Source organism: Neopelma chrysocephalum, unplaced genomic scaffold (genome assembly GCF_003984885.1).
Source record: "Neopelma chrysocephalum unplaced genomic scaffold, ASM398488v2 Primary Assembly neopelma1_108, whole genome shotgun sequence".
In the NCBI taxonomy this organism is placed as follows: domain Eukaryota; kingdom Metazoa; phylum Chordata; class Aves; order Passeriformes; family Pipridae; genus Neopelma; species Neopelma chrysocephalum.
This window is the reverse complement of record NW_020897773.1, coordinates 25,751-97,651: the sequence shown is the minus strand read 5'-3', so window position 1 is coordinate 97,651 and position 71,901 is coordinate 25,751. Positions and strand designations below refer to the sequence as shown.

Below are 71,901 nucleotides of genomic sequence, written 5' to 3'. Positions count from 1 at the left end.
CAGCTGTTGCCATATAAATTTACGTATTCAAAACAGCGTGTCTTTAAGTCAGCCTATGTGAAGGCCTAACAGGAGTTAAGTATTTATTTCAAAACTTTAAAGACTGTTGAAATTGATATGTCAGGAGATATATTCAAGTCAATTAGGTTTATAATAATAATAGACATGTAATAGAAATTGGTGTAATTGTCCAAGATATGGAAGAATAGGTATAGTTCTAGATGTTGGGAAAGCTCAGCCAAACCTTATAATCACAGCACTGGTGTCTGCATGTTACGTGGTAACCAGTATCTTAATTCATTGCACAGAGGGTTCTTTGGGTAGTTGGTTGTCACAGTGATGCTGAAAGTCAAGGGGCTTGAAAATTACCTCCATTTTATAAATGGATCCCACTGGTAAACACTGTTATATTAATGCATTGTCTAACATTTGCTTTATAGGGCTTAGTGTCCTGAATCTTACTCAATGAGTATTCCTTATCTGGTGTCCTATTGAGCTGTTCAGTGGTGGAGATGTGGAGCCACTACTGCAGCTGAGCTCTGTTGCTGCTCTGGCCGTTGCAGCTTTTGACTGCAAGCTGACAGTTCTCTCTGAGATGCTTAATTTTGCCATTATTGTTATTCAGTGATGGGGACCATCTTCTCCCTTCTCAATGTGTTTTGCAGCTTTTACTGGTGTGATGTTTTTCCTTCTCTTTGTGACTTCAGGTCTCTTCTGCAACTGCTCAACCACAATAGTTGGAAGTGGTCTCCCATCATCATCCAGTGTTTACCATCTTAGATGTAATTTTTTATCACCAACCAGCTGGAGCCACTTAAGTCCCTTCCTACTTTCTGAACAACTTTCCACTCAACAATAAAGTTGTCTGTGCTAATTATGCTATAAGTGTGCTGAACTGGTTTTCCTTCAAGAGTCTCTGGGAATTGTCCCACAAGCTGCTGACACAGGCAGAGGAAAATGTAAACGGTAGCGAGGATGTTGCTGAAAGAAGAGAAAGTGTAAGGGAGTTCTGAAAGTGTTCGGGCTATAGCTGCAGGGATGGACACTGCTGGAAGTGGCCTGCAGGAGGCTTGAAGACACACAAACAGGTTTTAAACCCACTGTGGATGCTGCTGGAATCCCCAAATAGAGACAGGCAGGAAAGGTGGCTTTCTGGACAGTCTTAAGGCTGCTTGCTTGTCACTGTAGGGTGAGGATGTTAAAAAAAAATGTGTTGAAGTTCAGTTTTCTGCTGCTTGACATTTTTTCCCCAGTACTGTATTGTGAAACCCATTCTGACCCTACATAGCTTGGTAAGTCCTGTGATGCAGCAGAACCAGCCCCAACAGCTGACATGTAGCCCTGAAGAAAAGAGAGGTGCAGAGATGCTCGTTGTGCCTCCTGATTGTGGTTCCAGGGGTGTTTGTCACTGCTGTGAAGCCTTGTGGTTGGAGAAGTTGAGAAACAGTTTTACATGGCTCTTAGGCTGAGACCTTTATCTCTGCCAGTGACTAGCCAATTTTGCCTCAAATGCAAGCATCAAAAATGTGCCCAGTAATCTTTGCTCCCCTGATGAGAAAAGCTCTCCTCAGCTCATGGTCCCACAGGTTGACACACTACAGGTAAGAAGCGGAGGGGGGGTCCAAGGAGTCCAGTCCTGATGGAGCTGGTCCATCAAAGGACTTCATAGGGTAAGTGAAAAATCCTTTTCCTTGCTCAAAGTGCATCCTGAGGAGTACTGGCTGATGCTGCTGGCTGCCTGTGGTGCTAGAAAGACACTGGCATTCATGAAAGACTTGGCACCTACTCTGGATTTGTCAGCACATCTTCAAGGATAACTGTATATTCTATGTTAGTGCAACATACTCATAGCCTGACCCAAAGGGCAAAGCTTTGTATTTTGCATATAATGTGGCCTTAAACGTGATCTTCTTTAGTTCAGATGTTTGCTGGAGTGTTTGGTTTCTCAGAGGTGAGAACCTTGTTATGTCCTACTCTTATTCTACATGTTACTACTTGTGTGGGAGTGAATCTCTCAGTTATGGAACCAGTTTACATGTTCCACCTCCCAAAAGTGACTTGGACTTAGTGATGTAGAAACCTGTAAGGAAGCTGAGGAGTTCAGTCCCATCAGACACTGGAAGTTCAGGGACCTCAGAGTACGGTGCCTAATAAATCTGTGTCCCCGGAGGGAGAGTGTAGTTAGCTATGGATGCACAGGTTCAGGCTTGATGGTCAGGAGGCCTTTGTCCAGGAGGGAAAGGAAATCCAATGCTTGTGGCCTTTTATCTTTTTTTTCCACCTAAAGTCTGTTACTAAAGAGATAGTAAGTGATACTCCAAGCTCCAGCTTCTCTTAGTATCTCCGTAACATGGCAGGTCAGTGTGTGCTCGAGACGTTTTTGGAGGCAGCATTGCTGAATGAGGCCTTTAAATTTGCTTTGTTGCCCTGTTTCTATTTGATGGGGGGAAAAAAAATCCTTCAAAGATTTAAATATTCTTCTCAGATACTCTGGAGTCAAGCAATTTTTTTCTGAAGCTGTGGTGACAAACTCAGTATGAGTCTTCACAAGGTCACATTGCCACACAGATCTCAAAGTACAGGAAAGGGGAACACACAGGCTGCATACCAGGGACAGCTTTCAAGTACTCTTTAAATAAATTATTAAACAAAAATAGAAAAGAGAAAGAAAGAAAAGCACTCTTTGAAGGCTTTTACAAAATACTTGCAAGCTGGAAATATGACGGTTCTGCAATTTATTGGTTGTAAACTGAAAACATGAGTTTTCAGTTCTCTATCAGTTAGTTTGTGTTGCTTTCCAGATGGTTTTCCATCTCTTGGATCTTGTAATGCTTGGTGATCTGCTACTTGGTATAAGTTATCATAGAGCCAGTGAGATGCTCTGTGCTCTCAGATGGGAATGAACAATTCTGAGCTCAGTGACCAGCCAGGCTTGGTTACCACTTGCAGTCAGTGGCACAGGGTGCCTGGGAAGAAAAACCCTCGTGTGAGCTCTTGGAAGCACCTCTGAAAGTCACCTGAAGGTGGAGATCTCCAGAGATGAGCTTAGGGATGGAAATGGAGTAGTGCACCTTTAGGGAACGTAGGTAGAGAAATCACAAGTCCGCAGCAGTGGTAGGCAAATGAGAGGACTCCAGAAGAGAGGTATTCTGACAGCCAAAAATGCAAATTCCTTCCTTCAAAATGAAGGAATAGAGTTGCAGAGTGCTTTGAAGATGGTGGCACATTTAGCACGGTCAGAACAACCAGTGTGAATTCCACTAGGTTTTGTGTGTTCCCAAGCACTGTGTGTGAGGAAAGCTAGAGGTTAATAAGGGGAGGGGAACAAGCACTTCATAAAATACTGCAGTTTCTTGCTGCATTGCTTTTCACTTACATGCTTTTACTTTTTCACTGATGGCATAGAAACATAAGGCGAAATACGTAACAAAAATAATGTCTTTTACATACTTGACTAACATAAAGGAAGAGGAGTTCAGGTCTGAAGCACTGCTCCCCAAGGGTAGAGCCTGGCAGGGTCACAGCTTGAGGTCTGAGCGCTGTGCAGGATCCAGCACAGCCTGTCCATGAAGCCTTGAGCACAATCAGGGCTGCGCCAGCAGTGAAGTTGAGGCGTTTTCATTGCATAATAATTACGTTTTGCATATCTGCTGAAGGATAACTTCATTGCCTTGAAGTCATTAGTCTTATGGGGAAAAAAACAACACAATTCCTTTAAGTGTCAGTCGGTCAGCCTGCAACCTTTAGAGCAAATAAGTCATTCTGTATTTACCCTCTACATGACTCTAAAGGCGAAAGGTTTTGTTCTTTAACTGGACCCAAATTGTGAATGTTTCTCTGTATGCTCTCAGCTGTCATCAACAAAAGTTGCACATCTTCAAGCCCTGAGTGTTCTCAGCTTCTCTGAAGTCAATACTAGTTTGGTCTTTTTAGTCTGAAATATTTCCAGCCATCAGATGTAATTGTCTTGTATTTATACTACCTAGTAAATACTGCCCAGCATTTCTATGCATTTATGAAAAATATCTAAGCAATTAAATAAAACTTGAATTACAGGAAATTACTTTTTTTTTTAACAGGAGGCTGAGAATCCTGCTTCTAATACTGTCAGGGGTGCTACAGAATGGCTCAAACTATTTTTAATTGCTTACTTCCAGTCTATATGCTCCTTTTCTGTCCAGTGTTTCGTGTTATCAGTGTCCTCTAACGTCCATACTATCATATCACTGCACTGTCATATGATATGTCATATACAGTATGCTGTGAGTAAAGAAAAGAAAGTATCTGGCAGTATTTCTAAACTAAAATTGATTTGCTGAAGAACTGAGATACAGATACTGAATAAATAAATAGCAATTACTGACAAGTAAGGTCTCCTTTTTGAGCAAGGAGCTGGATAGTATTGCTAGCTGGTGCAGTTTGGAGCCAGCATTGCAGGGAGGTGCAGCCATTGCAAGCGTTGAGGGACTTTTGAATTCTGCTACTGAGTTTCAGCGGCACTAAATTTGCTAGAGGTAAGAAAAACACCTTTTTATGGAGAGATTCCACACTAAAATTTCAGAAATGGCTTGATGGCTGCTTTAAAGGGAATGAAAATGAAAACGCTCCAATTACAAAGTTATCTCAGAGGGGCTTTTTTTTATGTCATTGCCAAAGCTACTGCTCCCAGAGGAAAACTTCCCTGAAGTGCTGCACAGATGTATCACAGACAGATTGAGATTCTGTATTGCAAACAGTGACTTAAAAATAGTCTTTTTATATTTTATGAACTGCATATAAATTTTATGTTTCAGGTAATTTCAGGTTTTCCTCTTTAAAATATGTTCGTTTGGAAAACGCAGGGGGAAGCTTGTATTAAAAGTTTCTTGGTGATAATGGATTAACTCCTCATATCCATGCTTTGCTGGTTAGAAAAAGGTGCTATTTTGATACAGTCAATAGCAGTTTGCTTTTTGAAATAAATACTGATAGTTTGGCATGAATGTAAACTGTGTAATGTTTTTCTAGCAGTGCAGCACTGATTTTTTTTCTGATGCTGGAGAAAGGTGATTGAAGTGCTTGAGAGAGGGCAGAAACCAGAACAGTCTGTGCTCTGTAACGGCTTGTTTTTAACAAAAGGATTTACATGCTCGATGTGTAGAACAATGAGGATAATCAAAACAGATTTGTTTCACAGTCCCCATAGTTTCAGCCTAGGGGATATCCTAAGGTGCAGTTGAAGCAGTTAATGGAACTGTTTCCTTCCAAATCTGGAGAGCAACTTCCATCAGGTGTTTTCAGTCTTAAACAGCTTCAGAAGAGGCAGGGGATGACTGTTCAACTGTTCATAGTCTTTTTAGGCTTAAATTAATTTTTAAATGTAGATACATGGATATGGATTTTTGTTCTTCCTCCTGGCTTCCCTAAATCTTCTCCTGACCAGCCTCTCACTTGCCTGTTGACCAAAGTTCTCCTGCCACACGTGTGGCAGAGCTGTATTGTGCACCACTTGTTTCTCTTGGAGTTTATTTATCTCTCTATTATTAGTAGTAGTACTTTCAATTATTAAACTGTTCTTATCTCAACACATGAGTTTGTGTTTTTCACATTTTTTCTCTGATTCTCCTCCCCATCCCACTGGGGGAGGAATGAGCAAGCAGCTGTGTGGTACTTAGTGGACAGCTGGGGTTGACCCATGACACTTTGCTAAAGTGACTTGGATTATATTAATTAGTAACTAGGTTTAGATTCTAGAAAACCTACTCCTCACTGAGAGCTCACTGGGGCTTTTTTAGCAATCACGTATCAGTGGTGTATTCGTTGCCTACAGCCAGAGTCCCCCCATATCAGGATCTTCTTTGGTTATTATAAAAAAAATTATTGATGCTGTAATTAATGGAAAAATAGTCTATCTGCAGTTAAGGAGGAGAGAGGAGAAGGCAGGTGATGTGGACTATGCTGCTTGGCATAATGTGCTTTCCCATTAAACAAGCAGAAAAAATACCTGGCAGGCCTCAGGACACAGTATTACAAATGCCCAAGTATTCAGTCCAGTATCAAGAATACAATTTAAAAGTAAAAGCCTAGGAAATACCCCCCAAGAATGCTCAGTCTGGAGTGTTACTCAGATGACTGTGTATTAGCAATCAAATGATAGTTAGCTGAGAAATTCCCCTGCAAAGGCAGCAGCAGGAGCAAACTCCAGATACAATGCCCAATATTGTGCTATGACATGGGAAACGTGTAAGAAAGCTGGAGCCAATGGAGGGGAAAAATAAGGTCTGCGGGAACAGAGGTATTAATTGTAATTTGTGTGTGTGTGTGTGTATTTACACTCTACTAGCTTCAGTAAAAATACAATGGGTGGATTAGGGTATGTTCCTGTGTTTGATTCCTATTCCTAAACACAGGACATTCTGTTTAAAATGGAAAACTGAACATAGATCTTTCCAAGGATATAATGGGATTGGTGAAATGGCAGTCTGAGTGGGATGCAGAGGCAAAAGTATCACTCACAAAGCTGGATCAAGACAGGGATAAGGAAGAAGTTATCAGTGGCAGAGACAATCTCATGGAACAGTAACTGGGAAGCAATGGTGGAAATGTTTGGGAGTTGAGGAAAGGGTTGTACCTGTTTGGGGATAAGTCAGAGGAAATAAAGGGTGGTTCTGTCCTCGCAGCTGATGTGCAGCTGCTGGGACAGCACGTACAGGTCTTCTCTGCCAAGTGGCAGACGTTGTTCAACAGCAACATTCTCCATCTTCAGAAGAAGCCTTGGAGTAAAGGCTGGGTATTTTAGTGTCTATTTAATTCTTCTGTTTAAAACAGTGAACTTCTTGCCAGCAGTTCCTTTTGATTGCTTGCATATATGTTCAAAATTCTAATTTCTTTTTCCTGTCTGTAAGCAAAGGTAGAGTATTACACTTCAGTTCCAATGCCTTTAGGCTTTTCGGTGGATTTTTTTAGTTCTTGTTATCCTGCAGGATCAGATGTTGATGGTAAGACATCATCAAATGTCAATAGCCAATGGGGAAAAGGAGAAGAGGTCTGCATCTGCTCCTTCAGTTCTGTCAAATGTGCAGTTGGTGCAAATTAGTGATGTTTTTGCTCAAGTTCATTCATTCTTATAAGTGATTTTATGGAATGATTCTTCTCTTTCTTTGTTTTTACTCCAGTGACTGAATTGCTCTTGATTTCAGACCCTGGTGTTAGGTTTTGAAAGGCAAAAGTAAGCATCCTTCAAATAATCAGTAAAAAATACGCATTTTACCTTCAAACAAAATTTACCTTCAAACAAAAATCTGACAGTGACACCATCATATTTCTAAGGCCTGACGCAAAAACACCTGTTCCTAACATTTCAAGAAAAAAAGAAAGAGAAGGAAACATTGGTTCTGTAGTTTGAGTTATTTTCAGGCATGAGGCAACAGTGTTCATTTGCCATAAACATACAGTTAACCTAAGTTCACAGAAAATTGCTTTGTGGCCCAGCTACTAATCCTGTCAATGTGTTCAGAATAGAGCTGTACAAGTGGTTCCAGCCCATGGCCCAGGCTGGCAGGGCAAAAAGGCTTTGGGGAATTAGTAAAGTGAGAATTGTCACTGATACGAGCCTGACATGTTCTTTGTTTAGCTGAATGTTGGTGCACACACAGTGGTGTGTGTTGGGGGGCTACTGCATCCTCAGCACCTTGCTGTAGAAGAGATCCTCATCTACCTGAAAGTCTGTTCGCAGAGAGAGAGAAGTAACTCAGGATTGATGTCCAGACATCCTCTTTTCCCAAGTGTGACTGGAAAAAATCATCTTGGGAATAGGAGAAGGTCAGGAGTGATAATTGCCAAGGGTAATGCTGGTAGCCCTAAAGGCAACCTACAGCTTCAGGAGGGATTGGCACCATCTCAGTTTTCACACCTACGTTAGGCCTCCAATTCTAAATTATTCAGCCTAGATAACAATCACCAGAGAGGAACCAACATCTCCAGGGGATGAAGACTTCATCTCTTCCATGGCTTGACAATATGGGGCCATAGTTGCTCAAGGAGAGCCTTTTGGCTTTTTTTCTTGCAAGGAATTTGTTCCAGTTCCCTGTGCAGCTGATGGTTTGGATGCTATGGTAAGGAAGTTTCTTGTCATAACTTGAGGTCAGTGAGATTATGAAGGAAACAAGGAGTGGACTCCTGTGGATGCACCTCCTTCCAAAAGGGCATCGTGAGTAGAGAAATTCCCTTCTGAGAAACCCAAGAGCCTGGAGGAGAATTTCTTCTCTTTCCTCCTGGGAGGAGAGTGCTTCTCTCCTGTGTCCCTCTCCATCTCTTTCAGAAGCTGGTGGGCTCCTTTAGTTCAGAGGATATCCAGGAACTGTGTGGATGCCAGGGTGCTTTTTTTAAGGGTCCACCTTATTCCTATTCCCCCTTCTAAGTAAAGCTTTTATTGATGTCTTTCCTTGCCTTCCTGTGCCCAACAGAGCTCTCTTCAGAAGCAGTGATACCTTAATTATTGCTCTGCAATTTGCAGGCCCACCCCTTTGTCATCCGACCTTTATTAGAGCACATGACCTACTGTACATGATCTCCCTCCCACCTCCTTTACTGTGTCTTTGTAGCCATAAGTTGCATTTAAAAACAAAGCCACGTTCCTGGTGCAGCCGTGGGAGGTCAGGGCGTGGTCACGCCTGCCTGCTGCTGGGACGATCTGCTGCCTGGATAAGTCATAGGCCACCACTGTCAAGCCATGGTGTGGCATTTTGAGCCTTATCAGGCTTCTCAGGCTGCTGAACTGGCAGCAGGCAGGAGAGTTCCTGCAGCTGGGCTTCTCCTATCGCTGAGTATCTGTCTCCAGCTAACCTAGGCCAAGAACAGCAGAAAGGTTCTTCCACTGCTTCCCCGCAACCTCTTCAAGGACAAACATGTATTGTCCAGCCAGTTTACTGGCAATAGCGCTGCTCTTTCCTACTCTGAGCAGTGTAAAGATGTTCAGAGACCGAGAGTCTGACCAGGAAAATTCTCCAGCGGAGGCGGAGCTTGATCTTCCCCAGACACGGCTGCTGGTGCCTGCTGATTGTGGGATTTCTATGCCTCTGCCTGGCCAGGTTTCTTGTATCAAGAAGCAACAGTCTATGGTGAAACTTCAAAAATAAATCAACAAAAAAACCAAACCAAAAGCCAAGCCCTTTTCAGGTTATGTTAATTCCTTATGGAAAGAGACTGGGATGCTTCAGGCTGCCTGAGCACCAGCAGGTCTCTGAGGATGCAGGCAGCACAAACTTCAGGCAGAATGCTCCAAGTGTGGCTGTTTCTCCAGGTTTCTGTCATACCCTTCACTGTCCTCCTCAGCATCTGTCAGGGTGGGTTAAATGCAGTGATCAGAACTTGCCACGTCTACCCTTTTTGTGGCATCAAGCAGTACCTTCTAGCTTTGCCATGCTGTGGTTTTCTTGCTGCACTAAACCCAGGAAAACTCAGTCCTCTGAAAGGGGTGGTGGTGGTGAGGATTTGGGGATTTTTTTCCAATCACCAGCTTCTAATTTAAGTAGTTCTGGGAAGCTGCTGAGTAAGTACGAAGATGTACCAAGGAACAAAAGGTCTTAATCTCAACTTTTTTATCTTTTATAACAACTTTACTGCAGTGGCATCTGCTGGCAAAGTTAACAACTGCAGGGCTTGCAGTGATGCTGAATGGGATTGTTGGGTGTTAGTGCAGGTACTAAAGAATGTTTTGTTGAACTATTTAAAATGCTATATCAAGGGCATTTAAAGCTCTGAGTCATCAGGCTTGACCTTACAGCTGACCTTGGTTTGAGCCAGAGGTCTGACCAGGCATTCCCTGGGTTTGTTCCAGCTGGAATTTCCCCGCGATCCACTTTACAAGTTTAATTCTTCGCTTCAAACATCATGGAATAAACTCCCCGATTTGCTTTTACTTGTTTATTTATTTTTAAGGATTTGGTTGCCTGAATCAATGTCAGTCCCAAAACATTTCAGCCCAGCTGAGGTGGCCTTTCTTTGGAGTCTGGCACAGATGGCAAATGGCTGAACCATGCGGATGTGTTTCCCTGGTCAGGTCGGGTAATTTCAGTATTTTTCACCAGGACACTGTTAAAGCAAGTGATATGTCCGGGTGAAGGAGCAATGCAAGCAGGAGAAGGGACCTGAAGAGTCCCAAGCATGACATCAGCTGCATTTTTGTTTCCCTGGCACTCACCCATATGTGTGCAGCCTCTCGGAGGTCAATTTAAGACATTGATGCAGATGTGTAGAAGAGGGAACAGATGTCATGCAAATCATGCTTGAATTAAGATTGCTGTGAAAGCCCCTCAAATACCGTGCAAGTTTGGGGAACCGTACTTCATCTCTCGGGACAGATCTTATTTTAAATGCTGAAAGAAGTTATTTCTGAGACAAACATTCAGTGATTTAACCTAAATAAGCAAAACTCTCCCTTATTCTCTCCCAAGGCTCCCCAGCAGAAAAGATTTGGGGTCATCTGAATCTCACATCATATGGAAGAACACAGCATCCGCTTTTAAAACACAGAAGGGATTCACTGTTCTTCAGGTAACATAAAAAGATACATTTAATGCATTCAGTTATTCAGTTGACACATCTCTTTACATGCAAAGTCAGTGGTAAATCAGAAGCAATTGTAATAGAAGCTTTAAAGTCCTTGTAGTTAATTTTATCCTATAATTCAAAGCATCACTGTCTGGTACTGATGATGTCTTCTGAAGACCCAAATTGTATGTTTGGTTTCAAGCTGTGTATTTTATCTGAAATGGCATTAAATATATGGTGTGTAAGTAATTGAAAAAAAAAAAATCAATCGTCTGAAATATACCTTTTTCCACTGGGAAAATTTTAACCTGACTTAGTAGGCCTTCACAGATACTCTTTGGCTTCAGTGTTTCAGATCAGTACAGAAAATATCTACATATATTTTATAATTATACAGTGAAAGACTAAATTAGCTAGATGGCCCTACTGTTGCACTGCATAATAATTTAGCAACTAAACATGTTGTTGGTGAATAAATCAAAGGCATCATAAAAACACCATTTACCTTTTTTCTTCGAGTTGCAAGAGCCATTTGCACACATAACATGTTCTCTACAGCAGGAAACGAGAGAAATTACACAGCAAAGCACTGATGGGCCTTTGTGAAGCCTATTGTGCACTGCCTTAGTGCTATATAAATGAAATTGTTTCCTGTGTTATGTTTCAGAGCTGCAACGGCATAAACACAGCACAACTCAGACTATTTTAGAGCACAACTCGATCCTAAGTAGTGTCTGAGGTTTTTATTGAGGCAACTCAATAGGACCGATGCTCTGATACAGTATACTGCACTTTTGAAATAGTACAAGAGGAACTGTTTTGAAACAGCATAACAAAAGGCTTAAAGGAGCTTAATGTTGACGTAAATAATCCAATATATTATTTTTAAAAACCTCTTACCATACCATCTGGGGGGTTGATTCCTGACAGCTTCCTGAAATTTCATTTTGTTTTAAAAAAAACCCAAAACCTCTCTGTGTGGCAAGCACTTCAGCACCACCGCAGGGAGATGAACGAGCTGCGGCAGCGACAGGAAACGATCTGAGGCACAGAAACCATGCGGGTGACGTGTGCTGCCAAAGGCATAGCACCAGAAAAAAAAAAAAACAAATGAAAAACCGAACAAACCCCCTGGCAGTTTCCTCCCCACCTTTCAGATGCCACCAGCTTGTCCTGAGGGTGAGCAAGGCCTCAATGAAGTTGGAAAAGCTGCTGCAAACCTTTGCTCCATGTCCGAGTGTGGACAGCTGCTCAGCTCACTAACCCCAGCGAACCCATTTCCTCCTGAGGAGGGCTTGGCTTAACTTTGTGTCTGGCTCCTCCTGGAAGCTTAAACCGGTGCTCTGTGTGAACTCTCACTGAACCTGACTCAGTTTCCATATTCACCATCTCTTTTGCTGTAGTGAAGTCCTTCTTGTTAATCCGTGTCCTATGGAAGAGGATCTGAATTCCTGCAGCCCAGCAGCCGAGGTGGAGCAATGGGTGGGGAGTTCTGGCAATACAGCCAGTGCCCATACCCAGGTTAGCTGCACATTGGTTACACGTTCCATGTCCCACTATCCATCCACAGCTCAGATGGGGCACCATCTGAGTTTAATCCAATTTACTAAACTGAAACCAGAGATTTCTTTAATTTAACTTAATTTTTTTTTTTTAAATTGCGTAATGCTTAGGAGGTGGAAAAAAGCCCAGTTGCTGGGAAGGTCCTGCCCTGGTTGTCGGAATTCTAGGAATTTAAATACGTGACATTGAATTTCATGATGTTTATTTTGGGGGAGGGGAGGACAGCAATCTGTAAATGGTGACGTATCTACAGAAGACCATGGTGTACCTGCACACAAAAGATTCACAGGGACTATCCTGTGTTCCTTTTTTCTAAGGCAGGTACTTCTAGAGCTGATGTCGGTTTGCTGCATGTTTGTCTAGAATTATCTCACTGTAAATGGGATACAAGCTGACAGGCTTTAGGATTTAGCATAAAATGCTGTATCTCACTCCAAAATCAAAACATGCACTACTTGTTACCAACTGCAACTGATGAGGCCACAGGTGTAATATTAAATGGATGCTTCTAGTTTTTTATATGTGACTTTCAGTATGTTAAAACTTTTCATTTTGTGAGGAATGTCAACGCTTTAAAAATCTCCTATAAAATATACATTTCAATAATCAAAATTTAAATCATCTTTCTGCCCCTTGGGTCTAAGGTTTAATCAGAACGATTCTTACATTTTTGCCTAGCAACACAGAAATGGTCTAGAGAAAAATTTACTTCTGAACATTTTTGGAGCTTTATATAAATTCACATTTTAACATATTTCTACTGAAGCTGAGGTCTGAAGTGATCTATCTCAATTCCATATGTGAAGCAGCGTGGTGTGCATGTGTGTGGGGGTGTCTGTTGGTAGTCTGAATTGGACCTAACCCTGAATGTATAGATTATAGCTGAGGTTGAACTTGAATTAAAAGAAATGCCAGTTTGATTCCCTGCTATCCGAGCTGATCTTTCTACTCCTTGAAGCATATTTCAATAACCCGCTTGTTATCTCCCTCTGAGTTCCCGTATGCTATTATTGTTCTTATCTAAATGTTCACTCGATTATGGGACTGCCCTCTGAACCTGCCATCACTGTTGCTGCTTCATAATGCCCGCAATTATTTCTCTGTGGGCTGCCAGACCCACTAATGATGCTGTTGTTGCTGTGAGAGGCGAGGGCTGAGTGTTCACTTCTGCGGAACGTGATTGAAGCTGGAGCTTGGCTGGTAAGAGCAATGTAGGTCAAAGCAGTCTCAGGATCACTTTGTGGGGGCATTAATGGTGGCAGGGGTTTTTGCACTGAGTTCACAACAACTTACTCCATTAGGGCCCTTGGAGTCTCTTGGGCTTTCAAAAGGAGGGTATTCTTGTGAGTTTGTGCTGTACCTTTTGATTTGTGTGTCACCCACAGCTTCTGCTGAGATCCCCTCCCTCAGGGTTCCCAAGGTTGGTGCTTTTATGGACCCTCTCCAGATCAAAATTCATCTGCTTGTTTAAAATGCTCTGCTCAGAACTGGATGCTGTTTTACTGATGAAAGAATGCATCCAATTAGTTCCTCCAATTTACCAGCCAAAGCAACCTTCCCAGATTTCTGCGCTATCTGGAAGCTGACGGTGAATCCAGTAAGCACAAGATCAATCCTTTCTGTGCTGCTCAACATCTTCATATGTGAATTAGCCTATGTGCAAATAGTGAAGCTCATGATGCTGAAATCACAGATAAAAATTGAGACCTTTTATTACCACAGCTTGAAATTAGTCTTGTAAAATTGTAGAAAAATATTTTGCATTTCAATTTATTAAAATCATGTTGCAGAAGTGTAATATGGTAAATAACACACCAGTGCAGTGGCATAGCAAATGCAGGCTTTGTTCTTGGAAACCTCTAAGCAGCATCAAGTACAGGTCACTAAATGGGGAAGGAAAAGACCATGAAAGAAGTGTCAGACCAAGATTTTACACTATAAGTTATTTCCCACAAACAAGGGTGGGAAGGGAGAAAAAGTAGGGATGAGACGTGCCTCAGTCTTAGGATTTCTTTTGCACTGTCTGTTTAAGACCAACATCTGGTGGATGAGACTCAGTTTTACTTGGATAAATGGGGCCTAAGCCCAAGAGCAACATCTAAAGTAGGCAAGGACAAGATCACACGTGTGTAGGGGAAGACTACAACCCCTGCCTCCCAAAAGCACACATACATACACAAACACAGCCACACACACATATACTCTCACGGGCTTCTGGCTTTGGGATTGACCCCAAGGATGCATCGGGAGACCAATGCAGGGAGTGTACCCTGGGCTATGCCTTGGCGGAGCCAGGTCAAACGGCTTTGTATCATCACGCTGCCAATGAGCCCTCAGTGATTCGCCAGTGACTCTAAGGAAAACACAGAGAAGAATGAAGAAATGCAAGCCTTTTGCTCAGTCCTACTTCTGCAAAGCAGTGGCTTGCACTTCTATTGAAAACAGGAACAAAAAAGTTGAATGCTGTGAGACACCTTGAGTCAGGCAAGTACTTTCCCCCCTCCCAGGAAAAGACAGGGCTGGGCGCCTCACAGGCTGTTTTTCTCACAGATAATTAGCATGGTAATTGTGATGTGTTTAATACACTAGGTGTATTATTACCTAGTGTGAGATGTTAGAGCAACACTGATTGCTTTGCTCTCCCCTGGTCTAATTGCAGCACCTCAAGCCAGAAACCACACGTTCACAGTTCATGCTCTAATGTGCAAGACAGGGACTAGTAAATGGTCTGTTGTGCTCTGAGTGTGTTGTCCTCTCTGGTTTTGTATGTGAGGTTGCTGTGGAGGCGAGCTGCCTAGGATCTTTGCAGAGAAAAGCATAATTTACCTTGAACTCTCTCAGTACTGTGTGGTACTGTGACAGGGAGGGCTGCTAATGATGCAAAACCCTGCCCACAGCCTTGATCTTTACAAGTTGGCTGCATGCACACACATGTGAAATGCTGCTTCAGCTGTTTTTTTAATGAGGGGAGGGAACCCAAGAATGAAGAGGGCTCACTTGCACACCCCTCTGCCAACATGCTGCTTCGTGAGACCTGAAGGCTATTGCAGAGCATTGGAGTTGGACACAAAACCACTTGAAACACATCCCTTATCCCCAGACAGGTATTTTAAAAGAACAAACTGTGTGGCTGTTTTAATACTGAGAAGTACCCTGAGATTAGCTCAGTTGGTTAGACCACGGTGCTGATAACACCAAGTTTGATCTCCATGTGGGCTGTTCACTTGCGGGTCCATTCCAATTCAGAATATTCTGTGGTTCTGTGAAGTATCCTTTAGTTAACAATATGTTAGTTACACTGGCACAGGGCAGCCTTTCTCAACTCATACCAGCACCATAATCAGCCTGTTAGATGTACACAACAAATAAATCCTAATTTTCAGGTAGAATGTGGAAAAATAGGTTTTCCAAGTATCATTCCCCTGTCCCCACTTGACATGACTTTCAAATGGCCTCCTCAAAGACGAGATAAAAGAAACACATATATTGAGAGGACAGTAGACTCAGGTTCAAAAATCATGTCATGCAGTCATCTAATTCTGGTTCTACAGTCACCGAATTGTGTGGTCTTATCCAGTGGTAGACATCTCTCTGCAAGCTTTAGAAATGAGAGCTCTTTGAACGGAGAGTTGGAACAGCCACTGAAGCTGCTACAGATGGGATTTGCTGCTACAATTTCAACAGATAAAATTTAAAGGAAACTTTGTTTCCTGAAAAAAAATAATTTATCAAGCTAGTCAAACAAAGCCTTTTTTTTTTTTTTTTAAGTCAGAACAATTCCTGGGGTTGTCAAGATATCAGGACAAGTAAACTGTGGTGTAAGAGTTGTTCTTCTTTCTTCTGCCTCCCTGAAAGCTTTTCAAAGGGGCCTTAGAAAGCACAGGAGAGGAAGAGCTGGCTGTGGCAGCAGGAAGATGCCTGCCCAGCTGGGTCCCAGCCTCCTCCCCTAATCCCAGTGAGTCTCCAGTTCAGAGCCATCAGTTTGGGTTTGCAAATCACTCCCTTTGGTCTAGTGAAAGCCCTGTAATGACCTGATCCTGCAGAGTCCTCAGGTTTGCTTGGGCTGGAAACTATGGATGGGACTCAGCTGCCATTGCTCAGCTGACCTCCTTTCGGGAAGGAGCACAGTGATGTGCTCACGCTGACGGGACGGCCACACATGCAAGTGCTCTGCACTATCCATCGCCTGCCAGAGGATTTATGTGGAGAAGGATGTAAGGGGACAGCTGACAGGTGCAACTTTGAATGAGGGAAAGGGAAGAAACCAGGATAATAACTTCTGTATGCCTTTTTCTTTCACACTGTGAGCTTTGTGTGGGGTGTTCATCCCTAAAATAAGCTGCCAGCCTGCAGTAGCTGATGTCCACATGCAGCCAGTCCCCCAAGGCAGGACTCCAGTGTAGGCACATAAAGCAGACAGGTGAGGGGGCTGTTGGTGTCAGCTCAGTAACAGTCACACACAAACTACAGCAGCTGAAATATGTACTCCAAAGAAACGTGAAATTGTAATAATACCAGGGAGGCATGGGATAGCCCACAGCCTTAATATCCTACCAGACATGGTTAATGCCATCGTGTTTCCTGCCAGCATAATAGGAAGGACTCCAGCTTCCATCAATTTAGGTGGAGGTCTTATTCTCATTACCGAAACCAGATTCTTCTTTAATGATCTGTGTACTTGTTAATTTTACCCCTAATATTTTAAAATTATTTTGTTCTGTATCATATATAGCAGAAAGCAAATACACCCTAGATTAGACTGCATAGACTAGACTGCAAGGTAAACAGCTGTGAATAAACTAACTGTGTATTGTGCAAAAGATGTCTAATTCACTGTAGTGTCTTTTCTCTGCCTTGTCCCATTTTCCTCTATCTGTATGATCCTGCAGGAAACCAATCCCTGAGACCATAAGATGAAGCTCGGAGGCAGCTCACCTCGACCTTGGTGTCAGTGGTATCTTTGAGAACAACTCTAAAAGGTATTTCTACTGAGAGGTAACAGCCTGCATCAATAAAAATGATCTAATTTGTGAGGCTTCCAGGCCCCAAATGGATGGTCCCACATCCAAGCCCCTTGATACTTTGGGTATGCTTGTGGTGTCACTGCAGTAATGCTGCTCTGGGAAGGGCACAGTGTTGCTTCTTCCCTTCTGGTGTCTCCTGCTGTGCTGTGCAGTCCAGCACTCACACCCTGAGCATGAAATTTAGGGAGCAGGAATGGCTGAGGGCTTGTTTTTCTCCTCACATGAAGCTATGCAGATCCACAGCACAACATCAAAGCTCAGCTCTGCTCCTCTGCTGCTGTAGATGTTAGGCAAGTTTGGCTACTTTGGAATGGGATAAATAGATGTGGGAAGAAACATGCAAAGAAGTAATAAGGAAAACTGCTTTAAAGTTAGAAGCTTAAAGTGCTATTTTTTTTTCCGTTTTCTTTCTTCTTTCCCTTTCTTTTTGTTTATTTATTCTTTTTCCTTTCTTTTTTATTCCTTCTTTGCCTTTATTATTTTCATTCTTTTTTCTTTCTTTTTTTCCTTTATTTTCCTTCTATCCTTTTTTTTTCTTTGTTTTTGTGTTTTGTTTTACATTTGCACTGTGACGTGTTTTTGAACTGGGTAATTTGCAGCAGCTTAGAAGAAATTGGTGTGACAGGCAGCACTGCAGAAAGACTGTATCTCAGACTCACCCTCCCTGGAGCAGCTGCTCAGGATGCCTGTGATACAATGCTTTTCCTGTCTGAGGAGCAAAACAATAAGGCCCAGACACATTGCTTCTGGAAACGCTTGCTTATAGGCAAACTTTTTACACGTTGAATGTGCTGAAACTATAAACTAGATTTTAACTGGGCTGTGTAGATCTCAAGTGAAAAGTACTTTCAGGAATTGCAGAGAAAGCTCTTAGCTGGCTTTACCAAATACATTTTTTATTATAAAATTTCAGAAGTGTTTATATGGCATATATATGAGGGGTTTATATTAGAAAATTATAAATTCTATGATTCTATGTGATTGTACATTTATGAATTCTACATTAGTCATATATTGTGAATTATTTGCAATATATAGCCTATGTAATGATATAAATTTGCACTTACAAATTTCTTATGTATTTCTAAACAGTTTCTTGTATGTAATCTCTGATTTGCTTAGCATCATTTATTAACTATTGAGTTACAGATGACTTCTCTCCAGTGTATGACTCAGCTCCTCCCAGGTCCCTTGGGAGTCTGTTTGCATGCCCATGAAAAGCTGTATGGCAAAGCCAAAACAGCGCAGCGTGGCACATGTGCCAGCTCTACTGTCCTAGTAAAAATAAGGCAAAAGAAAGAAGGCATAAGTAGGCATAAGTCACTAAAGACTAGCATTTTGCAAAGGGAAGACACTGGACAATCTCTGGTGCTGACTTACAGGCAACTGGGCAGTGAGGAGGGAAGCAAAGCAAAAACTGGGGTCCCTTTTGCTGTTAAGTGCTGATGTTAACTCCTTATCCATGCTCCTGCAAGGAAAGGAAGGTTCAGACATGTACAGTTAATGAGCAAAGCAACTGAATAAATACAAAGGGGCCAAACAAGTTTGTATTTTGCATTTTTATCAGTCTTCTGAGAGGCTGTATACAGTAACCACGGATAGACTGGGGTGCGGGGAGGGACTCGGTGCTTTGAAAAGAGGAAATTCCCCTCTCCCAGCGAAGGAAACGTGCTGCGTCTCAGAAGGCTCAAGAAGCGGTTGGCAGCTGTGTGCAGGAAGAGAAAAACCTCTCATTTTGAACTTGAAAGCAAAACCAGGTTTCAAGGGAACAGTAGAGAAGTGTCACCAGCAAAGTCTACGGTTAGGGTGACCTATACAGTTCCTTTACGGAAATGTAAATATGTAGGTAAGAAAGCATGTAGAGAAAGGCCTTTCCTTGAGGTTTTCCTTTGAAGTGATAGGAGAAGCCTCCACAGATTTTGTGCATTTATGAATAGACCTTTTTAAAATGAGGGCTGCAGGGGAAAGGTGGAACTGCAAGCGAGGCTGTTTCAATAGCTGTTTCAAAACCAGCTTTAGTGGCCTGAATGTTATGGTGTTTCTGGGTGTTTTGCTGCCCCACCCTGCTCCTCGCCTATGTGAGCCACTGGGACTACTGAAAAATATATTTTTGTGTCAACTGATGCTGACTTATGCTCTTTTGTTTGCACAATAAAAAAATCTCCTTCGAACTTGACAATGCTTTAAAACCCCAGCTTTGAAGCAAGGCTTGAGGATGCAGTGATGATCTCCTGATTTCTGTTTAGCCTTGCCTAGAGCCTGTCTGCTTCAGCATGCAAAAGCAGCCATGGGGGGGGGGTGTTGCCATTGGCTCTGCAATTCCATCTGGATTTTACCTTTTTCTGCCTTTTTCAGGTGAAAGCTCACATGGTGTCTCAGTGTTGAAGTGGCAGGCAAACATGGAGTGGTTGCTGCACCACCTCAGAGCCTGAACTTACTAGTGCAGGAAATCCCTTTGCAGTGCCTGCCCTGCGCCACCACGGCTTCAGCAAAAGGCCTGTGCAATGTCGGCAGAGGATGTAACTGGGGGAAACATGCTCTGAGAAATGTTCTTATATATAGCAGAGAGGAAAGGAACAGAGAAGTAAGAAAAAGGTTGCGCTGTGGTTTTCAGGCTCCCATTGCCCAATTGCCTTTGCACCGTGAGGTCCTTCTGCCACGTGCCCTGTGCCTTCATCAGGGGTGTGGAAGAAAAGTAATGCTGATGCTTTACAGGAATAACCTCTGAGCCACACTACAGCAGCTTCATCTTCAAGAAACAAAGTGAGAAAAAAGATAAATAAGTCCAGTACAGCACAGTTTCATGCACTGCTAAGATCTGTGAGTGTTCCAGCACATGGGCTTGGGTATTGTCATGCGTCTGGTCCATCGCAGCAGGAGAGATCCATCTAGACCAGGTCAGCCAGAGAGCCACCGTGAAGGGAAAGCAAACTTTAAAAGTAAATGAGATGAGTCATGTTGCCTGTTGGCATAAATGCAAAACATTTAGGAGCAGGAAGCATCTTTGTTTTTGTGCACGGGAATGTGCTTCAGGTCAGGTTATCACTGAGGTACATTTCTGGCCAGCAAAATAAGGGCTTGCTCCAGCAGCAAGACCATCCTGCCTGTCAAGGAGAAGCAATTTCATGCAGTTCAATGTCAGGTACCCAAGTCTTTGCTTTTCGTATTTAGCACTGTATTTAACAACACTGAATCTGAAACCAGAATCCTGCCACCTACTGCTAATGGAAATTCCAGATGTGTTGTGTGCACAGCAGTCTCAACCCTAAAAACCTTAAAACCCTCAAAAACCTCACCAAAGCTCTCTGGGACTGGTCAGCTCTGCACAGGCTGGAAAAAATATCTGTGAGCCATCTCAATTGCCCTACTGGGACCTTGAGCCGATGTAACGATGTCTGTGGCAGCGCTGGCTTTCTTGGAGAACAAAGTGCTGTTTCCTTTTGCGCGCTGAACAAACAAACAGTGTGTGGGAATTGGTTCCTACAGCAATCCTTTTCTTTTTTTTTAATATTCAAGTCACTTTTTTAAGTAACTTTTTTTAAACTGACCTGTTTAGTGCTTGGGAATGCCTGTGACTGCCTTCTGAAACTCAAAAACTGCAGAGGTGTCCATGGCAAGAATAGAAGACTATTGCAATGATACCAGGGATGGTTCTGCAGTTAAAATTAAGCACAGAAGTGTCTGAAAACTGTCAGTCTGCCTAGTGCCAGAATTCATTATGAATTTGGTTTTTAATATAGTTTAGGGTAGAAATCATCCTAATTATCCTTTCTCCTTTAATTAAATAAGAAGTTTGCCATTAGCCTCTGCTTCCCAAAACATTAGACTCATGTTTTGGATTGAGCTTCTTGTGCCTGGGAAACGGGAGAACTGAAGAGAAACTGGGGAGAGAGACAAAGAGAAGACTGAAGTATGTAACTATCTTTGCCGCTTGTCTGTCTCCAGGTACTGGCTCAGTGAAACTTTCCACACTAACGGTGTCTTTCAGCTCTTCTGTTCCAGCTGTCAGCTGCTCACTGCTTAACCAAGAATTTGGAGGCAAATTTCTTGCTGTCTTATAAATAGTCCACTTATAAAGCCATGTCCAGAGTATACATAGATACATTTTAAATCTAGGGAAGGGAGGTAAGAGACATTTGTGGAGATGAGGGAGGTGTAGTCTTGTATATGCAAATTCTGCCCTGAAGCATTTTGATTCATGTAGTAAAATTGCTTCTAACAAAATTAACTTTATGTGGATATTGTTTGAAACAAGAATTTCAAATGTTAAGCAATGAACAATCCTACGGAAGGATCACACATACACTGAAGCTCTGCTCTAATACTTATTATTTATACTTCTGAAAATGCTTAACTTGATGCATGTATGCTAGTTCGGTTTTTAGAAATCTGAATCAGTTTAAACCCTCTGTCTTCATAAACTGCAGTGAAAAAATTAGGTATGTGTATATATTTTAAAATGTTATTAGAAATATAGATGCTGAGGTTCAGAGAGTTAATAATTATTTAAATTACTCTATTTTAAAAAATAATAAACAAGACTAGTTGAACAGGTTTAATAAGAGAAGAAGTCAATTTAATTGAAAGTAGATATACAGTGATAGCAGCTCCTAAAGCCAAAATATGTGAGCTCATCTTTTGCTAGATGCATCAAGCTGATTTCTTCATTTATCACTTCTGGTTTAGGACTAAATGTTTTGAGTAATTACATTTTTTTTGTAGAATAACATGAGAGGTGTGAGGATAACAGTAGCACCAAATACAAGAGAAAATGAGTGCGACACTAAATAAAATAATTTCTTTGGTGTCTGTACTCATGTAAGAAATTTATCATCTATTCTATATATCCCAGTGTTGGAATTATTTGTTACAAATAGTTGTCCAAATTTACCCAAATTATTTTCCTTAAGTACAAATTTACCCAAATTATTTTCCCAGAAGTACAGTGCTCTCTCTCTTTTAGAATTCAATTAAAAACATTGCAGTGAATTTTTAATACCATTTAGAAAACTGGATGTAGGTGCAATATTCTGCCTTGATGCAGGGCCTCACATGCCACTGGCCTGGCCCAGTCAGCAGCCTCACTGCTCATTCCTGCCTGGCTCCACACCAGTGGCTCCGACGCTTGTTCCCTCCAGACCAGCAGCCTGTGGCCCTCTTCAGCTCGTTTTAAAAAGCCGCTTAGTTTCATCTACTGCAGGGAGTTGTGCAATCTGCCAGCCACAGGCACAAAAATCATGCATTGGTTGCAAAACTAAGCTGGAGAGTTAACATTTTTTTCACTCTTTATATATATACATATTTGTATGTATATTAGATATACACGTGTGCACACACACATATACGTGTATACTTGTTTGTGTTGACACTTCAAAGCCTTTGGGTTCTATCTGTTTTGCATTTGCAAGGGCTTTTGTTGCTGTTTTTTTCCCAGGTACCAGAGTGCCTTAATGACTTAGGGATGTAACATTTTCAATGTGCTATACGTGAGAATTGAGGCCAAGCTTCTCTCTTCATCCAGGGCAGGCTGTCACACAGGAACCAGGAGAAGGTATATTCTGTCCCTCCCATCCTGTGGGGATCCCAGATGGCTGCTGTGTCAGCTGAAGTCACTCTCTGCTCTGTAACCTCTTCCTGAAGACTAGAGGATACAGGTTCAACAGCCAGAAGCCTTCTGGGAAACTGCTTGAGAGTCAGCAGGTACCCAGGAGGTGAAAGTGGCTTTTCTTTGTATTTAAAGTAATACATTTAAAGTGTAAAGTTTTCTATTTTTCTCTAAATTAAAGCTACTTTCTGTTTAAACATTTACAAGTCTTTCAAGCACATACCTCTGCCACATACAAATGCGTCTGTCTTAGAAATCCTTGGAAATACTGTAGTCTGTGTTTTCCATAATCCTTCAGAAAATCAACTGTTCCAAGGGCTTACAGCTGGAGTAATTTAACAGCCGTGCTGCAAAAATGGCAAGGTAAGCAGCCCAGCAGAAGATACAGTAGCCAAAACTCTTATCTCAGGACCCACTGCTCGGAGAATTGCATCAGCTTCCCCTAGTAAATAATGAGTCTTATTTATAAATTCACATACAATACAGAAAGGAAGCTTGTTGCACTATTGTGGAGATCAAAGATTCAACGTGGGTTTTTTCCTCCTTCTCCTGTTTAGAGAACTAAAGTCAGTTTGTATGTATCTGTGTCCTTCTTCTTATTGCTGAGACCAGCACAGTTGATAGCCTTGGGTATTTTTTTAAAGCTGCTTCTAAAGATAAACATTTTGCAAAAATTCCCAGAATGCAAGTGCTCAACTTAATTTGCCCAGAGCTGTACTATTTGTTGGCAGGCTGCTCCTTTAGAGGGGGTTTTAAGTTCCAATTCGATGTATCACATATTAATACAAAATGAGAAACTTTTTCTGTGGTCAAGGGTGAAATCCCTGCCTTACTGAGGTCCAAAGAAACAAAACTTTTATTGATTTAGTTCAATAATATTCAGAGGCTAATCCCAAATCTCCTGCTCCCTTATTAAGAACCATTCTATCACTGAAAAAATATGAACAAAGTTATACAGCCTAATCAAAACAATCCCCAAAGTGCCTGAGCACACTCACAACAGCTTTTAAACTTGGATTGTCGTTAGTTTTTCAATGTCAGTTTGAGAGGCAGAGAGGAGATGTTTTTTGTTAGCATGCAGAACTCAGTCTGCCTTTTCTTTCAGGTTATACTTTGTGATGTGACAGACAACACACAGGTTCATCACCACCTTCTTGGCTGCAGCAGGTAATTTGTTCGGCTCCATGTGTCATGATGACAGCTGCCAGACAGGAATTTTCTTCCTCTCATGCAAACAGTAGATGTATTTTCACTGGACAGGCTAGGATGTTTTGATCAAATATAATACTAGAGAGAAAAAGAAAGAGAAAACATATAGTGTGTGTATATATATACACTAAAGTCTATATAGTGTATACACATACACACCCATTTATATGTACACACACATCTATGCATAAATGGGTTGCTTAACAGCCTATAAAAAACGCCACCTTACTATGAGTCTTATGGGTGTTTTCTTCTACAGAAGCAAAGGGCTAATCAGGAGAGGAAACAGGAGCTGAATTACCCCACCCACCTCCATAGCCCCTGCTACAGCCATTTATCACAATGTTTCTCAACCTTCTTAAGTTGGCAGCTTTTTAGGACTTGTTTTTGCAACCTTTTACAAAACCTATTAAAAAATGGTATAATAACAAAGTAACAATAACACTTGTCTTAAGCACAGGTGTGGTAGGGACACATGGGAGTTCCCCAGACAGTCATGGGCTGTCAGATCTGGCTGCGGGACAGAAAAAGATTAACTTTGACCAGAAATGTTGTAAGTATTCCAGAGCAAAACAAATTTAGGGGAGTTCATGGCCAGCACTGTGCAGTCTGTTAAGGTTGTATTTCCTGAATATTGATTTTGTCAATTTAAAGTGAGTTACACTCAATGAAAAATAGGTACTGGTATCAGAATTGCCATCTTTTAATATTTATATTTAAAAAAATGAAAATCTCCATCTTATTACATCAGAATAAATAAGAGGTGGACAGAAACAGTGTGAAAATGACTGTAAGAATTTTTTTCGCCTAGTCAGTGGAAATTTAGTTCATTATTTGGTCTCTAAGTGCTATTGAAACGAGAACACTTCTGAGATGATTTTATTTGTCAGCCACAAACATTTTCAGGTAAAATCAAAAATAGGAGGACAAAAAAATGCAAGATAGATATTGAATATGCAAATATTAGTAAGCAACTATGCAAAATAAAGGTAAAAGGATTTAGAGTAAAATTTAATGTTTCAAGAAGTATCTACAGATCATTGACTAAAAAAGAGACTAGCTATAACCTGAATTTAATTCCATAGACTTGACTTATCTGAGGACTACTGTGATACCTGTTTTCATATGGTGTTAAGAAAGCACACAGTTATGTGTGTCCAGATGAGTTAGCTTAAATATCAGTACACATAATAATGCCAGCAATTCGTAATATCACAGGCACCAACTGTTAATAACCAACTGGTTAATAACAATGCAGGGGACTCAAATGGTCACCAATTCTGAACTGTAAGTCTTGGGATATTAACTAGAATTAATATACCAGTGGGATTTTTTAAAAATATATTTTATTAAATTAAAGATATTTTAATATCTTGAAATACTAAATTCAGTGCCTCCAGAGGCAGAAATTCAGAACCTCCAGAGGGATTCATTGTTTGGAGAGAGTTCCTCTGTAAAGTCAACCTGTTCTGCCAAGGCCAGACAGAACTACTGAACTCCCTGGGACTACTTTAGTAACACCACACAAGCAAGCATAAACTGTAGGAGTATCCGTAGCTGTCACTTAGAGCTACTTGAGACATCAGTCCTATAGAAAACCCCAGATTCCCCTTGGATATACTCAGATTTTACAGAGTGCAGACAATATTTTTCATATTGAAATTTTACATCATCAGCTATTTATATTTTCCCTTAAGCTTAAGCAATTTTTACTGCTAAGTGTGTGTGTCCTGAGGAGACTTCAGAACCATAACTTACACCTGATGAAATTTTTCCTGGCCCTTGCTGGAGAAGAGTGTAATAAACCCATTTTTGGTTATCATGTTGTTTTCCACCATTCTCCTGAGTTTTGTCACAGCTAACACTCACTTCCCATTGCTTTTTGAATGGCTTCCTCCCAAACCCCTGTCCTGTTCTCTGCCTCCAGCTGAAGAGCATTTTGGAGACAGGAATCAGAGAAGGAAAGGTGTTTTTCTCCTCTGGAAGAGTCACTGTCTCTGAAAGTGTCTCTGGATGTGGCACTTGGGGATATAGTTTAGGGGGATTATTGTGGTGCTGGGGTGATAGTTGGACTAGATGATCTTGAAGGTCTTGTCGAACCCTGATGATTCTGTTATTCTCATTAAAATGAAAGCCTAGAAAATTATTTTCTCAGTTTTATGTCATGAGATTGAGATGTTTTATGTAGATATAGGCAAATTTCAAACACTGGAAACCTAACTTGCAGCAGTGCACAGGTAATATCATTTTGATGGTCATGGTCCTGACTGGATTTCCTATTTGTCCCATTTATTAGTTGTCCTGTGATGGTCCCACAAATATTTCTGAAATAATCTCTCAAGTGTATACCAATTATCACTGGCAGAATTGCAATAAACAGTTCTTAATGGCCCAGTAGGTTTCTAATCCAGGTTCAGTAAGCAATTCCAAACCAAAACCATTTCTCTGAAGGCAAGTTTATTCTCTAAACAAGATTTCCACTGAAAACCTTCATGTTTAAGCATATTAATTGTAGACCTCTTCTGCCAACAAAATGAAGCAGGTTCACTCCAAGGAATAGTTACGGTAATTTAGACAACTACTGAAAACAGTTCTTAACATTATGGTTGTGAACTGTGCAACAGTAATACTGCAAAAATCTTAGCTGGAACCAAAATATACACTATCTGAAGTCAGAAATTAAGCTTCACTTGCATTCTTTTGCATAGTAAATTATCAAGTGTCTCTTAGATAAAGCTGATTGCCTTAACTACAGAACAAATTTATTCTGGCTGCATTTATTAAAATCTATATTTACACATGATTCCTGTTTGACTGAGTAACTTTTAATCTCATTTAAATGTCTCTTACTGCATCACATAGTGAAAAATACGATGAATGTATGAGAAAATATAACTGGACCTCTTTGGTATAAAAATAGGAGTGATACAAAACAAATTTTTTAAAAATTTGCTTGTGAAAATTAAAAATTTCAAGGCCAAAATAGACAGAATAAATAGTAAAATATATATATTTTTAAATAATTCACACATGAATGCCCATTTCCTGCAATCACGTAGGGGAAAAAAAGCTTGCCATACTTACTCTTAATTCAACATTATAGCTACAAAATTCAACCCCAAAACAAACAAACAAACAAGCAACAACAAACTGTTGTTGGTTGGTTGGTTGGTTGTTTTTTTTTTATCTGGGATTTTTGCCATATCTGCGTGGCACTGCCAGTTTTCTGTATGGGGCAATGGTGGTCTTGTCTTTAGGGAATTTTCCTTCATTTAGAAAGCTTTATTAGAACAGAGTATCACTTGTCAGCCTGTACCCAAATTCAGACAATTTGGGCGGTCCATAAAGATTGTGCAAACACAAACACGACTGTATTTCACGCTTAAAGCACTTCATCACTTTTAAGATCCCAACACTGGAAACAACTTATTTGAACACTAAACCTCACTGTTAAGGACAATGTGTTAATTTTTTCACAACCCATTTTTCATCTGCCCGCTCAAATATTGCTTAGACTTCCTGATTTCAAAATCTGGCCAGGAACTCGAATGGCCTTTCTGAGAAAGTTGCCTCAAAAGGACAAGGGTAACCAAACGCTGCTGCTTTTTAGCCCTTTTGTATTTCTCTTTCGGAGAGAGAGGGGCTGTTTTTACTGCATTTTTAGCATATTTGGGGTTTGTTGGGTGCTGGAGGTGCAGGGCTGCAGGGAGCACAGCCTGTTCTTCGGTCAGTGTGGGAGCACTCGCGGTCTCGCCACCTCAAAAGCCGCCTCCGCTTTTTTCCTCCCCTTTTCTTCTTTTGGAGAGATTGGGGATATTTTTAGTGTCTTTTTACCTCATTTTTACCACATTCTGCCTTTTTTTAGTGCTGGAAGTGCAGTGCTGGAGGGAGCACAGCCTGTTGTTCGGTCAGTGTAGGAACACTCCCGGTCTCGCCGCCTCCACTTCCCCCCCACTTTTTTATTTTTCTTTTTGAGAGAGAGAAGTACGTTTACTGCCTTTTTACTACATTTTGGCGTTGTTGAATGCTGGAGGCGCACGGCTGGAGGAAGCACAGGCTGCTGTTCGGCCAGTGCAGGAGCACTCGCGGTGCCGGAGGCGGCTCTTGAGGCGGCGAGACCGCGAGTGCTCCGTAAACAAAACGGGGGTTTTGTTTACCACCCTGCGGCGGGGCCTGTGTGGCGCAGGCGGCTTGAGCCTGCCCCCACCGCCACGACAACGACAGCGACAACGACACCGACCCTCCCTTCCCGCCATCCTCCCCCGGCCGCAGTGAGGGGAGGTGGGAGGGCTGGGGAAATCGCTCCACTCCCCCCTCACCACCATCACGGCGGGGAGGGGCCGTGCGCGCGCCCTACGGCGACAGGGGGGGCCGGACCGCGCCATCGTGCGGACGGCCAATGGCGTGCGGCCACCCCGCGATTCAAACGGCGCCCCGCGGCCAATGGGCGCGGTTGGCGGGCGGGCGAGGGGGCGGGGCCGTGCGCGCGGCCGTAACCGTCGCTCTGTGGGGCGGTTGTTCCCTCAGCGCAGCGCGGCGCGCGCTCGGGCCCCGCTCCCGCCGCTCCGCGGATCCGCCTCCGGCACGGCCCGGCCCGGCCCCGCGCGGGCGGGCTCCAGGTAACGGGGATGGCGGCACGCGCGGGCCGGGATAACATCCCCCCCCTCAAACCCCTCCCCACGGCTTTCCCTCTGCGGCCTTCCCCGTGGTGGGGAAGCGCTCCCGCCGATCGCCGCCGCGGCCACGCTCGGGCCTCTCTCGCGGCGGGCGGCGGAGCGGCGCGGGCCGCTGGTTCGGGCTCCGGGGGTGGCGGGGCCGGGCGCCCCCGCTTTGTTCGGCGCCGCCGCGCCGGGCCCTGCGCCGGGATAGGCCGCCGAGGGGCGGTGCGGCCCCTCCCTTCCCCCGCGGCGGAGGCCCCGCGCCAGGCCCGGGCCGGGAGCGCGGGCGGGGCGGGGCCGGGGGGCTGGGCCTTGCCCGGCACGTGGGTTCCTTCCTGTCAACAGCGCCCCGTCGCCGCCGCTGCCCGGGCCCTGCGCGGGGAGTGCGAGTTTCTGCCGCGTCCCCGCCGCTCGCCGTGCTTCCGCTGGAGAGCCTCTTTAAAGGGGAAATCCCTCGTTTCCCAGCCCCAGGGTTGATGGGTTGTTATTTTTTCTTTGAGGCTGATGTGTGCTTGTTTGTAGTGGTGGCGCTGATTTGGCTTGGACAGGGGTAGGTCCCTCCACCGTCTGGAGGTGAAGAGATGGAAATGTGGGGAGTGTAGTGGTGATGCTGAAAAGGTCCTGCACAGCTCAGTCTCTGGCGAATTCAGTAGCAACTTTCCGTGTAGGCTGTCTTGTTAGCTTCGGCTATCAGTGTTCTCCTGCATTTCTTCTTGCATTCAAATGGCTTCTTCCTGTGATATAGAGAACATTATCTAGCAGTGGTGAGGTCTCAGAACTACTAAGTGGAACCACTGAATATGTATGAACTTTGATCTTCGAAGAGGGAAAGCTTGTTTAGTGTTTATTTATGTATTCTTAAAACTGGGTACCCAACCTCTGATGATGGGGTATGATCTTTCAGTGGCTGCAAGCTTGGCAGTCTTATTTTCTCCACAGTGAAATATCTTTCCACATCTCTAGTGAGAGAGCTATTAAGATAGACCAGAAATGGATGCATGGGGTAATATGTTTCTCAGCTGTCTTTCTCTTTACTTATTTCATTCTCGGTTGAATCAGCAGTAACTTTTCTTCTTGGCTAGCTTTTAACCTCCAGGGAGTTTTGTGTTAATTATCTTACTTGGTATAGGATACAAAATCTTTTTTTTCCATTCCCTTTGGGTCTAGGTTTCTAAAGGAAAATAGTAATGATGCAGAAAACATAAATTTCATCTCATAAGTAACTATAGTTGCAATCTGATGTCTGTACAGCACAGGGATCATCATATGAAATAATTTTCCTTGGATACATAATTTGAAGCCCTGTGAATTGAAAGTCTTGTGTAGGAACTGTGAACATTAGGCTGATGCCAGCTGATACCCTGAAAATTATCAAGGGTGTGTGTAGAGCTTGAAAGAGCAGTAAATTCAAAATGTAATCTCTTAGGTGTGTTTTTTTTGAAGACTTCCTGTCTTTATTTTTTTTTGATGTCAGTAATCATGTCTGTTATCTGAACAGATGAATGCTGCCTTTAAACAGTGTAGCTTTTAGAAGTGGGATAGAAGGAATGAGGGTTGTAAACCCCCTTCACAGGAGGAACTGGGGTGCAAAACAAGGTGGTTACTTTTGATAGGGTAGGAAGTTATATTTACTTCTTTTATTGTTTAATGTTTGAGCTTATCATTAAGCTTTAATATTTAAGGAAAAGAATTGGAAAATACATGGGTTTTCCCATTAATAAGATTGTCCATTACTTTTGAGTCAGAGGATAATATTTGCACTTGCTTAAACTTATTTATTAATCAGGAATTTCATATCAGTGGTATCTACATCGGGCTGAATTACGTAACATTGATTTAGTTGCAGGTCTTCCAACCACATTTTTCAACCTCTTAAAACTAACCAGCTCCTTTTTAGAACCAAGTTGGAGGAGGGAAAGGTCTTCCTGCCTTTCACAAGACTTAAATCATCAGGTTACCTCTTCTTTGGGCTGTTTTTATGTTTGCATACAAAACTGTTGGATTTTGAAGTCTAGCAGAGAATTGCATTTCATTATCCCTGTGAAATTATATCTAAATTTTGAAGGGGTTATTAAAAATTGTAAAAATCAGTGTACGTGTCTTTAATAACAACTTTTGAAAAAATGTTTCCCTTTTGCAAAAAGGACTTACCCTCCAAAGATTCTGTATTTCACACCTTTGTCTGAGGATCTGCCAGCTTTGTTCTGGTCAGGCTCTAAATTTACAGATGATGGCTGAGGTGCTCCAGGTCAAGAGAAGAAACAGTTGGCTGGAGTGTAGGAAGTACAACAGCAGAGAGGAAATGAAGTCATGTGTGAGGTTATGACATCTAGTGAAAGCTGGAGGACCAGTATTTAGACTATTTGTGGAAGAGAAGGAAAAAGCTGTAACTGGGGGAGGCTGGGGAAAGAGCAGTAGTAGACATGGATCTGCTGAAAAACTGTCTTTTGAGTGAGAAAACCGGCCAAGGAGACATTATGGGGATTGAGATCAGGCTTGAGCCCAGAGGTGGCAAAGAGGAACTGGAACTGCTTGGGTGAACAAGGGCGGAAAAGACAGGAAATCCTGAAAGAATTAAAGAATGGGGAGATAAGGAGAGAATGAAGAATTTGAAATGAAAATATGGAAGTTGTATTTCATGGAGTCATCAGAAACAGGGCTGTGTATTTGAGTGGGTTAAACTGACTGGGATAAAACAGTCGAAGGAGTGGGAATTCAGAAAGAATAAGACATTAACAGGAAACTGGGATGAGAAACACTAGTTAGAAGGCAGAGGAGCTGGAAGAGCATGTGCCTACAAGCACAGACTAGAACTCTGATAATTTTTCCAACTGGCAAGTGTCAGTGAAATCAAATTATAAAACTTACTCTTTTTTCTCCTGCAAATGTTTTACAGCAGAGGAGGTGGCCAGAGGCCAGATGTTTCTGTTCTGAAGCAGTTAGGAATATTAGTGGTAAAATCCATATGAGGAAGTTTTGCTGAGTTTTTAGTTTCTTTGACTTGGAGAGCTACACAGGTGTAAAAACTTAACAGCAGCAGCTTTGGAAAATGCCAGAATGAATGTTGATTTTAAAAAACCTCACTGAGCCCCATCCTCCAAGAATCTAATCTAACTTTTCCCTGCAGGTTAGTTAATGTGTAATGAATGAGTATCTAGTTAAATACTTGCTTTCACCTCAGTTTGTGTGGCTTCACATCTTATTTGTAGCAAACAAGTTAAAATGTCCCTCTCCCCTGTCCATTCTAAGTTCCTTTGTTCACTGTACAGATGGTGCTAATACATACATTGGTATATATTTTACCTTAGACTTTTCAGGTAGCCTCACTTGATATATGAGACCTGAGACTAGGAAATTCAGGTTAAAAGTATGTTCTGCTTTGAATATTTATTTTCAGAAGGCAATGACACAATACAAGGCATTTTACAAACAGTTATACAGGACTTTACATTTAAAAACAACTTTCTCTAAATTGTAGTTGTGGGTTTTTTCCAGCACTTGGTGTGGTGAACCAAGGGTAGTAGTCACTAGCACCATGTTTTGCTAGTATCAAGTAAAAACCTTATGGTGCTGAAAGGGGGATAGAATTTAGTTTTTCAGGTTACTGTGTGATTGCTCTGATACTGTACTTTGTTTTCCTGTGGACCCCTGCAAAAGGCAGTACAAGCCTTGTGCTAAATAGGTGGAAAAGAGAAAATAATTATGCCCAGACAGGAGCCTAAATTCTGAAGTTTCCTAACTTTCGAATGTTTGGCATAATAAATTGAAAAAAAATGTAGTGTGGCTGTAAGTGTTGAAGTGATTGGGAATGTTTAATGTTTAGAAATCATCATATTGGTAATATCTGTATAACCACAGGGAAAGTGGGTTAGAGGACTCTTAAATACCATCTAATTTGCATTTCCCCCTCTAGATAAGATGAGGTGCATTATGTAATTTTGGTCAAATATGTGCTCTGCCTGGTGATGGAGGTTGTATATCATAGTTGAATACTAGTCTAATACATTTGAACAGTTTTCCAGAATATGTATCTTCCGTCTTCACTCTATTTGGAAAATAGATAATTGCTGTTTTCTTGTCACATAACTTTTTCTCTGTGTAAAGTGGAGAGTTGTTTAAAGTTTCCCCTTTCCAGCCTAAATGATACAGAAAGAGAGTAGGGGGAAAGTAAGCCTAATGTTTAGCTGTCCCGTGCACTGACTGATTTATTTTCTAGGGATTCTTTTTGGAAAATGCCAAGCCGGAGGTATGCTGATGGCGAGGTGGTGATGGGCCGTTGGCCAGGAAGTGTCCTGTACTATGAAGTACAAGTGACCAGTTATGATGATGTTGCTCATCTTTATACTGTCAAGTACAAAGATGGAACTGAACTTGCACTGAAAGAAAGTGATATAAGGGTGAGTACACGTGTATGTAAGTATCACTGCTTCTAGTGGAAGATTACACCAACTCTGTGATGTAGCTAAAAGTACAACTCAGAATTGGATAGTGATTTTACAAGTTTTTATTAACTGTGTCTTCAAGGAATTGGGGTTAAATATTAGCTTTTTCCTGTGGGACCTCTCAGGTGTAGTTAAGTTCTGAAACCCCATCTTTAAAGAAGCGTGATTGTTTGCTTTGTGTTGAAAAAAACAGTGATATGTTTGGGGAAAAACAAGACTGATTGTTTAGAGACTCTGTCGCATGATTCTTCATGAAAAATCAGTTTGGGGTGCCTTATAAAGGCACTGATCAGAGGGCTGATGCTAATTTGACTTTTTTCCACCTCTAAAGAAGAAAATTTGAAAACAAATGGAAACCTGTAGTTAAGGATCACTGTAAATATAAATAGCGTGTGCCCTTTAAGCACATACTTAAAGCATCTGCAAATAGCTTGTCCTGCTTTAGGTCCTCAAAGGCTCCATAAGGTATTTTGCTACATTTGTGACATTTAGAGACTCTTGAGAGAGGTTCATGGCATATGCATGTGAGCACATTCCTTCCTCTTTACGTATCTTTCTTATTTCATTTTTTTAACTAATAAAGGCCTTTAACACTCCATATTTCAGTTTTCACTTCAGTTTAAAATGTGATAATGCATGAGAAAAAAAACTCCTGTTTGAATGTTCACTGTAGTTGATTTTTGTGGCCTGTTCTGAAACCTGCATAAGTTCAAAGCCAACTTATGTGTCTTTATGTGAACTGTATTTCACTTCTTGGTGAAAGTGTGCATGCCCAGTAACTGGCCTTTTATTTTGGAACCAAAATGTTTCTGCCTTGGGGTAATCACTGCTTCAGGACTTTCTAACCTGTTGTTACTTTCTGCTTGCAGGTTAGCAAACTCAAGCTGAGGAAAAGTCTTTCGTTGTCATGAAACATTTATGCATTATAAAAGTTGCATTCTGGAAATGTTACATGGGAAGCAGAGAAATTAAACAATACTTTTGTGGAAAACAGTTTATTAAATTAGTTATCACATCTAATTAAACGAATTAGCTGACTTGGATTTTTTTAGTGTTGATTTGATCTGCGTTGCCTTAAACAGCTGATGACATCTTGCTACGTCAAATGCATTAATAAAGCTGAGTAATGGAAATATGGAAATGAGAGCAGTCTCTTAGGGCTTAAGAGGCAACTATCAATTCACTTCCTTATGCAAAGGATTGAGAGGCCTAAGGGCTTGGTGCTCACATTGGTAGTTTACATCCATATCCTGATTTCTGTAGTTCTGAGAGGGATTGTCAGAAGTAGTTGGACCTGGGACAGGATTGTTTGGGAATAACCAGCAAAATGGGTATGCTGCAGTTGCTCTTTTTTAACAGCCTTTGTACAGCATCAGTAAAGGAAATTAGAGACAAATCTACAGAGCTGTATGCCAGGGTCCTTGTTGCAAAAAACCCACCTTGTTTCTAACATTGTTCTTTGGAACGCAGATAATATTTTGCTTTCTTCCCTGCTTTCCTTTAGTCTCAGTCATCATTCAAGCACAGGAAGAGCCAGTCTTCTTCAAGTTCTCCCTCCAGAAGAAGCACCAGCAGATCTCGATCCAGGTCTCCTGGTCGGCCAGGGAGAGGGAGGCGTCGTTCTACTTCCCAAAGCAGAGAACATAAAGATGACAAAAAGAAAGCCGTTCAGGAAACCAGCATAGCTCTACCAGCGGTATTAGTTTTGTTTGTTCTTTGTGGGGGGGTTGCTGCATTTTTTTTTCTAAACCCAAATTTTTGCTATTTGTGAAAGTTTGGTTTCGTATGTACTGCGTTTATCATTGTAAAGGCCAGCTGTAGGTGATGTTCCTTGAACAACATAATTACCTGCAAAAGTGTATCTGAGAACTGCCTTTTTTTTCTTTGAAAATAGGGTTTCTGGCTTTCGGAGTTTGAGGAAATTCTTGAAGTGTAAACTTACGTTATCAAGTTCCATTTGAATTTGCTGATGCTGTGAAGTTCTCAGAATCCAAACAGACGCAAATTCTTTTTATCTTTTAATATTAAATCATGGTTGGTCATGTGCTTCTACTTGTGAAACGGGGCAAAGGAAGTTAGCCTATTTTTAAGATGTTTTGATCAATACATAGCAGGGAGGTATTAGAATTTTAAATAAAATGAGTTCTATTATCATATACAGTTCATTACAATAGTAATGAAAAATGTGCAGCTTCTGTGTGAGAACTGTTGCAGAATTCAAGTGTGGAATATTTAAATACGGCCCTGCTGATTGATACTATTGCAGAACTGTTTTCATTATGAAAATGTCCTGTAAGGATTTCAAAGTTTATCAAATATATGGTGTTTAAGTGAAGTTTATTGTGTTTGTTCTTGACATTTTTGTGAAAATTAGAACGAGTGTTAGAAATGGTTCTGGTGATCTGTAAGTGAAGAATAGTAGAGGTGATGTTTCTCTATTAAGAAACAAACAGCATTTCTTCTGCCTCTTGTGCCCTTGAGATAGTTTCTCACTTGTCCAAGACACAGTCCCCTTGAATTGGAGATCTCTTCTGCTGACCTATTAAAAACAGACAGGTGTTAGCTGGGTTTCAACTAAACTAAACCAGATCAGTCTAAACTAAATAGATAGGTTCAGTATATTGCTACTACTGAAAGCACTCTTTGGCACTGAAATTGCTGTGGTTTTTGTTTTGCGGTGAAGTGCTTTGAGCTGTGTGACCCAGTGCATGGCCTGTGGACCGTATGCTCATTTTAAGTAGTTTGTAGCCAGCAGCTACACTTTGTTTTTTGTACTTCTCGTACCTTTTATGACAAAAAAATTAAAATATCTTTTTTTTCCCTCATGGCTTCTAATTGAGGAGTAGGATGGATCTGTTGGTTGTTGTACAACTGGGATGACCTGGTTCTTTTCAGCCGAGCTTGGGGTGAAATGAAACAGAACGCATGAATTGTGTCTTCCCAGAGTTGTGTAAGCTAGGCTCATTAAAAGAATTTTTGTAAGACAATTTATTTCTTCAAAGATATTTAATGGAAAACCAATTCTCAGTCCTGCAGAGCAGTGCCATATATAGGACACTGAAATTTCCTCTGTTTGCCACTAGCATTATTGAATAGACATGTATTTTGTATTTGGCAGTCCTAGTGATGAGTTAAAATAACTTGGAAGCTGTATTCTCTCTTAATTTTACAGTTTATTAAAAAAAAAATAACCCTTTCCTCTTCCTGTTTGTGAACTGAAACTGTCTGTACTTTGGATATTGAACCCACTTGTTTTCCTGTGGAGAAAACCAGAGCAGTTGCAGTTGACAAAAAAAACTAGACAGTGTTCTTAATTATTCATTATACACTCACACTTAATGCAGCTTTTATTTTCAGAAAGCTAAAACTATATTTCTTCTTTTAACCAGAAGCCCAGTGAGAATAACACCAAAAGGTACAACGGTGAACCTGAAAATACGGAAAAAAATGACACATCCTGCATAATCTTGGAGGTATGAACGTTGTACTTACTTGTAGTTTTATGTTGCATTCAAACTTAGCTATCTCAGAAATTCATAGACAAAGGCACTACAATAATCAAGCAGAAATACAATGCAGCATAAAACTTTGAGATCAAGTAAATTTGCTGTCCAGCAAACTAATTTCAGGGGAGAAGGAGATGAAGTTGAGAAGGGAAAAATACTAGAGCTGCATAACATTCATTTTTCTTGGTTTGTTTTCTTTTTTCCATTGAACCATCTCTAGTAACTTGTGTTCATCATGATGCTTTTACAATGTGATATTTGACTGTAGAAAGTGTTTTAAATTCAGCCAAATCAGCTCTTTAATCCCAATTGTTAGTTAATGCACAGGGTTATTGCAGAAGGGAACGGAGGAGGGTGAGAATGCATGACGTGTACTGTAACTGCTGCTGATATGTGAATCACAGCATAGGTGGTCACAATGACTCTGGTTTTAGCAGTCCCTTCATGTGAATGCATAAACTTAAGTACTGTATAGAAGTAGAAGACATTGTACATTGGTGTTTTATGGTGAATAATGTCTTCTGAAATATAAAATACTGGAGTAAAATAAGGTAAAATCACTGGGAATCATTTTAGTAACTTATTTTTATTCATTAACAGCAAAAGTTAAAACCAGACCTGGAAGTAAAGCACTTTGAACAGTACAGCCTGCGTTCAAGGAAAGATGAAAAGAAGAAAGAAGAGACATATTCGGAGAAAAAGATATTTACGACATTAAAAACAATTGAGAAAGCACCGTCAAAAACAAAGGAGCTGGAGTTTGGGGGAAGAATTGGTGTGTGTGCAAATTGTCTTTTAATAGTTGAAAATTAGTACTGCTTTGTGGGTTTTTTTACTTACTGACCATACTGTCATGTCGAGAAGGGTTTTTCCAGTTTTTGGACCCTGGTTTGCAGAATTCAGAGTGGTATGATAGTGCCTCACTTGATATGATGGCAGTCAAAGAACCATTATTACATTGGTTCTCATGTGAAATACAGTGAAGATCTTGTGCCATCTCTTGCACAGTGAGGTCTAAATATTTCTAAATTAAATTTAAGAAGTAACTAGCAAAGGTTTTACATTTTCAAAACTTAGGTACTTTGAACTTGACAGTAAAGTATTCTTTATACAGTTTTTCAACCAGTTTTAAGGGGATGCAGTGAGTGTGATCCTTCAGTAGATGGATGACCTTGTGTGGAAGTGAGAAGAATGTCCCATTACGTGACATGGGATTGCTGCTGTCTTGCTTCAGGAATAGATAGACAATCTTTTCTTTGTTACTAAAGTTAATATCGAGCTTTTTTCTTTAATGGGATTGAAACTATATTTTTTAACTTTCTATATTTATCTTCTAATATTCCATGATGTCTGTTTACAGGGACCTTCATGCTGATTTTTCTCCTGCCTGCTACTGTATTCTACTTGCTGTTGATGTGTAAACAAGATGACCCCAGTCTTATGAACTTCCCTCCTCTCCCAGCACTTGAAAGTCTTTGGGAGACAAGGGTGTTTGGTATTTTTCTTCTATGGTTTTTCCTTCAAGCTCTGTTCTACTTGCTGCCAATTGGAAAGGTAGGTTGTTTGGTAGCAGCTGGGGCTTTATGGGCAACTGATCTGTGCATTGGGCTGGAGGGTGGGGTGTGTTCTTAATGCAGCAAATTTAAAAGCAAATAATTAGTTTTCCATAATAAGTTGGAATATGGCTACTGCAGATTTCTGTAAGCTTAAAAGACCAGTTTGTTAAGAATTCGTGCATTTCAGAGTCTTTCAGTAGAAGAGGCAGAAAGCATTATATAGGCATTCAGATCAAAGCAAGGATAAAACTTGATAGAATTCTAGAAGAATTTCAGGTATCTGACCTTAAAATTCACAAACTGTTTGATACTCAATTTCTTATGGATATCCAAAGTTTTAGAATATAATCTTCACTTACAGAAAGCTATAAACCATTCTAGCCATATGTATATCAGGCAAATGCTCTTTTGCCTTCTTTTGTGATGTTAGGGCTACTGGCAGATTCTGAAGGGACACTAAAGTAGTTTACAATAATTGGAGCAGCTCTGCTTTCTTGAGGCTGGTTAGGAAGAGATTAATTTTTTTTAAGTATTTCTAATTAAATCTGTTAAACTTTTGATATCCAAAGTGTGTTTTTTTAGAACAGTCCTCAGATTTGATTGTGTCCAGCTGGTTACCTTGATTTGAATGTCTTTCTGGCAGAGATGTACTTGGTTTCCTCCCCCACCAGTGCTTTCGGAAAGTGCTTTTTTGAACACTAGTATTTTGCTCTTCCTAGGTTGTAGAAGGCCTCCCTCTTTCAAATGGAAAGAAACTACAGTACCGGATAAATGGTAAGCATGTTGCAGTTGCTTATTCTAGGGTTGATTCCATTATGTGATTTGCAGTGCTCAGCACCATAAAATACAAATTATGAAAGATACATTCTGTGGTCAAAATGTATGTGTTGTAAATCTGTCATAAAATAGGGTGAGCCTTTTCTTGGGAGAAGATGGTTAGTAATCATCCAGAACTACTGCCCCAAGAGCGAGACATTACACTCTACAGGGCACCTGATCTGCATTCAGTTGTGACTGGTGACTCCTGTCATATTCCTTGCTAAATGGGGAGTTGTCTATCAGGAAGTGTTAATGATGCTCATGTGACAAAGACTGTTGTTCAGGAGGAGTGATCTGAAGAGATCTCATCCCATGTGTCTAAATCATCTTGGATGTCTGTGATTTACAGACTAATAAGAAGTATGTTGTAAGTGATTTAAGATGTTCTTATTCCTGCCTGTCAAAGAACAGTTCAGAGCCCTTAATTAGATGATTTCACTTCTGTGGTAGTTTGGTCTAGACCTTCCTTGGTGACCAGTTTGTAACCAAGGAAGTGCCCAGATTTACCCGGTATTCCCTACGATTTTTACGTAAGCCGGGGTATAAGAAGAAGGGAGGAAAGGCCTTTGTCCTCTTTCCTTCCGGCGGCTTTGGAGGTGCGGGTTCCCTGCTGTTGAGTCTGCCGGGTTGGGGAGCGAGGCCTGGTAAGGCCTTGTCGACCTTGGGAGGTGGAGGCTGCCGGCAGTCACTCCAGCGTGACTCTCCGTTGTCCCAAGGAGAGTAGTAAGATATTCTTTGCTGAAAATTGGATTTTTTTGATTTCTAATGTGGCTCAAACTGCCACAACTTCCTATGAACAAGGCAAGTTTCTCATCTAGTTCAAGAGTATGGTTTAACATACTTCAGCAGTCCTGCTTTTTCTGACCTTAATAGGCAAGTGTACTTTCGTGCTTTGAATGTACTCCAGACTACCTATTTGATTTAGTCAGTTCAAGGGCATTGTCTGGTAGCAGTGGAATCCAAATGTTAAATTAAAAAGTTGAGGTTTAACGTAGTCTGTTAAGATGCACCATTTTAAAGTCAGAATAGGGCTGTAAATCATAGAAACGGGGAATTACATGCTGCAGAAGTGAGTCATGTTGAGGTTATCTCATACCTTTTATGGTATGTGACCAGTGATGGGCAGTGGCACAAACTGAAATACAGGAGGTCCCATCTGAACATCAGGAGGCACTAGACTAGATGAGCTCTGGAGGTCCCTTCTAACCTCAACCACTGTGACCCTGTGAAAGGTCCTCAGATGAGAGCAGTATAGAATTGCCTGCTCATATTAGGGCATCAATCCATTCTACATGGTTTGATACTCTCAAAGGCTACAAAAGTTTTATGTTCAGGTTTTGAGTTGATAGTTACTTAATAGTTTAGTAACTGCTATCTGTATCAAGGTATGTATGAAAACTTGAAGATGAAAATATGGTTATCTGAGCTGTCACACTGGTAAGACTTTGTAATCTGCTGTTATCAGTTAGTAGTGTCAGTGTCCATTTTTTCCACTACAACCTGAAATTAGATCCTGTGTTATAAAAAATGTAGGAGTGATCACAGTGTTCCTGCCTCTTGTCCTTTTGAAGAGGAGCACAGTAAATTTCAGGGCTTAGAGTCTCTTAGGTATATTGCTGTGCCCCACAAGTTTGGACTGAGAGCATGGGATGTGTAAGACATTATTGGAATATGGACAAATCTTGGAAGAAAGGAAAATGCAGAAAGCTTGGACTGGGGAGGTTCTACTAGAAAGGTATTTTTTTTATTTTGGCTAATACATCTTTCTTCTACATCCTTTAGGGTTTTATGCTTTTATTTTCACTGCTGCAGCTACTGGAATTTTATTATACTTTCAATTTGAACTTCATTATTTGTATGATCACTTCCTGCAGTTTGCAGTGTCAGCTGCAGCTTTTTCTTTGGCATTGAGCATTTATCTGTATGTTCGGTCCCTGAAAGCACCTGAGGAAGAACTAGCACCAAGTGGAAATTCTGGTGAGTTATGAAATATTTTGGATAACTTCTTTCTGATTGTCTACTACAGTTTCATTTTTATGAATTAAAGTCTAGGATTTAGGACTTTGGATATAATACTTCGACTTTTGATTTCTACAAATGTAAAGATAATATTAATAGTTAACTGGCAAATTTTTGTTCTCACTTGGATACTCTAAAATGCTTAAAATTTTAGTTGGATTTTCTATGGAATAATATCTTTGCTGGTCTAGTCCCCTGTGATGAGAGGATAGTTCTTTCCTTTCAGTTTTCAGTATTTTTTTGTCTGAGAGGCTTGTGTAGTTTGCTTCATAGTGCCCCTGCCTTTTCTTGAAACAGCTGAGAATGGAAAAAACCCCTGAAAAATGTAAATATTTTGTCAGTGGGAAGTCAGGTACAGAACTTAAAACATTGTGTTTCTAAACTTTTATTTTGCCACATGCTTTTAAATCTATTTAGCTGAATGGAGTTTTCAAAAAAGATTTTGATTCAGTCATGAGACTGCCTTCCTAGAAAGTATCAAGTATATGCATATGTTTTTGTAGGACAAAGGATAGATTGAGAAGTCTGTTAGCATTGAAACTGCTTTTATAAATGTCTATAGGGTGACTAAAAAGGGATGTTTATGGACAGAACACTTAATGTATTACAATGAAGTATTCAAATACCCTTAGTTCTGTTGTCAGTGCAGCATGTTATGTGTGTGAAGGGAAATAAATTATCATTTTTTTTCTTCAAAAAGTGCAGTTCTAGTCTCTGCAAATACCATAGTAGCATTCGGTAAGTGTTCTGCAAAGTGCTTATTTTTTGAAAACTCAGTCCAGGGTGTCTTGAAGTCCAGGAATTTTGCTTCTTCATCTCTTTTAATGAACAGGTAATCATAGCTAAAGGAATTTTTTCTTCCAGAAAAAAGCAATGAAATAGGAGGGAAAGTAGAATTAATTAATGCCATAAGATCATGTTCATGGAGACTGTGATGTGAGCTTCAGGATGAGGCTGAATATAAGGAACAGGAGTCAAGGAGAAATAAGCCAATAGTAACTTCCAAAGTGTTCAGTCCTCCTAATAAATAAAATATTTGGGTATCTTGAAATTCAAAGTATATGGATTTTGCTTTGTATTTTGCATATACTCTTCATTTTTTTTCCAATATAAAGGCTTTTAAAAATTGATAATGAGAGAGCATTAATGGGAAGTAGGATCTTATTTATGGTGCAGATGAAAGTAATAATATTGCTAACAGAGGCTGTGTCTTATCCGCAGGGTATTTCATTTATGATTTTTTTATTGGACATGAATTAAACCCTCGTATTGGCAGTTTTGACCTCAAATACTTCTGTGAGTTGCGTCCAGGATTAATTGGCTGGGTGAGTCAGTAATCCTAGTTATTTTATTTGCTTAAACATTACACAGAGATTTTGGTTTTTTATGTATAGTTGGTATTAAGGATTTTATATATATTTATAAACGGGGGGGAAGTACTGAAAAACAGTTCCACATTGTCAGATTTTTAATGACCATTTGTATTCGCTTTAGGGAAATTTCTAGCTTCTTTGCTTTGTGGGAAATGAAACCCCTTCTTTAAGTATTCATATGTTGAGGTTATATGGCTTCAGAAATGTGGTTACTTGCAAACTGTAGCATTTTTTTTTTTTAAACTCAAGCATTGTTCAAAAATATCTGTGTTAAAGTGTCCTATAGTGTAACTGAAAAGACCACTTGGAACAAGGAAATTTTTAAATATTTTCTAAACTAGGTTGTTATAAACTTGGCAATGCTCTTGGCTGAGATGAAGATACACAATCTAAGTATGCCATCCCTGTCAATGATACTTGTGAACAGCTTTCAGCTTCTGTATGTGGTGGATGCTCTTTGGAACGAGGTAAATGACAATCTTGTTAAACTGTGTTAGCATTTTTAAGTACACTGTCAAATGAAGGAGGCTTTTTAAATTCTAAATTTCTTCCTCCTTGCTTTTAGGAAGCCGTTTTGACTACAATGGATATTACCCATGATGGATTTGGATTCATGCTGGCATTTGGAGATTTGGTGTGGGTTCCATTTGTCTACAGTCTGCAGGCCTTCTATTTAGTGGGTCATCCTACTGTGATTTCTTGGCCTGTTGCTGCCGCAATTGCTGTTGTGAACTGTAAGTTACAATAAATGTTATTGTTACAACCTAGTACTGATTTTGGTTTTTTGAGATGTGAGGTAGAGCTTTAGCTCAGATGCAGTGATAATATTTTCTGTATTAGAGCTGGTGGAAGCGTGTGCCTTGCTACTGTTTAATGCAAAGAATATATTTATTAAATGAAGGGTAGATGAGACTGAACACCTAATTGTTCTGTTGAGAGGCATCTTTAGGTGGATGTTCTCTGGAGTTAAGTGACTTGAAATGTTTTGAATTTGACTTTAAAACATATCTGTTAATCTGAATGACTGAGTGACTCTAAAAAGAAGTCAGTGCTTTGTTGGCTGTGCCTTACTTTTTCCCCTAGGTTCAGCGTTTGCATCTCTTTCCCTGATGCCCAAGTTACACACACATGTCAAAGGAAAACATCTTTTTTCTAGCTGAGTGCTTTGAGAAAGGATCTTGCGTCTCCTCTTTAGGCGACCTTAAGTTTGCACCAACATAGCCTTGTAGTTTGTCCCTTTTACCTGAATAGTAAACCTAAAAAACCTGCCTGTTTTTTGTAGACATGGCAAAGAATTTAAGCACTTGGAAAAAATTAAAAGGGGTACAAGTTAAGATGTGCAATACTGAGAAATACAACAGCATTTTTTCATCTTCAGTTAATGTTTTTTCTTGGGTTTTTATTTTTTTTTTTAAGAACATCATTATTTGAAATATGTTGTGATCATCTTTTCTCAGTACAGCCTTGGTAAAAGCAAATTTAACCTTCTGTGTGAAAATGATGGGGGAAATTAATTTCAAAATCAGATAGTTCATTATCTGGTTCTTTTATTGCTGTGAACTTGTAAATAGTTGGTCAGTTTATGGAATAGGCACTGTAGCAAAATACTGGGCTGCTAAAAGAGCTGTTATTTTACAAAATGCAGCACATCACCTTTATGTGAATTTCACACTCAGTATTACATTAATAAACTATGTCAGATACAAATGCAAAAATAGATGTGAAAATAAAGCTTCTCCAAAATCTTATAAAAGTTAGTAAGCTGTAAGAGCAGGTTTCTGATGACATTTCTATGTTGTTAGAATTCTATAAACCAGAAAATATCAGTTGCATCTCTGAGGAAAAGGCTGAAGTGATAAGAGTGAGTTCTTTTGTTGAAGCAAAGAAAACTGGAAAGTACTGAAAATGCAAAATAAATAATAAATCATATTTATTTTCAGGTATTGGGTATTACATATTCCGTAGTGCAAATTCTCAGAAAAATAATTTCCGAAGGAATCCCGCAGATCCCAAATTGGCCAGTAAGTACATTTCTTATTCGGTTGCTATACAATGTGCCTTTGTGGTATTTAAATATATATTTCAATTGTTGTATTGACTACAATACTCTATTCACAGATCTGAAATTTATACCCACTGCAACTGGAAAAGGACTTCTTGTCACGGGTTGGTGGGGTTTTGTTCGTCACCCTAATTATCTCGGTGACATCATCATGGCTCTAGCATGGTCCCTACCCTGTGGTAAGTTTCTGAAACTAAAGTGTATTTTATAAAAAATGCTTTTATGTTTTGGCATCTGGCTGGACTTGAAATGTAAAGTGATAATTATTTGGAATACTGAACCCTATAACCGACTGAATGGCCAATTTCTGTGTCATAAGTTTAATGCAACACCTATTTTCTCTTTCATTGTACCCTTTCTATCTTGCTGTACATTTGACATACTATAGATTTTACTTGTGTTTCTAACACTTTATCATTCAATAACGATGGGACTTGCTTCCTAATTAGTTGTTCCTTAAATTTTTTAGGCTAGTGGGTGTGCTATAGTGTTCTCAAATGAAGTTCCCCAAAAGTGGGAGTTTGCTACCACATGTAAGGATGACTAAGCAAAATACATTAAAAAAAAACGTCATCAGACACAAAGGAGTGAAATTCTGTCTCAATTTTGGTTAGTGAATACACACTCTTCCTTGCACTGGGGACCCCAGAGCTGGGCACAGCACTCCAGGTGGGGTCTCAGGAGAGCAGAGCAGTGGGGCAGAATCAGCTCCCTCGACCTGCTGGCCACACTTCTCTTGCTGCAGCCCAGAATATTTGGCTTTCTGGGCTGCAGTCACACATTTCTGGGTCATTTTCCATTTTTTTCCACCTACAAGTCAAGTACTGTGGTCTGAGCAAAGCTGGACTCATGTCTACAGCAAAAATAGAGAAAACCTTGTGTGGGACAGTTCAGTGCTGCAGAGGTTTAACTAGAAAAAGTGTGGGTTTGATATGCTTTGCATGCATTGAGAGTGAAGTTGGTAGATTTTGTGACTAATAAATTTTAAAGATGACTTTTTGTGGATTTGTGGGTCTTTTCCTGTCTGCATGTAAACTCACACAACTGACCTGTTGAGTGTTTGATGCTTTAGGAATATAAGATGCTTCAGTCTTTAGCAAGTGTATGTCACCAGCTTAATACATGTTTATAGCTAACATCTCTGGATTTTTTTTTGTCTGTATCTAAATTGAATTTCTCACTTTACTTTACAGGTTTTAACCACATTTTGCCGTATTTCTACGTGATATATTTCATCTGCTTGCTTGTTCATCGAGAAGCTCGTGATGAACATCATTGTAAGCAAAAATATGGATTGGCATGGGAAAGGTATTGCCAGCGTGTACCATACCGCATATTTCCTTACATCTACTAGAGCACTCCAGATTCCTGATTGGAAAGTTACTTCTAAAGTTAGTTTCTTTGCAGATAAAATATACCTCTTACCTTTGCACTTGGTCATTTGTCATTTAGGCTTTTAAAAAAAAAAAAAGGCCAAACTTTGGAGTGCATCAAAGGTATTTACAAGTAAACTTAAATACATGAGTTATGTGAACTGACTGGCTGTGACTTCAATTCTTAAAATATTGTGAATTTTAAAAACTCTTGGAGCCCTAATTTTTCAAGCTAAATTTTATCTAGAATTCCGAGTTTACATTTTTTTTTTATTGCGTTTAATTAAGCACTGTGATGTAAAGTATATTATTTTCTTAATACAATAAATGCTGAAATTCCATCCAGTTCATTTTTTGGTGTTACTTGTACCATCTGGCTTCTCATGTCCAATTTAGTTGCCTGAATTGGAGGAGCAGCAGGGTCTTTTTGGTCAGTGAGCTGGCAGCAGAGGATTTGACCCACATGAGGGGCCTGCAGTCCCGGGCCTAAAACTGGCATAGCTCAGCTAGGTGGTTGTTCCCCTCCTGGCTTTTCATTAATGGGATTTTTTTGGTCAGGGAGGCTCAGGTGACCACTCCTGCCCTGCACCTGCAGGAGGGACTGAGGGATATAGAACTGGGAGAAGGGAATGGGCACAGCTGTCCCCTCCTCCCGTCCCATTCTTGAGGCAGTTTCAGCACAGACCAAGGGGAGTGCCTGGCAGTGCCCCTGGCCCTGGATGGAAACCATGCTTCTGGCTCAGACTCCTGAAAGTAGATGATACAAACACTTGCTTTGACTGTGGGCAGAGCTGTGGAAGTGAGCAGTGAACCCTCATCCTGCCTCTAGCATTGAACAAGGGGTAGCAAAAGTGTGCAGTAAATGCACATTAGACAGAAAAGGATCAAATGACCCCAGTCAGCTTATTCTGATCTTTGTAAATTATGTCTTAATGTACCATAGCGTTTACCAAGTGTGTATAATAAAGCCTCCACGTTTTTTCTGTACAGTGTTTGGGTTTGAAAATGCAACAGCTTTTTTAGAAACAGAAGAAATCAGTAACTAAACCAATTTCCGGTAATTTTAAAAAAAATGTTCATTGAAAAAAGGTTTTTGTAAATTAATGTAGTACTTCTTGAAAGAATTGAAGTGTTCATTTAAATATTTGTATTGACAGATATGCTATGAAAATATAGGAATTGCTCCTCAATCCAAAGTTGTTGTTTTTTTTTAATTTGGCATTGCTACCTCATATGTAGGTGTTGCCTTTTGTACTGTTGCAGATGGAGAAATAGCTATTTTTTTGCTATTGCTATTTAAAACAACATTTTTTACATGAGCCTGTGGTTAAACTCAACCACTTTCTAATATATTTTTGTATATATTTGACTTTTTGACTAATGTATGTGTTCTGGTCACTAGTTGTGTTCTTTGTCTAACTGGCTGTAAATGAGATGCCCTTCTGGTATTTACTTCATAAGTAGAATAATTTTACTGAAATACTTGCATTAATTAAGTAGCTTCTATTCTGTTGTCACAAGTAAGAGCTTATCACATACTTCGCACATGAGGTTTATAGCACAAATTGCCCTAAAAAGCATATTCGAATATTAAATATAGTGCAGGTACCTCTGCACTTGCTTGCAGGATTGTTCCGAATGAATTGGAATGTTATTTATCAATTTTTTTTTTAATTCTTCTAAAATGTTGATGTAATTGAAATCTAGCATGTGATTTCTTTTAAAAATAAAATAACCCTCTATTTTGTACATGGGCATTTTTTAAAGATAATTGTACAATTGAACTGTATATAATGTAGCTTGATTGTTGGTGTTGTAAGGAAAATGTTTTAAGACAAGTACTTTGCTTGCTGGCAGCAAATAGCAGTGCCTGTAACAAGACTCAAAAGAATTTACTCCTGTGAAGTAGCAGATTAAACTGGGATGCTTTTTTCAATCATTTCTGAGTGAATTTATGGGAAATAGAGAGATCATTAAATGGCACTGGTTTGCAGGTGGTGGTTTAAAATGTACTGAAGCGGGTGGGGACAGTTCAACTTCTCAGTCTGTGAACTCAGAGATGCTCCTGCTGTCCCAGTTTTATCTGTTGCCATGCAAGTTGTTTAAAATGTCATTTGGAACCCTCGTCTTTCAGAAATGGATCATGACCAATGACAACTTCAGTTTATTTACATGTTGAATTTTATGTGAATTTGATTTTGGTTTTAATACAAACAAGCCTTTGAACTAAAATAAAGGTTTTGCTTAAAATTAAGTAGTGGTGGGTTTTTTCCCCAATTGATATTGATGTCTGATAAAAATGACATTGATTTATCTTATTAAGTACAGGTGCAAGTTTGCTGAAGTTCCTTCTGTACCTGTGGTTGTGGGCTGAATGTTACAATCTCATGTCTGCTTCCCTTAGCCTGCCTAAGAATTTCAAGGAAAGAAGGTCTCTCCATTTCTCCCTTTTGTTCTACTTCTCTTTCTGCAAAAGCTGACAGATCCACCCTCAGCCTGGGACCATGTTTGTTCTTTGAATCAGCCCTGTCTTCAAACAGCTCCTTTCTCATCTGTCCAGTGAGATGGGCAGGGCTAATGCATCACCACTTTTTGTTCCCCCTTCTGCAACTCAAAAAAAAAAAAAATTAATTTCAGCTGTAAAAATACAGAATTAACGCTCAGTTTCCCTATATTATGTTGTATTTTCCCCCACAGCTTCTATTAGAAGTCAAAACCAAGCAACAATTTAATGTAATTTTGGGATACAGCCTAAAGGTTGGTGCAGAGGAATTAAATGTTGTGTTAATTTGACCTAATATGAACAAGCCTGTAGTGGAAATAAAATCCATAACTAAAGGAACAGGAATGATAGTTTTGCTTACAGAAAGTTACTTACCATAGGTAATAAAAATGTTTACTTAAACCTTACCAGAAGCACAGTTTTTGCCTCTTCTGGAGTGAAAGCTGTTTTGAGGAGTGGGTGTAAAACTTCTCTGGTGTGTAGATGGAGAACATATTGCACTGTCTGTACAGAACTGTTTTCTGCTGGGGAAGTTCCCTAAAACTGGAAGAAAATACTTTGATAGAGCTTTTGCATTTTTAATATTTAAAAAAAAATCTTAACTTTTCAAAAAAAATTTGACTCTTTTTAAAACAGCTGTTCTACCTTTTTGCATATAAAAATGGAAGCAATAATGATGTTATGAAATATCGTGAGAAAAATATTTTGTGCCCCATCATGGGAGTGTGGAAAAGCCTTTTGAAGAAAAAACTGAAGTTGCCAAACTGAAGTGGCACTCCAGCTGCTTTTTGGGGGGGGAAAGTTGTATTCCTGTCATGTCAGCATACCATCCGTCTTTCTCCTCAGAACACTGCCCTGTGCTGCAGCCAAATGTTTCAAGTAATTTTCCTTTTGTAGCTCGAGGCAGTTTGTTCCCCTGCCATCTGAACAGGGATAGGGAATGATGATCTGTCTGCTGTCACAGACAGGTGGATTTCAGCAAAACCTTTTTATGTCTTTCCCAGAGTGGCATATCAAATTGCAGACGCTTGGTGGAGCAGGGTATTTACTTGTTGCTTACTGCTGCACACTGTGTGTTCACAAGTAACAGCAGCTGCCTTGCTGCTGGAAGAGCAGATTTTTTTCCACTGCAACTGTTGGTTTCTCTGCTTGTCCTCTGCATAAAGGATTGTAGGAGAGCAGTGGTTTCGTGAGTCCACATCCTCTTTAGTTCCCTCCTTCCCCTCTGCCAAAGAAGGAAAGCTGCACATGCAGCAGTAGTGCCATAAAGAACAGCTGCTGGACCGTAAGCCCAGCCTGGGGACCTGTGAAATGCAAATGGAGATGACTTGCAATTGAAAATTTTGAAGGCAGAATATTTGAAGGGGAATTTTGAGGCAGTAATATTTCCCCTATGAAATACTTCATGTGGAAGATGCAGATGCTGACAAAATTTCACTTGGTCCACACAACATCCCTACAAAATGTCTTTGCAGATGCTCAGGAGAAATATTTAACGGTTATTCTAAGGGTTAGAAACATGACTGATCACACATAGATCTGTGGAAACATGCTCTGACATGCTCTGACACACAGTGCCTTCCTCCCTCTACACAACCCTGAGGCTTGGACTGCGTACACATTTCTGCCCTTCCTAGGGAAGCTTCCCAGGAGTGTTCCTTACACTGCTTGTATTCCCTGTTGGAACCATGTATCCTTGCTCCTGTATTTCAAACTGCAGAAATTTTAAGTATTAATGAACAGACCAGAAAGAAGGTACACCTAAAGCTTAACATTAGATGAAGTGAATTCCTGTGAAAAGTACTGTAATACATGGTAGATCCCTACCGATATGAGTGGGAATTAACATGCAGAGAAAGGGAAAATAGTTGAACTCAAAGCCACATAAAAGTTCAAAACCATTTGCTTTTGGCAACACAGCTTTAAAAAACCAAATACTGTAACTATCAGTAGAAAAGCCTGGCAAGAGAGATGATGCTCATGCAAAGCTGTTCAAGTAGAATGATGATGTAAAGAACCAAAGCAGAACTATTTCATGCTCTTTTCTACTTGTGTTTTTATAATCCTGTCAAGAGTCTGAAAGCAAACTGATACTGTAGACAAAAGGTGGACATTGGAATCATGCAGAAATCTCTGCGTGTGTTTATATCTGCTTATCACAGCCTGCAGGGAATGGAAATTTGCCAGGCTAAAAATTCTCAGTTTCCACCAAAATAAACCTTTGAGAAGTTTCTTGTGAGGACTTGAAAGCTTATTGAAGCTGTACTGTACAATTGTACTGTACAAAATTATGGTCTTGTTAACCACCACTTGTGGAAGTCTATTGTACAAATTTCAGGTCTTGTCAGCCACCACCATTGGAGTCTCACTAGTGGGCGCCAGCCCAGTGTGACTCCACAATAAAGCCCAAGAGTTCCCTGACCTGTGGTCTGGTGTCTTTGCTCAGCCTGAGGAGAATTTGTAACGGACCTCATGACCCTACCCATGGGTCGTGACATGTCCCTCCCTCCACCCTCTTCCTTTCTTAAACCAATGAAACCAAGAAAAACCAGATGTTCTGGTTCTGACCAGGACAGGGTTAATTGTCTGCAGGAGCTGTGAGGGGACTAGGACATGGAGGTTATTCTCTATCACCTCTGGTCCTTGCTGGAGGCAGGGGAAAGGGGCTCTCTTCCAGCCAGAAGGGATTCCTTCCAGTCAAGAAAACATGGCTCCCATATTTTCTGTTATTGGGGCTTGTTTTCCTGTGGATTTTTTCTTTTCTTCTACTGTCTGGCATTAGCATTGTTGCTGCCCTTCTCTTATCCCTTTAGGGGCCTACTCAGGATCACAAGCTCTTTGCCCTGGATGGATCCATGGGGACTGCAAACAGAGTCCTCTTGGTGCACACCATCCAAGCTGTGGGAATGTCTCTGGCATGCCTGCTGTGCCAGCTTTCAATCCCCAAGGTGATTGAAATTAAGGCAGGTCCAAGAGGAAGGAGAGCTTTTGATGTTGTGTGTCTGCTTTAATTGCAATGCCGTGACTAAAGCAGAAGTGATTAAGAATCTGAGGCTGCGTCTGTTGAAATGCAAATCTGCAAATGATCAAGCAGGACATTATACCTTCAGCAATCCTTTTTGTATGGGTGTGATTTCCTCATCTAATTTAACAAGTGTCCAAATCCTTTTGTAGATACTGAGTCTCTCTGCAGCTTTCACAATGTCTTCTGTCTCCCACTGCAAGAAAAAACCTTATTGGTAAGAAAACACCTTCTGGACAGGAAAATATGACAGTTACCAAGGACTGACATGTCTGAAATGAGCCATCAAGGACTGTTGCTGGATTTCACTGTGACTGAATCCCTTGCATGGTGTGCACACACACAGAGATATGGAGAGTTCTTGTCAGATCAAACTGATAAGACTGAACAAATATAGAGGTTTGTATATGCTTGTGGTTCTTTAAACATGAAGTGATAGGGAAAAAAAAAGGTTTTTAATTCTAATTTTTAAGAGCAAGTTATGTATAGGAATTAGATTTTGAGGTGAAATTATGCAAGATGACTCTAAAGATATGGAGAGATACTGAATAAAAACAACAATATATTTTGAACTACCACTGATTTTTTTTTCTATTTGAAGACCATGGACATGCATCCTGCATTTCTGCCACAGAAAGTCTTGCTTCTATGTTTGGTTAAACCATCATGAAAATTAAAATAAAGTTGAAATGTGAGTTTCACAGTTGTAATCTTTTTTTTTTCTTTTTGCTATTAGAAAGAACATATTTTTAAGTATTTATATTTATTCATATATAAATATATAACAAATATATTTATATTATTATATATATTATGTTAGAAATAACATATTTTTTGCTATTAGAAATAACAGCCCAGATTCATCTCACTGTTTTGCTCAGCTTTAATCCTGAATGACATCTGTTGACGGGATGAAAGTTGAGATTATGTGACAGCAGAAAATTGGCAAAACTTCCTCTCCATCATCTCAGAGAATGTCCTGACCAGCTGCACACGGGCAGCACGGCCTGTGGAGTTAACCAAGGGTGTCCACCTGCTACAGGAAGTCAGAGTCAGAAATAATTGTGTGTCCCTACACTCGTTCAGTTATAGGGAGTTATAATTTACAATTGACACAAACTTGGCTCTTTCTACCTGACAAATTCACTTTGCCTGTTTTCAGTATCATTTGGGGATGATCCCAAATGCAGAGCTGAAGCAATGATTAAATAAAAGGTGGGGATTTATGTTCTTTAAGAAACAAATAGACATTGAACTTGTGACCATGGAGGTACTGATATTCCATAGCTATCTGCTGTAAACTTCAGGCGGGTCCTCCCTGCCACACGGGGTTGCGATACATGTGCAGGCAAGTTTCAAGGAAAAATGGTGGATTAGATTGATACCTGACGGGGGGAGAGCTGTAATCCCCCTTGAGCAAGACCCAGAAGGACCACTCTGCATGCAAGTCACTGTGTGACACAAAATGGCCCTTTATTGAACATGGATGGTGGCTTATAAAGGGAGAGCAGGGATCTTTCTAGAACAAAGGGTGGAGATTGGGAGGAGTATTCAAAGGAGCGGCCAATCGTGGTAACAAAGGGCGCAACTTATTCAAACATGAATAAGGAAAAACTATCTGTAGGGAGTACTGCAATGCAGCAGGGTTGGACAAAAAAGGAAAGTGTTTACATAGAACCAATAGGAGAAAAGTTAACAGGGGTACAGAGAAGGGAATCACACATTCTCATAACAAAACATACTATGCCAACAAGAGAACAATTGCACAACTAAGTAAAACACTGGAAACAGACACTCTCGTGGTTATGATGATCATATCTTGTGCATGACAGCGTAGGTGCACTCTGAGATGTTTTTTTCCTGTTCCTCTGATCTCTCCTCATTAAGTCTCTTCCACCACTTGTAGGACTCTCTTGGGGCACCTCCAACAGATACTCACATCAGGGCTGCAGATTTAAATGGTGCTATAAGAGGAAGACTTCCCTAGCATTTCACATGTCCAGGTTTTCTTCTAGGTAAGGTAAATAAGAGCGCAGGAACAACTAATTCTGTAAATTGCTAATAAAGAAACACTAATAAAAACTCGTAAATTTAACAGAGTCTTGAATGCCAATGAAAAGCTCTTGCTGGTGTAAAAGTGTTTCAGGGCAGAACTGAGCAGTCTATGGGTCTATTAATCCCATTTAAGGGAGAAAGATAGGACAGTGAACATTCATCATTCCATGCCATTCCTTAGCAATAATGGCAAGCATCTAGATGTGGTATGAGGACAACCACACTGGCTGTGCAGAAAACACTTCAGGGTCCTTGGATATCCTAGAAAGCCGTTCTCACTGTGGAGAGTGAGGCAATAACCAACCCAGCAGCTTTTAGGTCTCTCAACCTAAAAGGGAGGGTCACCCAACACTTTCAACATGAAACAGAAAACTAGAAAATAGCTGAGCCTTTATATGCATCTTTGCAATAGGCTATATCCCAAATTCAACATGATCCAAAAATTAGGTGAGGTTTTTTTGATGGGCCGCTGACTGCATGACACCCTGTAGCACAGGCTTAGGGAAGTCTCACAGTATGCCCAAATTACCAGAGACAAAAAAAGACATTTTTGCAATAAACATAAAAATAAAAGCCAAGGAATGATTGAACAACACATCCAATGAAAGATAAAGAACTCAGACACGCCAAGGAATTTTCTGATGGTTCTTTCCCTCCAAAAAATTATTTCATTGTTCATGAAGCAACATCGTCCGGCCTCAACAGCTGAACTTGACAAGCATTTTTGCCTGCTGGGGATTACCAGGGATTACTTTGACTACTGATAAAGCCTTTAGCATTATGAAGTTGTCACATTGAACGAAATATTCAAGATGTGTAAAAAGTCCTACTCATAAGGATGAACTGTCATTTGGATACAGCACCATGTTACTATCATTCATTCACTGACCCTTGATGAAAGACAGGAAAGATGAGATACTATCTTGTTAAAACATCAAAAAAATTCATAGTGTCTTTATTTTGTATACTGAGAACTCCCCTGTTTAAACATGGACCCGTTTGTTTGTACCTGGCCTGCAGAGGGCTCTGATATATTAAACTTTATTCAAGGGCAACTTCCAGCAAACCTAGAAATCACAGCTGGAGCTGCTGCTCCTCAGCCCAAGCTGCTTTCTTCAGTCAGTGCTTTCATGTGTAACTTGGCAAGTGACACCAGCCTGTGGTTTTTAAATCCCCAGGGTATGTCCACGGAGGTCTGGGGCCTGTACCTGAGGTCAGCTGCACATACGTTGGAAGTCAATGGGTGCACCTGTCTGTGGGTTCAAAAGCAGAGAGAGGTGGGATAGGACAACATGCTTTTCTTAAGCACAGGATTTGCTCAAGCAGTATCCAATTATTCATGTTAAAAAGCCTGGAAAAATTACCTTTAAATAACAATATAGCTCTTTTGATAGATGTGTTGACTGATGCCTTTTTGTTCTTTCATATGAAGAAAATGTGAATTATTTTCCTCCTTATAATTAGTGATGTTATAGTCTCACTATATTCCACTTTTGCCAGTATGGCCCTTAACTCTGCAAAAATAAAAGTTAGATAAAACTGAACCTGCTAATATGCAGTCACAAAAACCCCATGCTGATAAAAGGCTTGTGCATTAGGCCCATCATATGAGAACAGGTATATTAAGTGTTTGTGATTGCTTAGATACAAGCTGGACTTGACTAGAAAGCAAAAGCTCCAGCCATGGTATCATCTGGTGGAGGCTGAAACTAAATCATCATAGAATCGTTTGGGATGGAAGGGACCTTAAAGATCACCTCATTCCCACCCCTCCCCAACACAGGCAAGGACATCATTGGCTCAGGTCCTTTCGTGCTTCCCTACAGACTAGGAACGAGGAGCATTTCTTGGCCAAGTCTCTGAGCTAGAACACTTATGGCAATAGGAAAGGTTATTCCCACTCATCCATGTGCTCACTGGAACCTTGACAGGGCAGGTGCTTACATCTGCAGCCTTCCTATCCTCTGTTTTCCTTTTACATTCAATAACACATTTTGAACAGCCTTGACAACTGTGAAAGTAAAATTATGGACTTCTGTTTTTTTCCTCTTTAGTCTGCACACAATCCAAAATATTCCCACATCATTCTTGAATGTGTGCAGTGATACAGCACATCTGTAAATGTGTGATGGCACTGAGCTAGTGCTGGGAGCCTATTGTGGCACATACTGCTGAATACAACTATGGACAAAAATGCTGACCTATCCTTACATCTCTGAACCTCATAAAGGTATGTTCCCACATTTGCCTAAAGAAATACAGATATTTTTTCTGAAATATCTTCATTAAAACAAAACAAAAATTGTAATTTTCATTATTATTTTAATAGCAAACCCACAGATTTCTAATCTCACCCTTTACCTCCCTGCTTAACCTCGTTTTTTTATGTGCTTTATTCCTTTGATGCAGTTGGTATTTTATAGAGCACTAGCAAACAAAAGAAATTACTCAATGTCCTCTTAATTTTCACCAGCAATCTAAACTGTAGTTTAATACAAACATTAACTTTTGAAGTAAGGGCTTGGTTATATAATTTGAAGCTACATTAGCTGTACCTTATGAAGACGTACACTTTTTGGCTGCAATGCTTCCCCAATTGGTATTTCATGGTCCAGACAATTTACAGCAACTTTTGCCTATAATGACCCATTATTTGAGCTGTACAAATACGCTAAACAGGCATAGTCCCTCTGAAATTGTCAGCACATACAACCATAATGCAATGACTCCCCATTTATCTGCATGACTCCAATAGCTTTTATATGTGTAAAGTACATACTCTACTACATTTGTTAATATTTCTGATAACATATGTCTGTATCCAGAGATGTAATTATAAAAAGGTAATGTAAAAGTGCAATCGCTGTTTATTAAATGTACCTAGCATTTTATGCAATTTAAAAAATGGAACCAAACGAAACAAAAATAAATGTCCTCATGACATTATGAATACTCATGATTAATATTGAAGTGGTAATAGCACTATAGATAACATGACATTAAGTTACAATAGTGTAACATTTTCAATACTGTGCTTAAGACTGCATGAGCCTCTCCATTATACATTTCTATTTTGAGAAGTTACAGAATATGAGATGAAGGATACATAAGCTCCTCCATGAATATGCTTGCTTAAAATTTCTTCCATCAAATTAGTCATGTGTTGTGCCTGTGTATGCTATTACAGAAATACATAATTTTCACGGCTTCTTCTAAGTGAAATGTTAAGTGAGAAAATAAGAAAACACCATTAAAAAAACCCCATCAACAAAACCGGCTTCTAAGTAGTAATGTATTAAAATAGCAATGGGCAGAGAACATGTGAAATAGATCCTGAAATCTTATATCTGGCTTGTTCTCCCAATCTGCCTCTTCTCATAAAAGTCTTTGTGCTTCACACCTAATTCGTGCAACTGGCTTATTCTCAGATGCTCTGCGAGGGAGTGTCCTGCAGCCTTCCTCCCACTTCAGGTAAGTGTCATCACAGGTCAGGAATGTGGTTTATGTTCATGAAAGATATATTGGGATTGGTCTCTCTTCAGTCTGACTAGCTTTATTTGTCACTGGTTTTGCATAACTATAATAGTTCGGAGTCTCATCATGCTGGGAGAATACACATTTAATAGAAACATGAAAGTCTACAAGAATTTGTAATCTAAAATAAACAATGGATGACAAAAATTTTCATCAATTTTTTACAGAAAATGAACATAAAGACTAGAAATTTGCTGTAGGTATCTGGGTGATGAAGATGTGTTGTTCATAAAGACATGCCCATCCAAATATCTCTTGTGGAAACAGCGCACCAATGGTTCCTGCTGAAAGTTATTAGGTGTGTATGGCATTGAGGAAATTAAATTAAGCTGGAGCTGCCATAGTATAAGTCCCAGAAAAGACCACCAGCAAATTAATTCCTGACTAAGATAAAATTCAGAGTCCACTGAAGGGAGAAAGTGAGGATGCATCCTGGGAATAACCTTGTCCCAAAAGAGCAGATCAGCAACAGGAGCCTGGTTTTTTTCTTGCTGCTTTGAAAGAGGTGGCATCAAGAAAGGACACTGGCAAGTGAAGTAAGAATGAAAGGCTTCCCATGCTGGCTAGAAGAAGTGAATTTAAATTTCCTGGGAACAGATCCTTAACCAGTCTGCCTTGGCTGAGCAAGCCCCCAGGGCATGTCACTGCAGTCAGATCAGAAGTGTCACATTCCATCTTCAGGCAGGTTCTGAGCAGATGTGGCTGTGAGATGAACGATTTTAAGTTGCTGAAACAGGACTCAAGAAGGGAAGGAACCTTCCTGAGCACCGCAAAAACTCCCGGCGTGATCATTTAACTTCTGGGCTTCTCTCCTAGTGTTATACAGCATTTTAAATCTCAAAAGAGAGACAGAGTGGTTTAACAGTGAGAATAAGCCAGCACCGAGACAGGCACCAAAACAATGGGCAAAATTGTAGTCCTGATTTCCGTGAGTTCAGGTTTGGCTTGTTAAAGCTCAGTGGGAGCAGGTTGCAAATTAAGAATTAGGTGGAGTTTCAAATGGCTGCTTTGCAGTTCCATACACAGTCTTACTCCATTAAAAGAAAAGAATAAATCCCATTTTTGCCTGAGATTGTACTGAATGAGCCCTGACTGGTTCACAGGGCTCCCTTTTAGTGATCTCATAACATGTTTGCACAAGCCAATTATGCCAGGGAGAAATTATTTTTTATGAAATATGTAAATCTTAGGATTTCCCAGCATCTGACACTAAAAGATAAGGAATGCCCTTAAAGGATTTTGTCCTGTTGGTATAAAAGGATAAAGCACAACTAATACTCAGTATATGACAGCAAGCTCCTGCAGTGGATTCACATGAGTTTGGTAGATATCAGAGACAAATTAATTTTGCGACTTACTTGGAACACAGACACATGCAAGGTATTTGGAAGAGTCCTGAGAATTATTTCATCCTGAAAAAAAACAGTGTAAAGAAAATCAGCTATCAGAGATTTTGTTTTTTCCTTCTCTAGCAAATTTAATTGCTCTCAGAAAGAATAATGAAGATGGGAAAATTTTGCCAGGTGTATAAGGACTTTCCTGTTAAGTAAACAGGATTTCCCATAAGATTGAAGTTTTATTGATGGACTGGTTTAGAAAAAAACTCAAATGAAACTCCTCAAAAATGTATCATGAGAACAAAGGATTCGTCTTCAATCTGATCGTAGAATCAGAGAATGGTTTGAGTTGGAAGGGACCTTAAAAGATCACCTAGTCCCAACCCCAAACAAGGAGATACAAGGCTGAAAAAGCTGTAATCTAAGAGAGACAAGGTATTTTTAGGTGTAGGAGATACTTTCAGTTCTAAGAGACTCCAGTGGAAGACATGTACAGTAACAAAGAATGAGATGTGGTTATAAACACAAAACATAAAACAGTCAATTTGAGAAAAAAATATTTCCTAAACCCTGCTGGTGTCCAACACCTGTTCCAGAAGGAGGACAAAATAGATTCTGATGTACAAATGTACAAAGAAAGACCTAGCAAAATGTCTCTGGGGCGCTTGAACTTATCAATTTGTGAGACCTGGAGTAAAATCAACCTGTCCAGGCAGTGACCAGGATCACCAGTTTGCTTTGGTTTTCTTTTTTTCTCCCAGTGAGAAGCAGAGAAATTTGAAAAAATATTTCCTCCTATGCAAGCAGGAAGAGATCTAGAGAAGGCAGTAGAAAGTGTTTTTGTGTGTCTCTTGGAGACGTCTGAATTAAAAAGCTTGGTCCTGGAAGACCTCTAGTTGTAAATAATAGTTGCTGAAAGATCATCACAAATTTCTATTCATGACATAGCAAACTGTTGGCCAGAAATGTTGGGCCTCTGAGATCTCAATTTGATTAAATTGATTTTATTCTTTTAACTTCCTAATAGTTTGTGAATGTTGTCCTGGTCATGAAGATACTCTAAGCTAAATTGATTCCACTTTGCCGCAGTTAAATACCACCCGAGATTTTGGCACATTTCTTCACCCTTTTCATTCATACCTCCACTCTCTCAGTTGAGTTTCTCATGACTTTTGTGTTGAACAGGCCCAGGAGGGGCTCTGTAACATTCATGCACGGGTGCAACTGGTTATTTTGTTAATGTCAGGACACAAATCCAATCTGGCATAAAAAATTAATCCATCTAAATTTCTGCTAGGAGACAGTCTAAGTGGTGTAGTGCATTTGGCTTTGTAACTTACAGTGGTTGACTAAATTTTGGCTCAAGATAGGATACAGTTTGTTAGAAATATTGGGAGCATAGTGAAATGTATGTGACCAGGCATAACTGCAGCAATTAAATAGCACTCAGTATATGCCATTTCAACCTTTTCCATCAACACCTTGACTTAAAGAGTTACAAGTTCAGAAATACAAATAAAACCAGTCCCTTTTTAGAACAACAGATTCTCAAACTTTAGGTACCTTTTCAGTTTCACTCAAAGAGAAATGAAAGAACTTCTATTTTTTTAAATTAAAGTTATTTTCAGACTTTAAAATCTTTCTCAGGGCTGAGGAGCAATTTAATCACTGCCTTGTAGCAGAAAATGTTCTCACAACTGAGAAATCTTAATCCATTTTGGGTGGATATTTGAATATCTTCCTGCTTTTTATCCTCTGAAGTAGATTTTTTAATATCTATAAGACCTCCCTCCTTATTGTATAAGGAGTTCACGCAACTTCAGAGTCCAATATGAAAAAGAAAAAAAACTTTTGGTCAAAATGCTAGAGAGTATTCATTCTTTTTAAAGTATCCATCTGATGTGCTGATTCCTCAAAAATATCTGCCCTATTATTGGAAAAACTTGTTACAAGGATGGTAAAAAAGGAGGAGGGAGAACTAATGTGCAAAAATATGAGAGAAAATTGTGACTGATCTTATTTCTTCCATTGCTTAGAGGGGCACAATGTTCACCGAAGGAAACATCATAAGCTTTCTACGGATAAAGAAACAAGAAAAAAAATGTAAACACCTGAGCTAACATTTCAAAATGAAATCAAATTTTAGAATACAAAATACAGTTACAGCTACTAATTTTCCACTGTTCAATCTTCTTGCTCCATCTGGAATAAATGAAAGTTTATTTCTGAGACAAAATCAGATAACAACTTTGAAATATTATCTAAAATTATCTGAACTTTAAATTAAATGAGGGAAAGAAAGAAAAGTGTTTGGACATAATAAATCTTTTCAGTAATAACTAAATAATCTCATTTGAAACTATTTTTCCAAATAATTAAATACTTCTAACCTAATTCTGAATGCTCAAACCCATTAACACAAATATTTATGTTTTGTTTAAAAGCTAGTATTAAAAAAAAAGGATCTCTGAGGTCCAAAAGTAACTAACTTCATTTGTCAAAACATCCATTTGGGCAGCTTCATTCTGACTTCTTTGTCACATGCAAAGTTAGAAGTTAAAATAGAGCTGATAGGTCATAGATCTTACATTCTTTGTTACCTTATTATATCCATAGAAATCCACTATCATTATTTATTGAACTGGCAAAAAATTCTAGATATCAAAGTTTGTTTATGGTTTCCTTGACAACAAGACCTTTTACTACTACTTTTAACAGTAAACATTTTCAATGTGTTCCTCACCAAAATTGCGGTAAAGTAGGAAAAGGGAGACTAAACACTCACACTACCATTTGCACTGTCACCTACATTAACTCATCTTAACAGACTGTAAAACAACATTTCTTAAGATTTCCAGTTGATATATCATTCTGTGATTAAAAAACAACACTGTAAAATCAGCTGGCTGCCAGAAAGAGAGAAATTCTAGTGATACCAACCCCTACTACGAACAACAATTGTGTTTTTCTGTGTGTAGGTAAGAATTGCTTCATGTCAACCTGTCATCCACATTTCTCCCATTCATTTAATCTGTGCTGAAAATTAGAGAGGGACAATTCACAAAAACCAAAAAGCCATTGTTTCAGCTGATATTTTCCCTCTAGTTTTAGACAAAAGCAGAAGACCAAGCAGAGTCTTTTGGTGGCTTTTGGAATTTAAGGTCATAACACTTCATTGATGTGTCTGCGTCTTATGGTTAGGTCAAAGAAACAGTCTTTATGCCTTTTCTCTCTTTCATCTCTTAGAGACAGGCAGGAGAAGGACATTACTTAACCTCCCAGGTAACCCTGGATTTCTCTAACATACAGGTGTCCAGGATGCTCTGAGGGCTCATATGAATAAATATGAAAAGCTGCTTGATGATGAGGAAGAAGCAGAATACAGATGATGTCTGCTTCATACTTCAAAATAACTTTAAAATATGGTGCCATTGCAGTAACCCTTTGACAACCATGCCTGGTATAGAATTAAATTCCCCAGGTGCGTGTCACAAAAGTATTTCATCCTAAACCTCTGCAGAAGCTATTCAGCTATAAACCTCTGTTAGTAATGGTTTAAATTTTTATATCTTGTAATAAAGATATGGCCTAGTCTTATCTAGTAACATGATCTCATATGATCGTTATTGGACTTAAGACCCAAATACTTATAAGAAGTGAAGTAATTGAGAAACTCATGATTTTACATAAAAGTTTAGTTGCTAATGTAAAAGCAGCAGCTGTAATTCTCATTGAAAATCGGATTTAAAATCCAACTGTTTTTTAACCATCTTCTGGCACCAGTATTTTTTTATTTGGACACATTGGACTACAGGAGTTGTTATGCACAACTTAGAGCAGAAGTTATCAGAATTTGATAATCTACTGCTTTGTGAAGAATGTTCATCAAGTCATAAAAAATATCAGTCAAAGTAGAAACCATGGCTGATATAACCTAACTCTCTATCTTTTCTCAATCATGCTATTAATTTGAATATGACTGTGGCTAATCTTTATAATGACAGACATGATTTGTGGGAGATGATCTGACACTGAATTTGAAAATAGAGAGAGAATAACTTGTTGGATTTTCTTCTTATATGTACAAAAATCATACTCAAATAGAAGGCTTTTAAAACTAATCATGCATATTAATTGAAGGCTTTGGTCTTGAAAAAATTAACAGCATAGCAGAAATACAGTAATATTTATGGATGACACATAGTATGTTTCATATACAAAAAAAATATGAAGGTGTAGTTCTCCTTCAATTATGTCATGAAAGAGATTTTTGAAACTAAACTTTTTTCTTGGGTTTTTTTGCAAGAGCTTAATACAGGGTGTTTATGCTAAGCAGAGAATCATCTCCGTATTCATCCTCTCATCCCAAAACATCTCTAGTTGCCAAAGTAAATGCATGGAGTTTTCCTGATAATGACTGCAACTTATCAGGACACTTTTCCAGAAATTATTTCTTTTTATTTTTTTTTTTTTTTTGCTGAATGAATGAAACAAGAAAAAATAAGTCAATATTTTAAGCAAATTGTTATGATCTTCAAATATTTCACTGCAACAAGCTAGCATACATTACAACTTTTCAATACGTCATATAGTTTTATAAAAATACAGTCATTGATATTTTTTAATAGTCCTCATTTACTGGAAGCCAAATGGAGTGTGACACATTAAATTACTCTTAAGAGGGTAAAAAAATTTTTCAGTCCCGCTACTGAAATTCAAAATGCATGAAATATGAAAAATATGGTTCTAGATTTATACTGCTTTCTGCATAACTATTCCACATTTTTAGGTGGGGAAAAAAAGCCTAAATTATTGCATGTGCACTGCACGTGCACAAGGCAGCACATGGTCTTAACATGTTTGAGGTTGAGACTTTTTCTGTTGGTTAACTTTTGGGTTTGGTCCCACCAGGGTGTGTGTATTCTGCTCTTCCATGTGTTTTGATGAGACCACAGAAGATCACACGTTGTCTGTTGGGTTTTTGAGTGGTTTTGTTTTGGTTTTATCTCCAGCTAGTGCATCCCAGGTTGTATCAACTGTCATGGAAAACCAGATAGAGGTGGAACAGACTGCAGAATGTGCAAAGATATCACCATCTCAAATAACTTTCTGGTCAGTAACTTTGTTTTCTCTATCAAACATTTGTCCTGTATGTATGACCCGGGCAACCCATGGATTATGATATAAATTGGCCTTCAGGTCAAACAGGATCACTTTTCCAGATACAGAATCCAGTTTTGAAAGTTCTTTAAGGTTGTAATACATGGGGAAACATAAGCAGAGATCCAGGAGCTCCAGAGATGTTCTTGAACCTACATGTGTGGCTTAGGGTCTTACAGAATGTCCTTCAACTTCACCTTTGTTATCTCAAGCACACTTCGCAATCTTTAAATAGCAAGACTATCTAGAAGGTGAATCTTGAATGAAAACTAGATTGACTCAACTGAAATTACCAGATACCATGGTTAAAACTACCAAATAAAACCACATTTTTTTACACAACTGTTAATTAAGTTAGAGAGCTCATTTATTTTGCCCGTGGGAAAAATGGCTTTCTGTGAAAACACAAAGTATAACTGCCTTCTAACAGAGAATTTCCTGGAAGATAGTTACACCTTTAGCTGTTTGCTGTGGTTTTCTGGACAGAACCTCCAGCTCAAGGTGTATCTTCGTGTTGCCAACGTCAGGACAGTGGCAGTAAGGATTCTTGAGGGAAAGGTAATTAATTTTGTAATTAGAAGGATATATTTTCTCATATGATTTCAATGCAAACTGGGGAGCAGACAGTGTTAAAATAAAAAACATTCTTGCCTAATATTAAATGTGACACACACCTCCATCTATAGGGATGAACTAGAAGGCTAATTACTTCCAAGCAGCAGAAATATGTCTGTGTCCACAGAAAATTATAGCATGCTGTCAGCAAAACTAGAGTGGAACAGAAATCCATCAAAGTCTGATATCTTCTTTAATATAGGACAAAATTTGTCTTTACGGTCTTAAATTGGAAGCAGCTACAGCCAATTAGCTGACTTCATTTAATATTTCAGTTTGCATACTCAGCACATTGCAGCAACCCATGTAATCTTTGAGAAAGCTCAGGACACAGTATGGGGGAGATAAGGAGATAAAACTTGGTATCTTGGGAAATTTGGAACTAGAAAGTAGAAAATCAGAGCCTTCATAAGCCAGTATCCAAAATGCCAGGCTGGTGTTACTCTGATGATTGCTGGGACCATACATGCCATGGAACATATAATTAAGAAATTCAATACAGAAACTAGACTTCACCTATTTTAATGGCATTAATATAAGATTAATGAATTATGTTTATCTTTCAGTGATAAGAGTTCACTGCAGCTGCAGGGAACTTCTCTAAAGAACCATGTCATGGAGACACTATCTGAAAAATGCAAGGCAACTCCAGGTCACCATTGTTAGAACGAATTTACATGTTTACTATTTACTTAGCCTGTCCAACACCATCTTCAGAGATTTTTCACAGTACCTTTCTAAGGCATAGACATGTCTGCAATTTTTTTTGTGTTTATATAAAAAGTTTTGTCCTTTTCCAAACTTCTTCGAAACAAACTGTTGAGTCTGTGTAACTATGCTTGGAACTTTCAATAGACTTTTAATAATGAAGGGTTCCCATCCTTCATTATTTTGGTACTAATAATGAAAAAAATTGTGTATTTTTCATTGTATCTTTGAATATATTTATAGTCTGTATAAATATATACATATAGCTAAGCTTTGAAGTAAATGCTTATTGTTGTCAAAGATTCCAAAAAGATCATGAACAAACACAAGTAAGCAGTTTGACGCCAGTTACTCAAAGTCACTGCATTAATATTTACTCCTTAGTTTCAACTAGCAATTGGAAGAAAAATTTGGAAGGGGACTACTTTTAATCATGTTACCCTTTTGCCACAACATTAAACTGCCCCTTAGGGCATAGTAGATTGCTTTTTGTATAGAGTAAACAATAAAATTGCTGCATCATTACACAGTAAAGAAAAAGCAGGACAAGAACTGCATCAGAGATGTATGTCCTTGAATGTTCATGTTGCCTGTTGCTACTTCTGAGATGACAGCTTTTACCTTTCTTTGTGACTTTGGTTATAGTTTTGCTCAACCCAGCAATGTGATCACAGAAATCTTCAAGAGTAAAATTGTAGCAGAAAAAGAGCTTATTAAATTAAAAATAACAGATACAGGTACTTGTCAGAGAAAAATAGTCCACATCAATATTGCAGAGAAAGCAAAAAAACCTGAAAATCCCATTAAGTAATGAGTTTACCTGGGACTAAAATTTTGGCATCTCTTACCATCTTAGTGTTTTCTCTGCCTTTTACCTTTAAAACAATAAACTATTGTTCAAAATGTACAAACAAATATCACAAATACATGGGATAGACACAAGGAGCTCACAAGCAGCAGAATCAGTCTATAAGGTAACAGTCTTCTGGGTATTGCAAGTCAGATACAAAATAAAAATTATTGTTCTATCAATCAGCTACTGAAAAACATGCTTTTATAATGCTGTTTTCAGAGAAGAGCATGCCTTTAGAATGCTTCTTTTATAGAAAAACTTTTTTTTTTTTAATGCTGCTTTTAATTGAATGTCATGTCCTCAGAGAAATGTGACACATTGTAAAATAAAGATGTCATATTTGTCTCTGTCAAAAGAAAAAACATGCATTTTAACAGCTTAAGGATTTTAATTTAAACATACACTTGTCAGGAAAAGCTTTTAAAAAGCAAATGAAACCCTTCTACTCAGTTTCCTGCTTGACATGAGAATTCAAGCTTTAAGTTTAGTATATGTGATATTTCAGTCACAGACTTTTTCAGCTTTGCTTCACTATTGTCTATAGAAGCCAGACAAAGTCTATTAACACATATGCTGAAACACCTGCTTCCTTCTAACTTTCTTATTTTTACTAGTAGTTAGTTTTGTAACATTTTTAAAAATAAATTTTCTTAATTTTGGACACAGAATCTGAATTAAAAAAAAAAAGACAAAAAGGAAGCTATTGAACCACTAAATAAAGTCTATCCTAGACTTGGAAATGAGTAATTTTAACACCGTCATCGCTGACAGAAAGTACATAATCATTCTCAAAAATTGTAGTAGGTGGAAGGGGCCTTAGAAGATTGTATAATCTGTTCTTCAGGTAGAAGCACACCAAACTATAATTTCAAAAAGATATTATTTCCTTAAGAGTATTCCCTGTAAGTAAGGTTTCTAAAATACCTGAGAACAAAGGTTGTAGATTATAGTAGTAGTTCAAATGTAGTACCCAAGCAGATAGTTACACACTCCTTGTGTAACCAGGTTATTATTTTCATAACCAACCATCAACTTCCATCAAATTTCTCCCAAGTCTAAGAAAATCAGAATTTTAAAAAATTTAATAGTATGCATCTATCTGTGGAGTAAGTTTCTAATAAGTATATCCAAAAGCCAAAGAAGTTGGTCTTGAGATGTTTGTGAGACGCTCGGTGTTTCCAACTGTACCTCAGTAAATTTTAAGCATGTATGGTTAGGCATTCTGGCTACATCACTGTGGAGAGAGAAGGTAAAGCAGAAATGAGTTAAGCCAAGTCAATTCATTCGATAAAATGGTTGACGTTTTGCAGTAATGGCACATGAGCAGTTATGGTGACCCTGAGCAGGCTGTGGTACTTGCCTGCTTCTTGTGGTCACAATGGTGTCAGCCTGACTGAGGGTTTTCAGCTAATGGCAGTAATCATTCAGTGAGGTATAAAATACAGGATATTTGAAACATAAACCCTGGTTTTGTCAGTAACCTGAGTTTACCATACATGCTCCTTAGAGGTGCTCTAATTTTGGAGTATGGTGGAACACAGGAATTTGGGCCCAAAAGCCTCTTGGTCCTGGAATTAACAAAGGGGTACATCCAATCTCTTTCCCACATCTTGACAATTTGAATGTGGGTTGGTGCACACTTCTAGATAGTAAGGTTTTCTGAGCATGAAGTTTAAGAGTACCACTGACCTGCAAAAGAGATGGCAAGGAGAGATGTGATATAAGACTATGTATCTTGGAGAACTCCAGCTATTGCTAATAACTTCCTCTCCCCTGAGTATTAGTATGCATATTATTATTTCTTATATTTTGTATATTTATTCTATATTTAGGTGATGCCAAATGCCATAAAGGCACAATGAAGTAGAAGAAGGTCTCAGAACTCTTTATACAAACACAAGCCATGACACCCTTTTGCCCAAAACAGCATTGACCTGGATGACATATTGATTACTTGAGGGGAGCCAAAATCCAGATGGTTTATCTGGATACACTTAGGAAGGAATGAACTTCCAGCACACAAGAGGCTCTAATCACCATCTATCACAGTCTGAAAGGGAGGGTGAAGAGAAAGGTAGGAGACCTGTCTCTGGAGCTCAGTGATATAACCTTAAAATGTCATGACATTAAATTCAGATCTGACAAAAAGCTTTTGATAATGTGTGAGTCTGAACTTAAGAAATCAAAATAGTAAACCCAGTGTAGTTGGTTGCCTGAGCTGTTCTCAGGTGACTGTGACCTTTCTTTCATCGCAATTCTTAATTGAAAAGTGAGGGGAAAGCACAGGAAAGGAAAATCAGTAATTTGCACATAGACCCAATACCTGACATCAAGTCATTTGGCACAAAGCCACAGTAGGTAACCTGTCAAGTTTGGTGCACAGTTTACATGACAGCCAGATTTATGCTCCCAAGAAGTGCTAAAATCATCCTCTTCTGGAGGAGGGATACTATTTTCAAAGCCAGAGCATATCAGCAGGCAAACTCCCAACAGATGGTTGTGAGTGCTAAAGGAAGGACCAATGCATGGATGGCTTGATATCAGAGTTCTGTTATCCAATTTGCTGCTGGGTAGTCCAAGTTTGGAGCAAGCCTTCTCTCCAATGTATTCTCAGGTACTGACAGAGCTGCTGGAGCTCCCCAGCCGCATACTGCAGAGACATGAGAAAACTCCCTTTTCTGCAATTCTCAAACATTACCAAGGCACCTGCAGTTAGAATGGACCCTATACCTTGAAGAAAGAAAGGTTTTACTCTGTCCCACTTAACCCTGTTGCTCTTAAGCACCCTATGTCCACTTTAGAACATGCAAATATTATTTAGAATAACTGGCTGCAAAGTCTAACTTTCCCGAATATCTAATTTTAGCACGTTTTGCCAGAAGTATTTTCCATCACCTTGTGGGCTACAGCTGTCAAAGGGCAAAGAAAAATAACTGTTGGAGCAGGAAAAGGTTATATCACATGACTAGGACTGCTAATTTTGATCTGCACATAAATCTTTTAATAGAAGAATACCCAAACGAAACCAAACCATAATGAAGTAGAGCCTATCAGTCTTTGCAATTGAGTTGTTAATTATAGTTAGACAATGTTTCCTCTTCCCATACAGCTTGAGTGAGCTCTAGCATCATATACTCACAACTGCATGGCCAAAGAATCATTTTGCAAAGGAGCAAGATGCAAAAAAAGGTTTGTTTGCATTCTTTAATAGTAGTTTGATTATTTTTTCCTCCATGTGCATTACTTTAACAATTTGATTTTCAAAAAATAAGCACAGGAATTGGTGATTGTAAAACACAGCTCTAACATCCCTGCTGGGGTTCCCATTACTTACTAGCATCATAACAGAAGATCATCATCAGGAAAAGTTATGGCAGATATGCATATTTCTCATGGTGAGGCATTTCAAGGCTTTCTTTCCACCACATAGAATATTAGCTAAGAATCTTGCATCCTTTCTAGAGGTTTCCTGGGACACAGCAAGAGGTTGGAAAGTACTGCCTGGTGCTGAAGTTTCCAATTGATTATATGTTCTCATATTGTTCTCATATTATTCTCATTGCAGTCCTCTACACCAGACAAAATGGCTGTGGCAAGCAAAGGATTCACATTCTTGACCTCAGCTGAGGCTGGGAAAATCCACTGAGACAGAAGGAGTACAGCCAGTAGCCTTTTATTTGAATCTTTTTTTTTAACAAGTATTGCCATAGTTGACCTACTGGGGCAAAACAGGATTATCTGGAGTACGAGTACAGACCCTGGAATTTTAAGGTCACAAAAAACACAGCCAACTTTGGAGACACTGATAATGAAATTAATAGAGGCCATAATCAAAATAAGCTCTTAAGTCTGAGCAAGTAACCCTGAGATCCAGAGAGAAAACAAAATAAATTTTTACAGCCAATCTTAGCACTCCTCCTAAGAATGTAGAAACATTTCTACATTCATTTTGTGTAAGAAAGAAGCTGTTCAAATGTCTAGATACTTACACTATCTGGATGTCTGCATCCATGCCTAGAAATGTACAACACGACAAGTATCTGCAGCTTTGTGAAGATGTAATATTGATTCCATTCTAATAAATAATAGAAATGCAATAGGTCTTTGGTGACACAGTAGGTTAATTTATTAGATTAACTTCGTATTTGGGAGAGCAACTTCCAAAATTGTCTCATATGAAAGTTGAAAATGAATTTAAATTGATCAAGCTGCAAAATTTCTACAGCTAATCCAGTTAACAAGTCAACATTAGGTTATGCAGGACTCAAACATTGAACACCTCTGTTGGGAAATTGTGCTCATTCCATTACAGGAGTATTTCATGCAGAATCTCTACATTGCAACAAGTTGTGATTGATATACATCTATAGATTATACATACACACACACAAAATCTCCTTCTGATTCCCTTTCAGAAAGTGCTTGCAGATTGTCTACAAGGTCACTTCCATGATCTTCTCAAGATGTCACACACTGCTCATTCTTTTTCCATTCACTCTTGTATCTAACCCACTTTCCCAATCACAACCATCATAGGTTATGGAATTGATTTATATTGATATGGGCCAATGCATTCATGGGAAACCTATCCACAAAAGAAATGCCACTGTGATATTTCTAGCATTGCTTTTTAGTGTAAAATTCAAATAATTCTGCATAAAATAGGAATTTGGTTTTGTTTTCTGCAAAGTCATCCTATTAAAACTAAACTATAAGCAGCAAACATCCCTAAACTTTATGTGCAAAGCAAGCTCAGCATCTAATTTTTTAAAAAAATCTCTAGTATGCAAAAGTACCAAAGATTCTTCCTGCAAGCAAACAGAAACCTCAGGAAAAGACAGGCAATGTGAGGCATTCTGAAAGATAAATTTATGGAACACTGTGGGAATTTGTGATGATAATGAAAGTGGAAAATGGAATGCAGTATTTTTATCACTTGCAATTCCTGACTCTTCCTGAGATTTCTTCTTGAAGCATCATAAAACAGGGATGCATACCCCATCCTCTCTTGTGGAATTCACAAGAACATACAGTGTCATTTCAGTCTTAGCACATGCAGAACCACAAATATATCAGAGTTATTCTGAGGTTACATGAGGACAAGAAGAGCAGGAAATGTAGACTTACCAACTTCAAAAAACAAAGTTACTGGGCATAATTTGATTGAGTGATGTGCATTTGCATGACGGATGAGTCCAAAAGTAAGCCTCTAGACAATTGTGCCAGGCAGGTGGTTCTGGAATCCTTCACAGAAATAATTGTGGGACCACTCTGTCAAGTTCTGTATCTGTGCTGGATGGCTCAGAAATGTTCTACTATTTTAAAGAAAGCATTTAGTCATGGGTGGGTAAATGGAAAAACATAGACATGAAATGATAGGTCATGACTCTGTAGCTGAAAGAAACTGGAATGACTCTGTCTTATTAAAGAGAAAAGAAGGTGAAGCATCTGTGTGCCTGTCTCAATAAAAAGCCTTGCCAGAGTAGACACTTGCATATTCACTTTATGAATTTGATGAAGGCTATCACACACACCTCTTTGAGACAGAACCTTACACAGCATGCAGTTCAAAGTGCCAAGCAGACATTATAAATGTCTAATGACATTCTGTCAAGAAGCAGCCTTTGATTTCAAAGTATCATTGAATTTTAAATACAAAATACAATCACATAACATATTCTCATTTATCTCCATCAGTGTTTATGTCTTACCAGCTATAAATCCACTTAACTGAAAGAGAGGTGAAATAATTTCTTCAACTTTATTATTCATAGACAAATTGAAGGCTGTCAAAATACAGAAGGCAGTCTTCTGATTGTTAAAGCTTTTGACTTTGATCATGCAGATATGCTTTTCAGTACCATTTCTACAACTTACTGCGGAGCATTTGTGTACTTACCTAGAAGGTTCTTGAAATCTTCTAAAGATGCTTGTCTTTGTAGTGTTGATTTTGATGTTTGCCATTATGAACCATGCTAAGATAATAATACAAACTGTTTGTTGAAGGATTCCACTTGTGCCATTTAACTACTGAGAGACAGAAGAGTTATCATCTGAAGATTTAACATTGCAAGAAAAAAAACCTGTAGGTTTTATTCTGTACATTAAAAACGTCTAACTCTTAACTGCAGCCAGTGGTCTACTGAGAATTGTTAGCATTTTTATAGGGTAAGGACTACCTTAACATATTCCTCTTGCAATTGCAATGTTCTTGAAGTGTGCACAGTCATATGAGAGATGAGATAGAATAAGCAACTCAATTTCAAGTAATAACTTAAACACACTCTAAACTACTGCAGCTCTGAGAAACAGAGTTGTCAGAGAGGCAAAATGCCATAAAGAGCACACAAATGTATTTTCTTACATTTTTCCTAC

The 71,901-nt window shown here is 39.4% G+C and overlaps 1 protein-coding gene and 2 long non-coding RNA genes across 8 annotated transcripts; 2 read left to right on the top strand and 1 right to left on the bottom strand.

Moving 5' to 3' along the window:
* The first annotated feature begins 14,661 nt into the window (after positions 1-14,661).
* Positions 14,662-26,544, top strand: LOC113973942. Of its 2 annotated transcripts, XR_003536381.1 has the most exons (4): positions 14,662-15,197; positions 16,933-17,072; positions 19,473-21,027; positions 22,639-26,544. It is a non-coding gene; the product is annotated as an uncharacterized LOC113973942 (long non-coding RNA). The 2 variants fall into 2 exon arrangements; XR_003536380.1 differs by lacking the exon at positions 22,639-26,544 and having other exon boundaries at positions 19,473-22,057.
* Positions 26,545-28,479: 1,935 nt separating this feature from the next.
* On the top strand, positions 28,480-46,084 carry LBR (lamin B receptor). Of its 5 annotated transcripts, XM_027696641.1 has the most exons (15): positions 28,993-29,207; positions 30,088-30,203; positions 32,806-32,986; positions 34,536-34,727; positions 36,421-36,504; positions 37,138-37,312; positions 37,898-38,091; positions 38,813-38,867; positions 40,695-40,889; positions 42,153-42,256; positions 42,646-42,771; positions 42,870-43,038; positions 44,245-44,325; positions 44,423-44,545; positions 45,560-46,084. In XM_027696641.1, the coding sequence occupies exons 3-15, from the start codon at positions 32,822-32,824 to the stop codon at positions 45,718-45,720; spliced, it is 1,824 nt and encodes a 607-aa protein (XP_027552442.1). In that variant the 5' UTR covers positions 28,993-29,207; positions 30,088-30,203; positions 32,806-32,821; the 3' UTR covers positions 45,721-46,084. The 5 variants fall into 5 exon arrangements, with proteins under 5 accessions (XP_027552445.1, XP_027552442.1, XP_027552443.1 ...); XM_027696644.1 differs by lacking the exons at positions 28,993-29,207; positions 30,088-30,203 and adding an exon at positions 28,480-28,550; XM_027696642.1 differs by lacking the exon at positions 28,993-29,207 and having other exon boundaries at positions 29,345-30,203.
* On the bottom strand, positions 44,007-51,459 carry LOC113973943. The gene is made up of 3 exons (XR_003536382.1): positions 51,347-51,459; positions 48,651-48,779; positions 44,007-44,203 (listed from the first exon to the last, which is right to left on the bottom strand). It is a non-coding gene; the product is annotated as an uncharacterized LOC113973943 (long non-coding RNA).
* Positions 51,460-71,901: the final 20,442 nt, after the last annotated feature.

What these genes read in the sequence shown, in the direction of transcription:
- LBR (XM_027696644.1), top strand. Translation starts at nt 32,822, where the DNA reads ATGCCAAGCCGGAGGTATGCTGATGGCGAGGTGGTGATGGGCCGTTGG. An exon ending in CATCCTGCATAATCTTGGAG is followed by an intron (nt 36,505 to 37,137) that starts GTATGAACGTTG and finishes ATTCATTAACAG; the next exon opens with CAAAAGTTAAAACCAGACCT. An exon ending in AGCACCAAGTGGAAATTCTG is followed by an intron (nt 40,890 to 42,152) that starts GTGAGTTATGAA and finishes TCTTATCCGCAG; the next exon opens with GGTATTTCATTTATGATTTT.